This window comes from Neomonachus schauinslandi, chromosome 11 (assembly GCF_002201575.2).
Source record: "Neomonachus schauinslandi chromosome 11, ASM220157v2, whole genome shotgun sequence".
Lineage (NCBI taxonomy): Eukaryota > Metazoa > Chordata > Mammalia > Carnivora > Phocidae > Neomonachus > Neomonachus schauinslandi.
In genome coordinates, this window is record NC_058413.1 from 76611039 (window position 1) to 76683127 (window position 72089).

Here is a 72089-nt window from a genome sequence, read left to right on the forward strand (position 1 = left end):
AAATGGAATCGATTCCTTAATTTCTCTTTCTTCAGTTACATTGTTAGCATATAGAAAAGCAACTAATTTCTGTGCATTGATTTTGTATCCTGCTGAATTGCTGTATGAGTTCTAACAATTTGGGGGTGGTGTCTTTTGGATTTTCCACATAAAGTAGTATGTCATCTGTGAAGAGAGAGAGTTTGACTTCTTCTTTGCCAATTTGGATGCGTTTTATTTCTTCTTCTTGTCTGATTTCTGATGCTAGGACTTCTAGCACTATATTGAACAATAATGATGAAAGTGGGAATCCCTATCGTGTTCCTGACCTTAAGGGAAAAGCTCTCAGATTTTCCCCATTGATAATAATATTCACTGTGGGCTTTCCATAGTTTTTTTTTTTTTTTAATGATATTGAGGAATGTTCCCTCTATCCCAACATCCTGAAGAGTTTTCATCAGGAAAGGATGCTGTATTTTGTCAAATGCTTTTTCTGCATGAATTGAGAGGATCATACGGTTCTTGTCTTTTCTTTTATTAATGTGCTCTATCACGTTGATTGATTTGTGAATGTTGAACCACGCTTGCATCCTAGGCATAAAACCCACTTGGTCATGATGGATAACCTTTTAATGTACTGTTGGATCCTATTGGCTAGGATCTTGTTAAGTGTTTTGGCATCCATGTTCATCAGAGATATTGGTCGGTAATTCTCCTTTTTGATCGGGTCTTTGCCTGGTTTTGGGATCAGGGTAATGCTGGCCTCATACAATGAGTTTGGAAGTTTTCCTTCTTTTTCTATTTTTTGAAACAGCTTCAGTAGAATAGGTATGATTTCTTCTTTAAATGTTTGGTAGAATTCCCCTGGGAAGCCATCTGTGCCCGGACTCTTATTTTTTGGGACGTTTTTGATGACTGCTTCAATTCCGTTACTGGTTTCTGGTGTATTCAGATTATCTAATTCGTCCTGCTTCAGTCTTGGTAGTTTATAAATTTCCAGGAAGGCATCCATTTCTTCCAGATTGTTTATTTTGTTGGCATATAGTTGCTGGTAATAATTTCTAATAATTGTTTCTATTTCTTTGGTGTTAGTTGTGATCTCTCCCCTTTCATTCATGATATTATTAATTTGGGTCCCTTCTCTTTTCTTTTGGATAAGTCTGGCCAGAGGTTTATCAATTTTATTAATTCTTTAATTCTTTCAAAGAACCAGCTTCTAGTTTTGTTGATCTGTTCTATAGGTTTTCTGGTTTCTATTTCATTAATCTCTGCTCTAATCTTCATTATTCCTCTTTTCCTGCTTGGTTTAGGCTTTATTTGCTCTTCTTTCTCCAGCTTCTTTAGGTGTAAGGTAACCTTGAGAGGCTTGGATGGCTATGTATTTCCCTCTTAGGACCACCTTTGCAGTATCCCATAGGTTTTGGACCAATGTGTTTCATTCTCATTAGTTTCCATGAATTGTTTAAATTCTTCTTTAATTTTCTGGTTGACCCAATCATTCTTTAGCAGGATGCTTTTTAATTTCCAAGTGTTTTAACTCCTTCCAAAGTTTTTCTTGTGACTGAGTTCCAGTTTCAAGGCATTGTGGTCTGATAACATGAAGGGAATAATCTCAATCTTTTGGTATATACCTATGAAGTCCATCTGGTCCAATGTGTCATTCAAAGCTCTTGTTTCTTTGTTGATCTTCTGCTTAGATGATCTGTCCATTGTTAAGAGTGGAGAGTTAAGATCTCCTACTATTAATGTATTATTATTGATGTGATTCTTTATTTTGGTTAACAGCTGGCTTATGTAGTTGACTGTTCCCTTGTTGGGGGGCATAGATATTTACAAATGTTAGATTTTCTTGTTGGATGGACCCTTTAAGTATGATATAGTGTCCCTCTATATCTCCTACTACAGCCTTTGATTTAAAATCTAATTTGTCTGATATGAGAATTGCTACCCCAGCTTTCTTTTGAGGCCCGTTGGCATGATAAATGGTTCTCCATCCCTCACTTTCAATCTGAGGTGTCTTTAGGTTCAAAATGAGTCTCTTGTAGACTGCATATGGATGGGTCCCGTCCTTGAATCCAATCTGTAACCCTATGCCATTTCATGGGAGCATTTAACCTGTTCACATTGAGAGTAACTACTGAAAGACATGTATTCATTGCCATCATATTATCTGTACAGCCCCTGTTTCTATAGATAGTATCTGTAAATTTCTGGTGTATATTACTCTTGGGGTCTTTCTTCTTTTATGGACTCTCCCTTAATATTTCTTGCAGGGCTGGCTTGGTGGTCACATATGCTTTCAGTTTCTGCAGGTCCTGGAAGCTCTTTGTCTCTCTGTCCATTCTGAATGACAGCCTGGTTGGATAAAGTATTCTTAGATGCATGTTCTTCTCATTTAGCACCCTGAATATGTCTTGCCGGCCTTTTCTGGCTTGCCAGGTCTCTGTGGATAGGTGTGACGTTATTCTGATGTTCCTCCCTCTGCACGTAAGGAATCTCTTTCCCCCAGCTGCTCTTAGGATAGCTTCCTTGACTGTAAGATTTGCAAGGTTCACTATATATGCTGGCATGTTCGTCTGTTCTCATTGATCTTGGGAAGGATCCTCTCTGCCTCTTGGACATGAATGCTCTGTGGAAACCAGTTTTTTGAGCTTTTGTTCTCTGGCGGCTTTCCACACCTCTTCTGAGGGTTAGAGAAAAAATGGCTGTACCCAGACCTCTGTCCCAGAGCAGAGAAATTGCAGTCTGCTCTACTCTGAACCCCCCAGTACACACAGTCTCCGTTTCTGTATGTGCCACTGAAAACCACAGCCTCCTGCAAGTGGTGCATGCTGCAGCAACCTTCCGAACATTCAACCCAGGAGCCCAGGTTTGTTTCTGCCCTTTGTGTTTCTAAAACCCCGAGCGGCCCTGGGTTCACAGGCATGCCCCCGCAGCTACTGGTTCCTGTTTGAACGCTGCTCTAAAGCCCTTCCTGGCCCCTACTGCTCTGTGAGTTTTTGCCTGGTACCCTGGCACAGGACGCTTTTGCGCTCTGGTGTTATATCACTTTCCACGAGCCAGCTTATGGTGGCTTCCTCCCTTTTCTGCTTATTTTCCTATATCTGCCTGTAGATTCATGATTCCTCCCTTTTTACTTCATGACAGCTGGTGTTTTTCTGCTTGTAGAGATCAAGATATCTATTCTTACATCTCAGGCTGATTTAGTGGGTGTTCAGAATGGTTTGGTTGATATCCAGCTAAATTCAGGGGACTGGTTGAAAGAGGGTCCCCTACTCCTCTGCCATCTTGCCCCCCCCTCCTGATACAGAATTTAAAGTAATGATCATAAAGAAACTCACTGGACTTGAGAAAAGGATGGAGGGCATCAGTGAGGCACTTACAAAGAGATAAAAAATAACATCAGAAATTAAGAACTCAATAAATGAAATTTAAAAAAATACACTAGATAGAATAAATCATAGGCTACAGTAAACTAAGGAGCTAATTAGTGACTTAGAGTATAGAATAATGGAAAGCAATCAAACTGAACAGGTGAAAGATAAACAAATACAGCATAATAATAGACTTAGAAACTCAGTGACTCCATCAAGCTTAATAACATTTGCGTTATAGGGATCCCAGGAGGAGAAGAGAGAGAAACACGATGGATTTGATGGATTCCTAGCAGCCTGAGCAATGTCCCTCATAGGAGTAGACTTCTAAAGTTCTATTTTTGACATCACATGTAGGTCTTTCATACATTTTGAGTCTATTTTTGTGAATGGTGTAAGGAAATGGTCCAGTTTCATTCTTCTGCATGTGGCTGTCCAATTTTCCCAACACCATTTGTTGAAGAGACTGTATTTTTCCACTGGATATTCTTTTCTGCTTGTTGAAGATTACTTGCCCATAGAGTTGATGGTCCCTGGGCTCTCTATTCTTTTCCATTGATCTATGTGTCTGTTTTTGTGCCAGTACCATACTGTCTTGATGATGACAGCTTTGTAATAGAGCTTGAAGTCCAGGAATTGTGATGCCACCAGTTTTGATTTTCTTTTTCAACATTCCTTTGTCTATTCAGGGTTATTTCTGGTTCCACACAAATTTTAGGGTTATTTGTTCTAGCTCTGTAAAAAAAGTTGATGGTATTTTGATAGGGATTGCTTTGAATGTGTAGATTGCTCTAGGTAACATGGACATTTTAACAATATTTGTTCTTCCACTCCATGTGCATGGAAATTTTTCCATTTCTTTGTGTCTTCTTCAATTTCTTTCATGAGTGTTCCATAGTTTTCTGAGTACAGATCCTTTGCCTCTTTAGTGAGGTTTATTCCTAGGTGTCTTATGGTTTTGGCTGCAATTGTAAATGGGATCAAATCCTTAATTTCTCTTTCTTCTGTCTCATTGTTGGTGTATAGCAATGCGACTGATTTCTGTGCATTGACTTTATATCTTGCCACTTTACTGAATTCCTGTATGAGTTCTAGCAATTTGGGGGTGGAGTCTTTGGGATTTCCACATAGAGTATCATGTCATCTGTGAAGAGTGAGAGTTTGACTTCTTTGTTGATTCAGATGCTCTTTATTTTCTTTTTGTTGTCTGATTGCTGAGGCTAGAACTTCTAATACTATGTTGAACAACAGTGGTGATAGTGGACATCCCTGTCATGTTCCCGACCTTAGGGGGAAACCTGAGCAGACCCAAAACCAGCAGGGAAATTGAAGCAGTAATCAAAAATCTCCCAACAGACAACAGTCCAGGGCTGGATGACTTCCCAGGGGAATTCTCCCAAACATTTAAAGAATTAATACCTACTCTTCTGAGCTGTTTCAAAAAAATTGAAATGGAAATAAAATTTCCAAACTCTTTCTATGAGGCCACCATTACCTTGATGAATATCCCTGATGAATATAGATGCATGGATAAAAATATGAATATTGTTCAGCTATAAAAAAAGAATGAAATCTTGCCAATTGCAATGACATGGGTGGAGCTAGGGAGTATAATGCTAAGCATGTTAATTCAGGCAGAGAAAGGCAAATATCATGTGATTTCCCTCACATGTGGAATTTAAGAAACAAAACAAACAAGCAATGGAAGAGAGAGAGAGAGAAGCCAAGAAACAGACTCCTAACTATAGAGAACAAACTGAAGGTTACCAGAGGGGATGGGTAAAATATGTGATGGGGATTAAGGAATGCTCTTGTGATGAATACAGGGTGATGTATGGAACTGTTGAATCACTATATTGTACACCTGAAACTAATATAATGCTAACTAACTGGAATTAAAATAAGACCTTAAAAAAATACAAACTCATTTGTTGTGTACCAGTACAAATATAGGAAAGAAAAAAAAATCTCTGACATATGCTGTAACTCTTCTGTGTATTGTCTCCTATTTATTATTCTATGTTTTCACTGGAACATTGATTACACATTTTTTCCAATTAATTAAACAAATATTTATTGAGTATTTATATGAGCCAGGCACTAATGCCAGGTGCTTTGGATGAAAAAGATATTCATGGCCTCAAAGATACTGAAGGAGACATGGAAGCAGTCACACACCAATGCCCCAATAACATATAACATTAAGCCAAGGAATCAAACTCTCAGTGAAAATCAACATACCATCTCTTTGAGGTATAACATCACTTCCTAAGGGATACTTTCTCTGACTCCAACCCTGGGTTAAGTCCCCCTGCTGGATGTTACTGCTGCTACCTATACCTAGCATTCAACATGCTTTTTATAATCACTTGATGGCAGCCTTCCCTGCTGGACTGTCAGTTGTGAGGACAGGGCCCTTGCACCGGCCCTGCTGCTTTCCCAAGCTTACCACAGTACCGACGTTAGTAGCTGTCATTTGCTGAGTTTACTTATGCATCAGGTGCTATGACAGGCTCCTTACAGTCACCACTACGTTTTATCTTCCCAATGACCCTCAGCCACGGATACTGTCCCTATCTTACAGATGAAGAAGCCATGGCTACTTTAATAGTAGGTGGCAGAACTGTGAACCCAGGACTGACTTAATAATATGTAATATCAGATCCACCTGAGGCACTTTTAAGAATTTCCATTATCTGATGCCAATCTATTCATCCAGCTAATTTACCACTCTCTTCTTTGAATGCGCAACCCCACCCTTAATAACATAATGCTCACTACTCTTTCAACACTTCACTTTTGTTTGGCCTATCCTCTGGCATTGGTCTAGATCAACTTCTCTCAAATGAGTATTTATTTAGTTTAACAAATCAATAATGTACTCATCTATTAGCACAACAATTTTCTGAATATTGTTCCCAAATTTGTTCTACAGAGGCTTATCCTTCATGAAACAATTGTTGGGACTGCCTACCAGGATCTCCTATCAGGTCTATTGGAACCTGAGAAAATAGTTCCTAGTAATAGCTTTATTATTTTTTTCTTTTTCTTTTTCTTTTTTTTTTATTATTATGTTATGTTAATCGTAATAGCTTTATTTTTAAAGCACTTTTCAGACTCATATAATGAGCTATATAGGACAGTAGAAATTCCCTAGCTCAGCTTCTCATTTTATACCTAAGATTGAGAAAACTTGGATTTGATGCAAGTTATAGAGTCAGTGGTGAGTCAAGACCATGCTGTAACTTCCTGCTTAATTTTATTAATTTATGATAACTGCTGCCACTCCAGTATTAATTTCACAAAGGCCAATATCTCTAATACCTGTTGGCATCTATGACTTGACTGCCCAGGTTCCAGTCCCAAACCTACACCCTTCTCTAGCTATGTGATCCTGGGTTAGATATTTACACTGTTCATGCCTCAGCCTCCTCCTCTGTTAAATAAGGATCATAGTTCCTACCTCTTAGGGTTGTTAGGAAATCCAAATGACATTATACATGAAAAGCACCTAGAATAGTGTGTGGCACATAGTAAATAATAGTAAATAATAGATACTATTATTCCTATTTGGTAACCATAGTTCCTACCAAAGGTACAAAACATTCTCTCTCTTCTTGGAACTTAATCCTTGTGTTACTTTGAGGAATGATTGATTTTTTCCAAACCGAAACAAATACAAGGCAATTGATGTGTTCACTAACTTTACTAACACTACATTTACCATGTTATCACCATGGAATGTAAATTCAGGTTTGACAAGAAAATTTCACAAGTGTAATAAAGCATTCTGGAGTATACCAAAGTTTGTGTATAATGTCTGACCAAACCACCTTGCTGATAAATCATTAATCACTTCACTTATAGGTAATTTGTTAACATTTATGATTCTTACAGAGAAAATAAACTTCATACATTTAAAAAGTGTTTTTCATTTAACCTTTGCATTAGTACTTAAAATACACATTTCTATTTTAAGATAACATTTAAAAATTATTCTAATACAACAGCAGCATAAATATAACTCTGCAATTACAAAAAAAGCTAAACTGGGATCCACAGTTAAGTTATTCTCATGTTTACAAGTATGATTCCGAAATAAATACTACTTCTAAGCAGCTGTTATCGGCTTCTTTGGTTTGGTTTAAATACACGTTATTTTCGGTTGTGGGGAAGCTTATTATATTATATTCCATTCACTGTTCTGAAAGGGTTAAGAGCCAACCAGCCCTAAAAACTGAAGTACTCAAGCAGTCTGCAAAACAAGCAGAAAAAAGTTAAATGGGATTCCTACATAACATCAAAAGCATGTGATATTCTGCAGCAAGTACTCCTACATAACATCAAAAGCATGTGATATTCTGCAGGAAGTACTCAGGATTGGCAAATTGTCCTCTTTATAACTGATTTTATCAGAAGAGTTTAAGAAGGAGCATATTTTATCACTATCAAGTACATTTAAAAGTGACATGTTGGGGCGCCTGGGTAGCTCAGTCGTTAAGCCTCTGCCTTGGGCTCAGGTCATGATCTCAGGGTCCTGGAATCGAGCCCAGCATCAGGCTCCCTGCTCTGCCGGAAGCCTGCTTCTCCCTCTCCCACTCCCCCTACTTGTGTTCCCTCTCTCGCTGTGTCTCTCTCTGTCAAATAAATAAATAAAATCTTTTAAAAAAATAATAAGTGACATGTTTCTTTTGTTCTAATTTGACTCCGTTGAATGACCTAGCTAGTTAACTGGTCACTAGTAATTTGGTTACCAGGCATATCAAGCCTGCAAGAAAAGAAGCCAATATTTAAATTACTGTGTTATTGTGTGACCCATTCAAGCGATTTATTTTCAACATAAACATATAAACTCAATATGAGATGCCTAGCTAAAGCAAGCACCACCAACAAAACCAAGACAGCTTCTCTTCTTCTAAGGTTTAGGCTTTGCCCAGAATTCCTTATACATGGAATAGCCCATACCGAGAGTCATTGCTCCCACAACAAAGCCTTGGACTGCCACACGCATGTGGATCAGGTGAACAGACATTTAGTATTTCCCCTGCTCCTCAATTTATATAATCCATATGCAACGATTGCTGCAAACCGCGCCATTCCAATGGGAATAAACGGTGCTTCTCTTGCTTTTCGGATAAGTTTAGATACCTGATCTTCATCCTATGAAGAAAGAGAAACATCTGTGCCGGTTGACATAGTGGCTGAAGAATCCTCCTCTGGATCAGTATAAATTGTTCAATCGGTCAACGGAGCAGAAGTTTTTTCTCCCTCCTTCAGGAAGGAAGGGGATGGCAATCTCTCTCCTACAAGGACAGGACTTCGGCTCCAACTGGTTTCTGGCTCTCTCCCACGCTCGCCGTCCGGCCGGGTTCTTCTGAATACACATTTTATACAATTATTTTTTAATTGCTTATACCAGAGCTAATGTAATTTCATTAATAATCAAAACTGTGTGTAAGTTAGAAATTTCTAGAGATGTATACCAAAAAAAAAAAAAAGGTCCAGGGTGCTTGTTAAAATATAAATTCCTAGACCTATTAGGCAAACTGAATCAAAATTTGGGAAAGACACCAAGAATATACATGAAAACACTTCCCACCAATGGTTTTTCTTTTTATTTTTTTCAACCAATGATTTTTCTATGCATTAATTTACTTATTTATATTGTATTATATATTGAAAATCAGAAAATTAAAAAATAAATGTGCCATAAATATATTCCATTTTTCATAATGATTTATGCATATAAACCAAAAACCTAAGAGTTTCATAGGAACTCTAATGTTAAGAGAAATTGTATCCCACACATCTTTAGGTTAGATTTTTCTATATTCAATCATGTGCCTCTGAATTTAATCAAGTTCTGTCAAATTTAAGATTATCATATAAATCTAACCAAACAATTGCAACAGTAAAAATTACACATATGCACTTTGCATGTATTATATGTGTATACAGTAATCTTTTCTACACTAAAAATTATATATGTATATGATTTTATATTATATAAATTAAAAAATTTGCAAGGACAAATAAACAAAAGAAAAAAGTACAGGACAAAGAAAATTATCTGTACATAATAAACAAAATATTAATGTCAACATATATACATATCAATATTAAAAATCTGTATCATAAAAAATATATGCTAAGGATATGAATAGGATATTCATTACAGAAAATATTTAAAACAGACATAAACATAAGAAAAGATGATCAATATCTTTCATAATCAGAGAAATTCAAAATAGGGAATTTAAAGTAAAATTCAAATTTTATTTCTCAGATAGCAAATAAAAGTATTAAGAAACACTGAGTTGTCAAAAAATGGTTTTTCTCATACACTGATAGTGAGATCATAATTGAAATAGTTTTAGAGTTTATTAAAAAGTATAAACTCTTTGCTTTAGCAATTCTACTTCTAGGAGTCTAAACCAAAGTAGTGTTAATACATAATTACAATGATTACATGTTCAAAGAACTTGTTTGTGATGTTGTTTGAATTATTTAAATATGAGGAAAAAAATCTTTCTATAAGGAATGCCGACATATGTGTGGTTTATTCATTATTTAATTTTTAAAAAGTTTTAATTTTTAAAACTTTTTAAAAAGTTTTTAAAATCTTTTAAAATCTTTTAAAATCTTTAAAAAAAAAGATTTAATTTTTAAAAAGTAAAAATAATGAAATAGGTTCATAAGTACTAATGTGAAATGATGTTTATACTATGTGGTTAGGTAAAAAGGTAAATCATAGATAATATAAACGCTTGATGTTATTTATGAAAAAAGTATTTGTAACCACATGAGAAAAAAGTTGTAGAAGCCTACACATCAAATTAACAACATTAGTCATAACTAAAGAGCAGAATAAAAGAGATAGCCTGGGTATTTTCACTTTTTATCTTGTATTTTTTTAATATTAACTAGTAAGTACATATTGACAATTTTAAAGAATGAAATTTAACAGAAGAGGAATGAAATGAGTTAACCACAAAATGTTTTTCCTTAAATTCCTGGTAAATCCTAGAGTGTGATTATCAATGAATTCAGTGATCATAGAGGTTCTCTAGGAAAGATTTAATAAAGGGCTGGACAATGCGCTCACTACTGCCCCCTCTGGGAAGTGCAACAAAATCTTACAAAAACAGGAGAGCAGGGAACAAGGAATAGTTAACTCTTTACACCAGTTTGCCTAATGGGAATTAACAAGGATCAAATAAAGTTGACTTCAAAGTTTAGAGGACATCCAGGATTACAGTAGTCCCCCCTTATCCACTTTGTTTCCATTGGTTTCAGTTACCTGTGGTCAACTGTGGTCCTGAAGCAGATAATCCTCCCTCTGACTTATCAGAAGGTCAGTAGTAGCCTAAGGCTATGTCACCATGCTTATGTCACTAAACTCACTTCATCTCATCACATAGGCATCTTATCTCACATCATCACAAGAAGAGTGAGCACAATACAGTCAGATATTTTGGGAGAGACAGAAAGTTAGAGACCTGTTGCACATAACAATTATTACAATACATTGTAATAATATACAATATACATATAAATATAATAAAATATAATATATAATATATTGTTAAAATTGTTCTATTTTATTATCAGGTATTGTTGTTTATCTCTTACTGTGCCTAATTTATAAATTAAACTTTATCATGGGTATGTATGCATAGGAAAATCATAGTATATAAGGGTTTGGCATTATCCATGGTTTCAGGCATTCACCGAAGGTCTTGGAATGCATCCCACACAGATAAGAGGGGACTACTATATATTTCTACTACTTTTTTTTCTATTTCCCTTGTAATTTCTTACTATTACTTGAAACCAAATATGTCAGCTTCTTCTCTACTGAAGCACTTTCTAATATGTATATATTAAATATATACATATAATATATATGATAGTTTTCTAAATATATATATAGTTTTCTAAAATTTAAACTTTGCAGTTTAGAAAAGAAGAAGATTTTTAGAAGAAGATTTTAGAAGAAGAATTTAAAAAAGAAGAAAAAAATATTTATGGAACATCTTTTATATGCTAGTCACTCTTCCAAGATATGGGAAGGTAACAGTAAAAAAACAAACAAAAAATATAGACAAAACCCCTGCTCTCATAGTGCAAGGATAGATACTATAAACAAAAATGTAAATTCTAATATGTGTCAAATGTTGACATATGATATAAAGAAAATAAACAAGGAAGAGGAATAGGAGTAACAAGTCAGGACAGTAAATGTGCTATTTAAAATTGGATGAGCAGAACATGCTTCACTGAAGAGATGAGAATTAGATCGAAAGGAATTGAAACAGAAAATCATGCTGATATTTCAGAAAAGGACAACAATTACAAAGACCCTGAGTCAGGAATGTACTTAGCATTTTTAGGAATAACATGGAAGCAAGTATCACTGGAAGAGAGGAAGCAAGGGAGTTAAGAATGGGAAATATATCAGATGACCTGTGTGTGTGTGTGTGTGTGTGTGTGTGTGTGTGTGTGTGTGTGAGACTGTGTGTGTGTTGTGGGAAGAGATACAATACATATCGTCCTTTTGGCCAGGGTCAGCAAACTATACCTGGGGACCTGCCATTTGTTTATGTAAATGAAGCTGTATTAGAATACAGCTATAACCTTTTGCTTTGTATTGTCTGTGGCTGACTTCACACTATAAAACAGAGTTGAGTAGTTGCGACAGAGACCATAGAGCACACAAAGTACAAAATATTACTATCAGGCCCTTTGCTGGCTCCTACTTGAGACAATTGTAAAGACTTTGGCTTTTATTGTAAGTCTGATAAGAAGGCAAATGCTTGATTCCTATTGTATCCATGTCTTGAAGGTCATGATAAAAGTTTTAGATTTATTCTATGTGTGAATAGATATCTTTGAATATTTTTAATTAGGGCAGTGTTCAAAGAACTATTAGAGCTATTTTGTGGAGAATAAATTATAAGAAAGCAAGAGTGGAAGAGAAAAATTATATGGTCTAACAGCAGTGTAAGTAAGAAATGATACAGGTTTGAAAAAAAAGATAACATTGGAAAGAAGGAAATTATAATAAATGGAAATTGCTAACATAGTGGGTAGACGGTGAGAGAAAGTTAAAAATCAAGAATGACTCCTAGGTTTATAAGTTGAGCAATTGATGTTATAGGGAATATTAGGAATAAAGTTTGGAAGGGAGAGAACATATGTGGCTCTTAGGGATAAAATAAGTCTGGGATAGCTCTTAGATTCCCAAGTGGATATGTAAATAAAAATGTATGTAGGGATTTAAGAAGGCAGAAATTGATGGAAAAATATGGGAGCCTTTCTATAGAGAGTACACAATTTGAAGAGGTTAGATGAGATATCTAGAAAGAAAGTGTTGATGGACAAATAGAGAATTTTTAGATGTCTAGCAGAAAAGCAGAATGAGAGCAAGAGGACAGTGACTTAGTGTGACAGTCAAGGTCCCCACAGAAACAAAGATGGCAGCATTCAACTTCATGATTACATTCCTGATACTTAATAACAGTTGGAATTTGATTTTAGTAATATACCATGGATTCTATTCTAACAGTTAGATAATTGAATTTAGTAATATAACATGGATTCTAAACTGTATTAGGAGGGAAATGAAGACCATGATGGATTTGAGAAAGTGGTAAGGATAGTGAACTCTATATACACAAAATGAAATTTTCTTATAATAGAATGCTTATTAGCCATGGCCCAAAGAAATGTTTATTACTCGTGGTTGATATTTAACTTTCCTTTATTTATCATAAGGAGAATAACTGTAAATTATTTCAATAATTCATTGCATTTCTGTGTCATTTCACACTTCAGACGATATTTACACATGTATCAGAAAGTCCAAAAATTAATAACATATAACTGAAGCACATTGACCATTGTCTTAGAGACTTAATAAATGAAAGGTATTCTACCAATAATGTGAGTACCAGCAGAACATATATCAGATAAATTCTAAGAAGGAAAACAGAAAATTCTTTAAGTAAAACTTGGCTTAAGTTGTGCTAAAATTGGGCATTGCTTACTGAGAATTATATTTATTTGTTTTACATTGTAGTCATGTGAGGAAACACTGTGAATAGTGGGTAATTAATTTTTCTGCTAATGTAACTCTTTGGAATTAATTTGGAAATTAATAATCTCTTTGTAAATTATATCGATGTGATGAGGTAAGAACTGATGTATTTTCTGAAATACAGACCTAAGAAGACATGCACTCTTCATTCTCCTACAAACTTCTTGGGGTTTGAAGGTGACACAATTACTGAACTTCAAAATGTTATGTGACAGTGGACAATTCCTGCTTATAGGTAGGATCTTGCCTAAGTAGATAAGCTCTGTACTTGAGCAGATATGATTCACAATTTTTTTAAAAAGGGGATTATGTATTACTACATATCCTTTACCTTAGTTATAATAAGCTTTGACTGTAACAGTAGAAATGGAAATTAAACATTAACTATATTTCAAAGCTTGTCATAAATGTTAACACAGAATCAGCAAGTTAATCTCTAATTTAAATATGTACAATCCTGAGTAAATTTTGCAGTTGCACAGGCGATGGTGCCGGAACACTCTTTACAATTTACCGAGCTGTTTTGTATGACTGCACACCCAGCTAACATAGCCATTTTACACTTAACGGAGTAGATTGGGAGCCAAAGTAGAGACACTTTTTATTTTAATGTCACCTATAGCTAAAGTTATGTCAGGATTTCCATTATAAACCTGTTTTCAGGGCTTAATACCTTTGTAATAGTTTTAATCATGGACTGAACCCAAATTTTTTTCTGAAGAATATCAAGCAACATAGCTTTAGAGAAAAAGGAGGCCAAATATGTAGGGCTAAGGAAACATACCAATATTAGGAAGAACATAATTTATTTCTGTGGAGCTTATAACTATTTTAGTAATGTAGGTAAACAACAAAAGTACAATATTTAAAAGTAATCTCTATACCTAATGCGGGGCTCAAACTCACAATTCTGAGATCAAGAGTCACATGCTCCCAAATGAAACAGCCAGGTGCACACATTTTTATTTATTTACTTATTTATTTTAAGATTTTATTTATTTATTTGACAGAGAGAGACACAGCAAGAGAGGGAACATAAGCAGGGGGAGGGGGAGAGGGAGAAGCAGGCTTCCCATGGAGCAGGGAGCCCGATGTGGGGCTCGATCCCAGGACCCTGGAACCATGACCTGAGCCGAAGGCAGACGCTTAATGACTGAGACACCCAGGCGCCACCAGGTGCACACATTTTTAAAAAGATTTATTTATTTATTTGAGAGAGAGAGAGAGCACTAGTGCAAGGAGGGGCAGAGGGAAAGAATTCCAAGCAGACTCCACACTGAGCATGGAGCCCCATGCAGAGCCTGATCCCAGGACCTTGAGATCATGACCTGAGCTGAGATCAAGAGTCAGATGCTTAGCTGACTGCACCACACAAGGGCCCCCCTAAAAGTGTAATTTTTGGGAAAAAAAATGACTGACACTCATAGACATAGGCTGACAGGAGGGAGGTTTCATGGAAATTTATAGGCAGGATTAGATTCTTTGAATTAGCACTTTCAAATTCTCAATCAAGTTTATCCATGCTATATTTGTTCAATTCCCCACCCAATATTTGGATTAATTTGTCTACCAGAAATTGTTATTTGTGTATGGTTAGTCCATATATTGAGATTCACTCTTGCTTTTTCCTCTTTTCTCACCAATTCTACACTTAAAATATTCCATTTTTTTCATGGTGGAAATGTTTTTATCAACCATGGCAAACTTGCAACACTGAATTTCTCCCCACATTAGTACTGCGCACCAAAAAAGTCCAGAAATATTACCATGGGGCATGGTGATTTCTGATGATAAATAACAAATCCCAAGTGAGTTTTAACCTTTGTAAGGATGCACATTGGGCCTCTTTGTATTATTCACTTGAAGGCTGAGCTTTCTCACTTCTCATGTAGTCATTTCTGAGGGATTTTGGTGGACACAGGATGATTAAACATCATTTGAGTAAGTCTTGTGCATATTGCAAGACACTGCTTGATATACCTTCCTGTGTATTACTATGAGAAAGTCAATCTTTTTTACCTTTGATTTTCCTCTGATGTTATTACTTCCTATCTATGACACTATACTAGATGCTTGGTGTGGAAAAATTAATTAGATTTAGTGCCCTCTATTTCAAAAGTGGGGAGCACAAAAATCTAATTGGAAGTACAGTATAGTGTTTAGGATTCTAAACTTTGCTAATCTGGTTTGAATTTAAATTCTTCCATTTAAAGCTCTGAGACCCTGAGAAAAACCCACTTTCTAATCACCATTTTTCATCAGGTAATCAGCCTTAAATCATAACTATTAAACTAATAGCTCAAAATCACAAGCATTTATCCAGAACCAGGCACTGTCTAAGCATCTTTCATTTAATTCATACAACAACACATTGCAATGAATTGTATTATTATCTTAATTTTATAGTGAGTGAATGAGAATTAGAAAGATTAATTTATTGGCAATCATGAATAATTGAGTGATGAGAATTGGATTTGTACCTAATAGTCTGGATCCCAGCTTCATGCACTTAACCTCATGCACTACTGTCACCCTTTCTGAGAATTAAGTAAATGATAACTTCAGCAAGCTCATCCCAATGGTTGGCACACAGGTAGTGTTCAATAAATGATAGCTAGCTATAGAATCTTAAATTAATAGAACAGTAGATATTTGAAAACTAGAAAAGAAATATCCCATCAAAGTCTTTCTATTCAAAAACTGAAGTCTAGACAAATTGTAACGTGGTCAATTTCAAATGAATCTACTATTTAAAAAATTATAGTAGTTAAGCTTAAAGCCATTCATACATTCATTAAATTATCCATCCAAAAGTAATTAGCCACATATATGGATAAAGTTGTCCCCAAGATTTGATAGGCATATTAAATAAATTAGACATAGATATTTCTCTCACAAAGTAGGGCCTTAACAAAGACATTTGAGGGGCACCTGGGTGGCTCAGTCATTAAGCGTCTGCCTTCAGCTCAGGTCATGATCCCAGGGTCCTGGGAACGAGCCCCACATCGGGCTCCCCACTCCGCGGGAAGCCTGCTTCTCCCTCTCCCACTCACACTGCTTGTGTTCCCTCTCTCGCTGTGTCTCTCTCTGTCAAATAAATAAAATCTTAAAAAAAAAAGACATTTGAGATCATTTGTCTTTCTTCAGTTGGCTTATTCAGTTAGCCAGTTAGTAGGTTAGTCATTCAACATGTATTTCCTGAGATACACAAATGTGACTTTCAGGTATTTTGCTAGACTCTGTGATACATTAGTGGACACAAAAGAAGATAAATTTATTCTTATGGAAGCAAGAGTCCATAAAAGATTTACTAATAATGTGTTTAGCTCAAAATTAGTCAGAACTACTTAGGGCAGAAACAACTAGAATACATTTAATGCATAAAATGTTATTTCCAATGGACCTTAAAGAAAAGTAAGATTTGGCAAAGTGGAAATAGGGCTGGGAAAACATTTTTAGAAACAATGTAAACCAAAAATTAATAATGACAAGATGTTGGCAAATAGTGAAAAATTTAAGAGTTAAATTTATCTTTACTTAAAACAATGGTTCTTAAATTTTATTAAATAGTAGAGCCACCTGAGAAGCCTTTAAAAATCCCAATGCCTAGGTTTCTATCTATACCAATTAGTATGTTTGAGAGATGAGCTAGTATTAATATTGTTTAAGGATCCCCAGAAGATCCCAGTGTGCAGCAGATTTTGAGAACCACTGGTTTAGAGTATAAAAAATAAAAACTAAACATTCTGAGAGGAAAAATAGATTTAATTACAGTGTAGAAGGATTTAAATCTCAAGGAAAACCATTTGTACATAATCCAATAGGATATGTGAAATGATCAGAGAAGAGGATCTATAGGTAAAAAGAGAACTATGTCCCATGACCAAGGGAAGGAACACCTGACATTGTGATTGTTGGGGAGGAAGAGCTTCCTCTACTTTGTGGTCCTTCTAACTGGACTTAGAATCAAATTGCTATGAGACAGATTAACAGGAGAAAATCAAATTTAATAGGTGTATGCACAGGGAATTTACACAGACATGAAATTTCAAAGACCTGAGGCAACATGAAGCCTATATGAGCTGCAGAGAGGGGTACGGTCACTCTCTGTAGGAGGATACAAAGGAGAGGGAGGCCATTAGCAGGAGGTGAAGGGAGATGTTTAGAAAAACAAGGGTTGCCATATTATGCAGGTAAGTTTCTTAGGTAAAGGAGAGTCTCTGTTAGTTCTTTTTCTGATACAGGCTTTCCTTTTCAGTCTAAGTTTGGACAGTTGAGGGGGAATCAGAGCGCTTTTCCTGCATCTGCTGGATTTTAATTATTTTTAACTCAAAATAATCTTTATGCCAAAGTGTCCCATCTTGGGGCAGCCTACCTTTGAACCCTACATGATCAAAGCCCCAAAATGTCAAGGAGAATAAGAACAGAAAAATGACTTATAGAATTTGGCAACTAGAATGCATTTGATAACTTTCAGGAAGCAGTTTCAGAGTAGCAATGGAGAAAACTGGATTCCAAGTGGTGAAGAAGTAGCAAATATTAATATACAAAGTGTATTAAACCTAAACACAAAGTGAAGTTTGTAGCTCTTTTTGGAGAAAAAAAAAATAGGAAGGAATAGAGAATGTACTTGATTATGTTAGTAGGCTAAAAGAAATGTAACAGCAAGGGAAAATAGGAATAAAGATAATGGGTTACATACTCACATCCCTGAGGGTGTATGGGCATTTTAGTTTGTATTCTTCTATCAGGAGAACTTATATCAAGGATATGAGTGCAGGTAATTTATTTGAGAAATGATCTCAAGAAGCAAAATGAGGAAACAGTAAATTGGGACCAGGAAATAGGAAGACCCAACATCAGAATCTATTATTGAGGTCACTTATGTGAGCAATGGAGGCTTGATCCAGGGAACCCCTGAAAAGTGTCAGGGATATGCATTTAAGATATGGGAGATTGGAGTGTTTCTCTGTTAGTTCTAATCCCTCAGTGTTTGTGGAGACTTCTAGGGAATTAACTCCTCTACATGTCTTGGCTGAGCTTGCCCTAGATCCATAAGTTCCCTGGTATGTACAAGACCTTGAGATAAAATGGAGAAGTTATTTGCTAACAATATGAGGCAAGTCTGAGTTCTCACAAATGCATGAACTGCAGCTGTCGTTGCAATTAAAGGTGGGGAAACCAACAGTTAGAGAAGGCCGGAGTTCACACAGGGAAGTGCTAACAGTTGAGATGGCACTCATGGTGGAAATATATTTTATGGAAATGAAAAGTACAAAAAAAGATTTGAGTGTGGAGATCAGAAGGAGCATTGTTAGAAAAAGGGTTATGATTTATCAATGTAGAAAATAAAAGATGTAGAACAACAACCTGCTATATGTATCAGGTGCTGGATATATTCAGTTCTTACCAACCCTTTGTGTTAGGTATTACTACTCTTATTTTATATTGAGGAAACTGAGGCTAGAGGCTCACCTAGAATGTGAATACAGATCTGCCTATCCACAAAGCCTTTACTAATTCACTTTACTATATTAATTCCTTTGGATGTAAGAATAAGTTTAGGGGCACCTGGGTGACTCAGTTGGTTAAGAGTCTGCCTTCAGCTCAGGTCATGATCTTAAGGTCCTGGGATCAAGCCCCACGTTGGACTCTCTGTTCAGTGGGGAGTCTGCTTTTCCCTCTCCCTCTGTGTTCTCTCTCAAATAAATAAATAAAATCTTAAAAAAAAAAGAATTAAGCTGCAACTATACAATTTCTGGGTAGAGAGAATTTGGTAGCATGAAGATAGCAACTGATGTGTTTTTGTTTTAGTACTAGTTCATTTGGCATGTCCATAGGAGAAGGCAGAACTAAGAGTCACTCCTGAATGTACTGTTTGTGGGGAGGAGACTGTTAGAAGTAGAGTATGAGAGAAGACTCATATGGAGGAGGAAGGAAGAGACAGAATATCAAAAACAAGAGCTAGGGAGACAGACAGACTGCAGCCAGATATGTGGGCATGCCAGCTAGAGAAGCAAGGCAGAGAGCAGTTCTTAAATATCAATATCAAGAAAAATGTTTTGAGCTGCTTAGTTTCCATTGCTGTGAATTAGTCAACAAATGTCATTGAGTGATATTATGTTTCTAATGGTGAATAGCATAGAACATCCCTCTCAAACATATTTTCTAGTAAGGAGGAAAAATATAAACAAGTATTTAAATAATACTGTGCTAAATGACTTGCAGGAAATGTACAAAGTGTTATGGTATATAATTGAGGGTTCTTTTCCAGAGTGAGGGGTTAGTGAAGTCAGTCCTGGGTAAATAAGTGGAATGAACAACTGGGGTGAAAGCCAGGAAACAAGAGATCTAGCAACAGCTCTGGCATTTGTTGGTTTTGTGACATAGGTAATCTATTTAATTTTCTCACTCCTCTGTTTTATTATCTGAAAAGTTTTATGAATTAAGTGTAAGTAAAATTTTAAGATCAAAGCAAGAGAAAAATGACTTACAAAATAATAATGTTAAGCAAGAAAAGTTCATTTTTCCTAGCATGGAGGTAGAAATGCATTCAAATCAGCAAACTGAAGCTAAGATTTTATTGAAAACAATGCTTCTGTCAAAATCTGACAGTTGCATCATGGACACCTCCTAAGCTGGTTTACCAGTCACCCAAAGCAATCATGTCTGATAGGTCTTCTTCAATACTAAGATAGTGTTTGGAATGTTGACCTTATTAGGGAATAGCAAAAACAGCAAGACAGAAACATAAGAACGTAGAAGAAATATTAGTTGTCAGCTATATTGTCAAAACAGCTAAGTATAGAATGCTTTAAGATATGCAGCCAAGAACTATGGATTTTGCTTTTAGTGATTTTTATGAAATCAGCATGAAATGCTTTGTTCTCAATCAAAATAAATTTAAAATAATAATGATACAAATCTTTAAAAAGAATAATGAAACTCTGCACATTGTAAAAGTTTTGCCTGTGAAAAAGCCCCTGGAGCATCATGCAAGTCAAATGCCACCAAATTCTATTTCTAGACCAAATTTTCTTCAGCCTCAGGGAATAGCTGTCAAATGTTTGCTTGACTAACATTCAGACAAAGCCACAGAGTCAATTGATAATTTTTAATGAATAAAGTCAGATTAATAAATGCTTGTTTAGAAAAAAAAAACTGCAATTCATTGCATTCCAATTTCATATTGTGAAAGGAAAATGGAGAAAGCATAAGTACATAAATTAATAACAACCCATATTTTTAGCACTCCTATATATGGCAGTCATTCATATCAGGATAACAATGGACTTAGGTGAGTAACCTCTCTGTGTATCTTTCTGAAGAAATGAGGTACAGTAATAAATTCTTTAAAGACAATGTAATTCTGTTATTTATGAAAAAATAAGCTTTTTGTCTTTAAACAATTTCTTATGGGAAAGTATTTATTTGTGTTTTGTTGAGAGTGTGTAATAGCCATAAACACTGGAATCAGTGTTTCTACAATTGTGGTAGAAAACTCAGCAAATATAAACTCATGGTCCTAACTTTAAGCTATAGCTTTTATCTCAGTATTCAAAATACATAGCATTCGCCAAACTTACTTCAGTATGACTGAACATGAGACACATTGTATTTAGCCCTTGATTTGGAATTCTTAACTTTTATTAACATCATGTTTAATTTATTTAACAAAGAAAAGAAGACAACACATATTTTAGAATGCACTTGAGAGTATTTCATTGCAGTCTTATTTTAGTTAGAAACAAAAGCATATTTTCAAATATTTATTTATTCTCTCATTTAAGAAGGTATATTTTATATGTATGAAATTATGTTGAATTCTACAATAAAGATTAAAAAGACACATGTATTCTATCAAAGAATTATAGACAATTATAATACAGTATGATGAGTGGGATAATTGGATGTATATATGGAGAACCTGTGTATCTGTGAGTCATGCATATTTTCCAAGAGCTCAGTTTTAAAGTGTCAATTAATGTAAGAACCAGGGAGTTATCACAGGGAACTGCATGTGCAAAGACTCAGTGGCTTGGGATAACATGGCATATTTGGAATACTAAGTCATTCTGTATCACTGTAACAATGGTTGCTCTTTGGAGCAATGCAGAAGATAAAGTTGTAAACAATGATAGGGAGAAAATATTTTTGCACATCACTGGAAATTAATTACTCCTAAAATAGATAGCCTGGTGTAATATTTAAGCTCACTCTAAGCATGACAAAAATGTTCCCTTTTTAGCACTGGGTGTTGTACACAAATAATGAATCATGGAACACTACATCAAAAACTAATGATGTAATGTATGGTAATTAACATAACATAATAAAAACAAATGCTCCCTTTCCCCCCCCAGATATTTAAATGGGATATTAAAAAATGCAAAATGGTTAAAACAAAAAACATATTCCATTCTTAGATGAGTCATAAAAAAATATTTTAAAAAAGAAGAAAAAACGAGATAAAGCTGAACAATTGTGAATATGGTACAACATCTCACTGGAAATGGAGGAAAAGCAACGTAATTGAATATTGGAGCACAAATGACAATAACAATGGCGATCATTATGTTATTCCATATCCTACATCGACACAACCACAAAGAACTCCCCATGGACTGACAGCAAGAAATCTCCAACCTCTGAAATCTACCAGCAGTAATTTTCAAATATTCAACTACATCAGTATCAAAAGAAAGCTTAGGAGGGAGGAGCAAGATAGTGGAGGAGTAGGAGACCTAAATTTCAACTGGTCCCAAGAATTCAGCTAGATAGGGATCAAACCTTTCTGAACACCTATGAACTCAACAGGAGATCGAAAAAAAGAATAGCAGCAACTCTCTGAACAGAAAAGCGAACACTTTCTGGAAGTGAATCCGAGGCGATGTTGGGGAGGAGAGACGGTGGGGGAGGGGCCTCCATCAGCCGTTACTGGCAAGTGATAGAGCAGCAGAGCACAAAATCAGAACTTTTAGAAGTTGGCTTTGCTGAGGGACATCACTCCAGTGGCTAAGCGGGGGGGTAGAACCCTCGCTGGGTCAGTGTGGTCTCAGGACCCCTGGGGTCACAGAAAGATCGGGGGTGCCTGAGTGTGGCAGAGCTCCCAGGTGTCAGAGCGGGGAAGCTGGCTGCAGAGACGGAGCCGAGGAGTGGGCTCTCAGCTTGGAGTTGCCATAAACCATGATCCGCGGCACAGCTGGGCCACTGCTCTTCCAACAGGGACCCAACAAGTGGCAGATCCGGGGAGACTCTCCTTCCTCCCCTGGGAGGAGCAGCACGGGAGCACACTGCAGGAATCTGCTAGGTTTGGAGACTCCAAACAGGGTCGGGTGCCAGAGATAAAAATGCTCAGTCACAGGCCGGGTGAGCACAGAGGGTGGCCAGAGACTGGGGAGACGGGAGTGATTGACTGCTTTTCTCTGGGGGCTCACTGAGGAGTGGGGTCCCGAGTTCTTGGCTCCCTTGGGGCGGAGATTCAGAGGCCGCCATTTTCTCTCTCAGCCTCCAAGGCTGTGCAGAGGGGTTGCAGGGAACAAAAGCTCCCGAGAGAAAACCTGAGTAAATTACTTAGCCTGGACCCGGCAAGGGCGGGGCAATTCCGCCTCTGGCAAAGACATTTAAGAACCACTACAAGAGGCCCTTCCCCCGGAAGACCAGCAAGAACCGCCAGCCAAGACCAAGTTTACTGATCAATGAGAACAGCATAACTCCAGTGCCAGGGGAATACTGCACATAGAATCCATGGCTTTTTTTCCCATGATTCTTTAGTTTTTCAAAGTTAATTTTTTTAATTTTCTTTTTTTCTTTTTCTTTTTTTATCTTTTTGAATTTTTCTTTCTCCCTTCTTCAACTAACACTTTATTAATCCTTTTTTACAAAATCTTTTCTATTTTTCATTTTTAGAGTCATATTCTATACCTTCATTGTAGTTAACCTTATTTTTGATATATATATATATATATGCTGTTTTCTCTTTAAAATTTTGGGATACAGTTTCTTCTAACAGATCAAAATATACCCTAAATCTCTAGTGTATGGCTTTGTTCTAGTCTCCTTCCTGATCACATTCTCTACCTTTATTTTTCTTTTTTTTTTTAAATCCTCTTCTTTCTTTTTTCAAACAACTTCTTATTTTATCAATTCCTTTTATAAAATCTTTTATAATTTTCATCTTTACAGTCATATTCCATCCCTTCATCATATTTGCCCTTATATTTGTACATATATAAGTTTTTCTTTCTTTAAAATTTTGGGAGACACTTTCTTCTAACAGACCAAAATACACCCAAAATCTAGTGTGTGTATACTGATCTATGCACCAGCCTGATCATATTTAATCATATTCACTTTTTGTTAATTTGTTTGTTTTTCTTTTCTTTTTTTTTTTTATCTTTTTCTCCTTCTTTCTTTTTTTTCTTTCATTCCCTTTCTTTTCCCCTGGTTTCAGGTCTCTTCTTATCTGTTTAGTGTATATTTTTCTGGGGTCATTGTTACCCTGTTAGCATTTTGTTCTCTCATTCATCTATTCTCCTCTGGACAAAATGACAAGATGGAAAAAATCACCTCAAAAAAAAAAGAACAAGAGGCAGTACCAACTACCAGGGACGTAATCAATATGGACATTAGTAAGATGTCGGAACTAGAGTTCAGAATGATGATTTTAAAGATACTAGCTGGGCTTGAAAAAAGCATGGAAGATATGAGAGAAACCCTTTCTGGTGAAATAAAAGAACTAAAATCTAACCAAGTCGAAATCAAAAAGGCTATTAATGAGGTGCAATCAAAAATGGAGGCTCTAACTGCTAAGAATAATGAGGCAGAAGAGAGAATCAGTGATATAGAAGACCAAATGATGGAAAATAAGGAACCTGAGAAAAAGAGAGATAAACAACTACTGGATCATGAGGGCAGAATTCAAGAGATAGGGGATACTATAAGACAAAACAATATCAGAATAATTGGGATCCCAGAAGAAGAGAGAGAGGGGCAGAAGGTATATTGGAGCAAATTATAGCAGAGAACTTCCCTAATTTGGGGAAGGAAACAGGCATCAAAATCCAGGAAGCACAGAGAACCCCCCTCAAAATCAACAAAAATAGGTCAACACCCCGACATCTAATAGTAAAACTTACGAGTCTCAGAGACAAAGAGAAAATCCTGAAAGCAGCTCAGGAGAAGAGGTCTGTAAACTACAATGGTAGAAACACTAGATTGGCAAGAGACCTATCCACAGAGACCTGGCAGGCCAGAAAGGACTGGCAGGATATATTCAGAGCACTAAATGAGAAAAATATGCAGCCAAGAATACTATATCCAGCTAGGCTGTCAGTGAAAATAGAAGGAGAGATAAAAAGCTTCCAGGACAAACAAACAAACAAACAAAAAAAACTAAAGGAATTTGCAAACATGAAACCAGCCCTACAAGAAATATTGAAAGGGGTCCTCTAAGCAAAAAGAGAGCCTAAAAGTAACATAGACCGGAAAGGAACACAGACAATATACAGTAACAGTCACCTTACAGGCAATACAATGGCACTAAATTCCTATCTTTCAATAGTTACCCTGAATGTAAATGGGCTAAATGCCCCAATCAAAAGACACAGGCTATCAGATTGGATAAAAAGACAAGACCCATCAATATGCTGTCTGCAAGAAACTTGTTTTAGACCCAAAGACACCTCCGGATTGAAAGTGAGGGGTTGAGAAACAATTTACCATGCTAAGGGACACCAAAAGAAAGCTGGGGTGGCAATCCTTATATCAGACAAATTAGATTTTAAACCAAAGACTATACTAAGAGATAAGGAAGGAAACTATATCCTACTTAAAGGGTCTATCCAACAAGAAGATGTAACAATTGTAAATATCTATGCCCCTAACATGGGAGCAGCCAATTATATAAGGCAATTAATAACAAAAGCAAAGAAACACATCAACAACAATACAATAATACTGGGGAACTTTACACCCCCCTCACTAAAATGGACAGATCATCTAAGCAAAAATCAACAAGGAAATAAAGACTTTAAATGACACACTGGACCAAATGGACTTCACAGACATATTCAGAACATTCCATCCCAAAGCAACAGAATACACATTCTTCTCTAGAGCCCATGGAACATTCTCCAGAATAGATCTCATCCTAGGGCCCAAATCAGGTCTCAACTGGCACCAAAAGACTGGGATCATTCCCTGCCTATTTTCAGACCACAATGCTTTGAAACTAGAACTCAGTCACAAGAGGAAAGTTGGAAAGAACTCAAATACATGGAGGCTAAAGAGCATCCTACTAAAGAATGAATGGGTCAACCAGGAAATTAAAGAAGAATTAAAAAAATTGATGGAAACAAATGAAAATGAAAACACAACTGTTCAAAATCTTTGGGATACAGCAAAGGCGATCCTAAGAAGAAAGTATATAGCAATTCAAGCCTTTCTTGAGAAACAAGAAAGGTCTCAATACACAACCTAACCCTACACCTAAAGGAGTTGGAGAAAGAACAGCAAATAAATCCTAAATTTGGGGAAGGAAACAGGCATCAAAATCCAACAGAGAAGAGAAATAATAAAGATAAGAGCAGAAATCAGTGAAATAGAAACGAAAAGAACAGTAGAAGAGATCAATGAAACTAGGAGCTGGTCCTTTGAAAGAATTATTAAGATTGATAAACCCCTGGCCAGACTTATCAAAAAGAAAAGAGAAATGACCCAAATCAACAAAATCATGAATGAAAGAGGAGAGATCACAACCAACACCAAAGAAATACAAACAATTATAAGAACATATTATGAGCAACTCTATGCCAGCAAATTAGATAACCTGGAAGTAAGGCATGCATTCCTAGAGATGTATCAACTACCAAAACTGAACCAGAAAACCTGAACAGACCTATAACCACTAAGGAAATTGAAGCAGTAATCAAAAATCTCCCAACAAACAGCTTTAAGGAATTAACGTTGACTTTATGGAGCCAATGGAACCACTTGGAAATATTGACCTGATACCCTATTTACAGAGTTTCCCACAGCCTTACTGCGTGAGTAAAGAACATCACTTCCTGGAAAGTATAAGAAATTCAGGATACATTGGGGACTTCAAGAAGAGGAATTCACCCAACTCAACAGTAGTGCAGGCAAATCTGATAACAAGTATGTGGCTTGACTCTGTCCTGAAGAGGCTATTAAAATGTCAACCTAGAGATTCCTTATAAAAATTCCAGAAAAGCAGATTTTAAAGGAGCTGTATGATTAATCACCATTCTTGCTGAGCTTATGTAAATAATTATGTCAAGTTTGTTAAAACTGGACTTGTTTTAGAAATTAATCTTGACTTGGCTATCTCTGGAAATGAGGGTGAAATTAGAGAGGAAAAATTATGTTTCAATAATGCATCTTTATGGACATTAGAGTCTAGTTTTGATTGCTTTTAAATGTTTGCCTAAGCTAGACAACTTGAGGTAAACTTCAGAGAGATTGCCATAACAACTCATGTATAGACAATCTTCTTGCTTGTCACTCTGTGGGTAAATAAAAGGACCCTATGGGCATATGATTATTTAAACAGCTGGACAATGGGATGCACTCCCCAGCTGTCACTTTGATCAATTCTATTTGGCTGGTATAACAAAATTCCTCCTTAAAAACCAAAGCATACCTCACTCCATGTGGTTAACTATGGACTTATAGAAATAATAGATGGCCCCATCTTCCTTACCACTGAATTGACTAATACACTTGGGGTACCCTTATTTCCCAGAACAAGTCATCTTCCACTTGCAGTGATTCTTCAAAATTAGGATATTAAGACTAGATATCAGGCAAAGAAGTCTTCTTGATGGTTTTATCCCTTAGCCATATTTGTCTTGGGAGTCATGTCTATTGATATAAAATTACAAGTTAAGACTTTAGCCAAGCATGTAGCAGCCACTGTTAACCAAACCCAACATAAAGCCACCCACAAATTTGAAAAGTGGCCCTCCAAAACCTAATGGTCCTTGATATCCTGACTGCAAGTCAAAAAAGTTACTATGCTAATATCAAGACTAAACGTTATGTATATATCCCAGATGACTCTGCTAATGTATCCAAAGTTTTAGCAGACATGCACACCATACCTTAGTGGTAACCCTCTTTTACATTAGGCACAACATTATGCTGAGGTATAAAACCTATCTTTGTGCTGGATTTGTGGCTTACTGCCCATATCAAGCACTTCAGCCCTCCCCTGGTGGGTTTCTCCATTAAAAGGTACAGATGAGCATTATTTATATCAATAAATAGCTGATATGATATATCACCACAATACCAGCACATATAAGGATATTTCTATTACTAAAAAAAAATGTTTCTTGGTAGACTATGGTTAATGTCACGTGGGACCCTCCAGGGCTTAGAAGACCTTTCTCTTATCCTCAAACTATCAAAATTTTAGTTGAATATGCCAACCCACAAAAAGGCTCATGACAAATTTCTTATGTAGTCCTTCATCGATACACTCAGGAAGGATTACATCAAATATGGGATGTCTCCTCCCAGAAGCCTGTGAACATACCATTATTTTAGAGGCAACCAGTTGGTTTGCTACTGACTGGACCAGGCAACCAGGCATAAAATGTCTAGCACCTAATGGAACACAGTGGTTATATGAGTAAAAATTACGGCCATAGCTTACACCAGGCTGGATTAGAAGATGTACTATAGGTTATTCCTAGATGCATGGCTATAACACTAAGACTATCACAAGTCCAGCCTATCTTCCACATCTAAAACAATGATGGGCAAGATCTGTGTTCCATTGGTATGACTATCTGACATCTATTTTTTTTCCATCAGTAGGTTTAGAAGACGACATATGGCACATGGAAGACTTTGACAAATACACAATGAAGGCCTTAAATGACTCTCAAAGTAGCGTTACATTACTAAAAACTAAAGTCACTCAAATGTGTAAAGCAATTCCACAAAATAGAATGACATTAAGTGTCTTAATAGCAGCAAAAGGAGGAACACATGTCATTATTAAAGTAGACTGTTGTGTCTACATTCCAGATTATAACAAAAATATAACAGGATTATTTACTGATATAAATAACTAAATTGGTGCTCCTAAAGACCCAACATTGACACTTAATGATTGGTTACATTCCTGGTCAGGAGGTGGACTATGGTCCATGTTGAAAGGGCTTCTCATTGCTCTTATTTTTATTATAATAATAATAATCCTAATGTTTTGTCTATTTTGCTTTGTTCTCTTCTATTGCCAAGATACATGCAAGCAGTTCCTGATTCCTTTACCAAGCCAACAGATGTTCCTTACGACTAGAAACAAATTCACCCCAGTGTCCACTCTTGACTCTATAGTAATGACCTTCCATAGTAGTTACTTGTTTGTTTGTTTTTAAATATTTATTTATTTATTTATTATTTATTTATTTGAGAGAGAGCAAGCAAGCATGAGTAGGGGAGGGGCAGAGGGAGAGGATTTTCAAGCAGACTCCCCACTAAGTGTGGAGCCCGACATGGGGCTCATTATCATGATCCATGAGATCATGACCTGAGCCAAAACCAAGAATCAGACACTTAACTGACTGAGCCACCCAGGTGTCCCCCATAATAGTTATTTGTAGGGACAGATTTCAGTCCATAGGTAGGGACATCTCTAGGCCCTTTCTCAGCTTGAAGAAGTTACATGAGATGAGCTCTTCACACTTCAACAACTTTAAAGATTTATGGACCAAAAATTTAGTCAGGGAGGAAATGATGAGGGTGAGAAGCAGAAAAAATATTCACATTTAGCCCAAAACGCTGACCTATAGCCTGCATTGTTTCAATAAGGATCTAATAAGAGCTGGCTGCTATGTTCTTAAAAGGTCTCCTGACTGCCTGCAAATCTCCCAAATAGTTAATATTGAACTGAATGATAAGCACCAGTGAAATCTTGCAAAAGTAATTTTATGAGTAAAAATTCAAAGAAGACATTTATGATCTAAGTCCCTGCATGTTCTCTTCTCCTTAAGCACTAAGCATATAACCACTGGCTTCATACAGCAAAAGTACAGTTCTCTCTGTCCATGGGCCTTGTACCCAAACTATAATAAATGCACCTTTTTGCACTGAAAATGTCTCAAGAATTCTTTCTTGACCATCTGCTAGTGGCCCCACATTATATATGATCATTTCAATAGATGCAGAGGAAAGATTCCATAAAGTACATCAATCCATAATTTAAAAAAAAAAAATCCCTCAACAAAGTAGATTCAGAGAGAACATACCTCAACATCATAAAGGCCATATGTGGAAAAAAAACATAGCTGACATCATTCTTCATGGGGGAAAAAAAAAAAAAAACAGAGCTTTTCCCCTAAGGTCAGAAATCAGACAAGGATGTCTACCCTCATCACTTTTATTTATCATTATACTGGAAGTCCTACACACAGCAATCAGAAAAATCAAATCAGTAAAGAAGAAATACAGCTGTCATTACCTGCAGATGACATGATACTGTTTATAGAAAACCTGAAAGACTCCACCAAAAAAACTGCTAGAACTGATAAACAAATTCAGTAAAGTTGCAGGATAAAAAAATCAATTTACAGAAATCTGTTGCATTTCTACACCAATAATGAAGCAGTAGAAAGAGAAAATAGGAAACCAATCCCATTTACAATTGTAACCAAAATAAACCTAACAGAAGAGGTAAAAGACCTGTATTCTGAAAACTATAAAACATTGATGAAAGAAATTGAAGATGACACAAAGAAATAGAAAGACAGCCCATGCTCATGGATTGAAAAAAGAAATATAGTTAAAATATCTATACTACCCAAAGCAATCTAGACATTTAATATAATCCCTATAGAAATACCACCAGCATTTTTCACAAAGCTAGAACAAACAATCCTAAAATTTGTATGCAACCAGAAAAGACCCCAAATAGTCAAAGCAACCTTGAAAAGGAAAAGCAAAGCTGGAGGCATCACATTTCCAGACTTCAAGCTCTATTACAAAGCTGTGGTAATTAAAGCGGTATGGTACTAGCACAAAAGTAGACACATAGATCAATAGAACAGAATAGGAAACCCAGAAATAACCCCACAAATATATGGTGAATTAATCTTTGACAAAGCAGGAAAGAATTTTTAGTGGGAAAATGTCTCTTCAGCAGTGTTGGGAAAACTGGACAGCAATATGCAAAGAATTAAACTAGACCACTTTTCTCACCATACACAACAATAAACTCAAAATGGATTAAAGACCTAAATGTGAGGCCTGAAACCACAAAAAATCCTGGAAGAATACACAGGCCATAACCTCTTTGACATCAGCCATAGCAATTTCTTACTAGATAAGTTTCCTGAGGCAAGGGAAATAAAAGCAAAAATAAACTTTTGGATTACATCCAAAAGACAAAACAAAAACAAACAAACAAACAAAAAACTCTGCATAGTGAAGGACACACTCAACAAAACAAAAGGCAACATATGAAATGGGAGAAGATATTTGCAAATGACATTTCTGATAAAGGGTTAGTATTCAAAACATATAAGGAACCGATACAACTCAACACACCAAAAATGAATAATTCAATTAACAAAATGGGCAGAAGATGTGAACAGACATTTCTCCAAAGAAGATATCCAGATGGCCAACAGACGCATAAAGAGATGTTCATCATCACTTACCATCAGGGAAATGCAGATCAAAGCTACAATGAGCTATCACCTCACCCCTGTCAGAATGGCTAAAATAAACAATGCAAGAAACAACAGGCATTGGTGAGAAGAAAAAGAACACTTGTGCTCTACTAGTCAGAATGCAAACTGGTGTAGCCATTCTGAAAAACAGTTTGAGGTTCCTCAAAAAGTTAAAAATAGAACTACCCTATGATCCAGTGATTGTACTACTAAGTATTTACTCAAAGAATACAAAAACACTAAATCAAAGGACTACATGCACAGCTATGTTAATAGCAGCATTATTTACGATAGCCAAAATATGGAAGCAGCCCAATATCCATCAGTTGATGAATGGATAAAAAAGACATAACATATGCGTGTGTATGTGTATGTAATGAAATATTATGCAGCCATAAAAAATAATGAAATTTTGCCATTTGCAAGGACATGGATGGAGCTAGAGAGTATAATGCTAAGCAAAATAATCAGTCAGAGAAAGACAAGTACAGTATGATTTCATTCATATGTGGAATTTAAGAAACAAAACAAATGAGCAAAGGGGAATAAAAGAGAGAGAGAGAGACAAACCAAGAAACAGACTCTTAATTATAGAGAAAAAAACTGGTGGTTACCAGAGGGGAGAAGGGTGAGGTGATGGGTAAAATATGTGATGGGAATTAAGGAGGGCACTTGTGATAAGCACTGGATGCTGTTATGTAAGTGTTGAATCACTATATGTACCCTGAAACTCATATAACACCATATGTTAACTGACTGGAATTAAAATAAAACAAAATAATAGATGCAGTCTTATAACTATTAAAATTTTGAACATATAAACTTAAAACTTTTTGATGTAAAATTTCAAGCCCAGATGGATTCAGTGGCAAATACTTTAAAATCCATAAGGGAAAAATAGTATCAGTCTTTTACCAATATATCCAATCAAGAGAAAAAGGGAAAAAATTTTCAATTTATTTATTTTTTTAAAATTTTTTATTGTTATGTTAATCACCATACATTACATCATTAGTTTTTGATGTAGTGTTCCATGGTTCATTGTTTGCATATAACACCCAGTGCTCCATGCAGAATGTGCCCTCCTCAATACCCATCACCAGGCTAACCTATCCTCCCACCACCCTCCCCTCTAGAACCCTGTTTGTTTTTCAGAGTCCATCGTCTCTCATGGTTCATCCCCTCCTCCAATCCCCCCCCTTCATTCTTTCCCTCCTGCTATCTTTTTCTTTTTCTTTTTTTCTTAACATATATTGCATTATTTGTTTCAGAGATACAGATCTGTGATTCAACAGTCTTGCACACTTCACAGAGCTCACCATAGCACATACCCTCCCTGATGTCTATCACCCAGCCACCCCATCCCTCCCACCCTCCCCCCACTCCAGCAACCCTCCGTTTGTTTCCTGAGATTAAGAATTCCTCATATCAGTGAGGTCATATGATACATGTCTTTCTCTGTTTGACTTATTTCACTCAGCATAACACCCTCCAGTTCCATCCACGTCATTGCAAATGGCAAGATCTCGTTCCTTTTGATGGCTGCATAGTATTCCATTGTATATATATATCACTTCTTTATCCATTCATCTGTCGATGGACATCTTGGCTCTTTCCACAGTTTGGCTATTGTGGACATTGCTGCTATAAACATCGGGGTGCACGTACCCTTTCAGATCCCTACATTTGTATCTTTGGGGTAAATACCCAGTAGTATAATTGCTGGGTCGGACAGTAGCTCTATTTTCAACTTTTCGAGGAATCTCCATACTGTTTTCCAGAGTGGCTGCAGCAGCTTGCATTGCCACCAACAGTGTAGGAGGGTTCCCCTTTCTCTGCAGCCCCACCAACATCTGTCATTTCCTGACTTGTTCATTTTAGCCATTCTGACTGGTGTGAGGTGGTATCTCATGGAGGTTTTGATTTGGATTTTCCTGATGACGAGCAATGTTGAGCACTTTTTCATGTGTCTGTTGGCCCTTTGGATGTCTTCTTTGGAAAAATGTCTGTTCATGTCTTCTGCCCATTTCTTGATTGGATTATTTGTTCTTTGGGTGTTGAGTTTGATAAGTTCTTTATAGATTTTGGATACTAGCCCTTTATCTGATATGTCATTTGCACATATCTTCTCCCATTCTGTTGGTTGTCTTTTGGTTTTGTTGACTGTTTCTTTTGCTGTGCAAAAGCTTTTTATCTTGATGAATTTATTTTATGTAGCTAGAAAAACCCTAGTACCAAAGCACAAGAAAGACATTTTAAGAATGAAAATTACAGGCAAACACCATGCAAAAAAATATGTCAGTATCTTAAACAAAATATTAGTAAAAAGATTAGAAACAATTTTTTAAGTGAATACTGATTTCCAAGTGAGATCCACCCCAATAATACAACAAATGTTAAACATTAAAGCAATACTAACTAAAATGGTAATGTTTATCCCAGGAATGCAAGAATGCTTCATAATTTTTAAAAGATCAGTCAATATAAAGCAACACATTAACATAGTTAAGGTGAAAAATTATATCATAATATTAGATGCAGAAAACAAATCTGACACATTTCTTTTTTTTTTTTTTAAGATTTTATTTATTTATTTCAGAGACAGACAGTGCAAGAGAGGGAACACAAACAGGGGGAGTGGGAGAGGGAGAAGCAGGCTTCCCGCGGTACAGGGAGCCCAATGTGGGGCTCGTTCCCAGGACCCTGGGATCATGACCTGAGCCGAAGGCAGATGCTTAATGACTGAGCCACTCAGGTGCCCCAAATCTGACACATTTCAAGACCACTATATTATGAAAACTTTCAGCAACATAGGAATAGAGGGAACTCAATCTGACAAATATTATATACAAAAATCCTACAGTAATATTCAATGATGTAGTAATTCAATACTTTCCCCTGAGGTCTGAGGTCTGGAATAAGACAAAAATATTTACTACCATTATGCTTATTTGAACTTCAATGAAATTCCTAGCTAGTGTTTAAGAAATAAAAAAAAAGATTATATATTAGAAAGGAAGAAGTATAGCTATTTGTAAGTGATATGATTGTATACAACACACATACAAAAGAATCTACAAGTAGTGAATAGAATTAATTGATTTTAAAAATTTGATGAGTAAAGTATCAATATACAAAATTTAATTTTATGCTTATATACTATCAAAAAGCTATTGGAAAATGAATTTTAGAATCAAAATATAGGGATGCCTGGGTGGCTCAGTATTAAATGTCCAACTCTTGATTTTTGGTTTAGGTCATGATCTCAGGGTTGTGAGATCAAGCCCCTCATTGGACTCCCTTCTGGACATGGAGCCTGCTTAAGATTCTTTCTCTCCCTCTCTGAAAAAAAAATATATATATATATAAATAAAATAAAATGTATACAGTAACATCAAATTTAATAACTATTCACTCTCTGCATATGTACATATAAATATACATATCATATATATGACAAGAAACAAATTTCCTTGTATTTGAAGAACTCTTATCAATCAATAATAAAATGTCCATAACCCAACTTAAAAAATGAGCAATAGGCATGAAGTGACACTTCACAAAAGGAGATATGTGAATAACCACTAAGAACAATATAAGATGTCATGAGACTTCATTTCCGTTTTGATGCATGTGTACATGCATACTTTTTACAGCTTGTTAAACCCAACTGTAAGCAAAAATGTAGAACTTGAACTCTCCTACATTACTGGTAGAATTATAAAATGAAACAACCACTTTGGAATTCATCAGAATCTTCTAATATTAATGTCTGGATAAATGTATACACATGTCAACTGTAAAACAATATTACTAAGATATATTTTGTTATGTAAATTGAGATTCATAATAATAGCACCAAAGGTAGTAGCATAATTGAACTAAAGTGTCTGAGGTCCATGGTATTGTCTACAAGAGATATAAGTACTTTTTAATATATTCTAATAAATCAAGAATGCATGTTGTATTCTCTATGTATATCCAACAAGCTAAATGAGAGTGAACTAAATAATAAAAACAAATCATTAATAGAAAAAAGCAGGAAAAGAAAGAACACTAAAAAACAAATAGTAAAATAGTAGATTAAGGCATGAATAAATCAGTAATCCCACTAAAGTAAGAGGACAAAATGATCCAAACAAATTACAAAGACTATCTGATTCGATAATAAAACAAAAGCTGACCATATACTGATTTTTAAGAAACAAACTTTAAATATATAAAGCAAAGATTATTTGAAAGTGAAATGATAGAAACTCTGCAAGCATTAATGAAAAGGAGACTAGCAGTCAGGTAAAGCAGTTTTTCAGCCAAGAAGCAGTACTACGTAAAAGAAGGGATATTTAATAGCAATAATAGGATCAATCCATAAAAAAGATACCAAAATCCTAAATGTTTGTTCATACAAAATAACATCAAATTATATAATGAAAACATTTACAGATAGGAAGAAGAAATAAACTTAAAACCCCAGTAAGAAAATTTAATATACTTCTCATTAGCTGATAAGATATAGACAAAAATAAGAAGTTCTAAACAACTCAAGTAATAAACTTGGCTGAATTTACCTAAATAGAACTCTATACTTAGCAACTGCTGAGAATATTATCATTTCAAGTACACATGGGATATTTAAGAAATTGTCATTTTCAGGTCATAAAACAGTTTGGATTACAAATCCAAATTTGAAAAGTTAAAACAATTATAGAATATTGTAGAAGAGACTATTTTTATGACCTTGTAAACGAAGTGTTTTGAAGTGGGACAAACCCACAAAAATTATCAGGGGGAAAAATAACAATTTACTACTAAAATTAAGAATTTACATCTCAATGCTGATCTATGAGTCAAAGGAACTTGTAAAATAATATACACCATGTAATTGAATATATTGTTTTAACGACAGGTGAGATTTGACTATTAAATCACCAAGTTATGCCTGAACTATATAAATCCTTTTCCTCCAGTGACAAAAAAAAAAAAAAAAATAGAATGAAGAAAGAATTGTTTGCCACAAATCATATGCTATCATTGCCTCATATAGACACAGTAAAATACATTTCCTTTGTTTTTTTAATGATCTATTGCATATATTAGAAAGATAGTAACATTTTGACCAAGACCATAAACTACAAAATTTAGCTCTACAAAGTGAGACTGTCATGCTGATCAATAAAAAAATGATGAATAAGTATTTTATTTCTTCCTGTATGTCAGAATATGAGCTTGCATGGTACAAGCAGTCAGACCACCCATTAAGAGCAGTTTTATTAATAGCTCCTGCTTCCATAAGGGTGCTTCATTTATCAACTTCACTGACTGCAACAAAGTGCTTATGACACTGGCAAAGGCTGGCTCAGCCAAGGGGCAAAGAAATAGCAACAACAGGAAAGTCACTTAAAGAATTGGTCCTACTTGAATCAGCCAACTTAGAGATGTCCGTAATTGTTTCGCTGAAGCAAAGGAATATGCAATCTAAAGTCCTAAGGTATTTTGTCCCATAAACTCATATTCTTAATGATGGTAATAATTATATAAGTAGAAAAAAGAGGATCAAGTGTTGTCTTGGTTTTCTGATTCATATTATAATTCAGGAGAATTATTTGAATATCCTCAGGATTTTGATGCTGTTTGCTTATATAACCAAGGGACAGTGGAAAATTTGTTCCCATATAGTTTAAGAAAATTTCTCTGAAAAATCTAATGTCAGTTCACAGATTATTTGATCATCAAGATGTGGATTTGATGTAGTCTAATATGTTGAGAACTGTGGTGCCCTGATATATGCATTCTTAGGCATCATACAATAAATGAAGTTGAGAATCTCCTTATTTCAAAATAATCAATGAAAGGCATTTTTTAAAAAAGATATTTATTTATTTGAGAGAGAGAGAGCACGAGAGCATTAGCAGTGGGGAGGGGTGGGCAGAGGCAGAGGGAGAAGCAGACTCCCTGCTGAGCAGGGAGCCCAATGCAGAGCTCTATCCCAGGACCCTAAGATCATGACCTGAGGAGAAGGCTGACACTTAACTGACTGAGCCACCCAGATGTCCCAATGGAAAGGCAATTTAATATAGTAAAAATATCTGTGTTATAAGATATACTTTAAAAATAAACCCACATTTTATTAATTTAGGAATATGGATAAACCTAACAATATAGCCCTATTAAATAGGAAACTATTCTACCTTAGCGGTTTTAAGAAATTGAAAATTATTTTTGTTGTTCTTTAGATTAGTCATAGCTAAACTTCAGCTCAGTCACTGATCACGTTTTTTAGCAATTTTCCAATTAGCAGGATCTTATTAGGTTTCAGTAAACATGTAATATTAGGTTTGAGTCTTTTTACTTTTCATGGATTGAAGGAAATCTAAAATCAAAACATACCACAAATCACATATTTAGTGATACAAAGAAAGAAAATGCAAACTCCAAATTGTGTAAGTGATGCTGATAGCACTTAAACCAACGGAGTCAGCTAAGAGTCCCACATGGAAAAATGTAAATGGCACAATTCCACAACTTGTTGGACAGTTTTATTGGATATATATGGAAATCTATGTATGCCCCCCCCCCCAAAAAAGCAACTTCTTTCTGATGTCTGGTGATGTATTTTCTTTAATTTCCATACATTAGACCAAAGAAAGATCTCCGCAAATTTCAAAAAGAAATCTCAAAGAGGGGCGCCTGGGTGGCTCAGTTGGTTAAGCGACTGCCTTCGGCTCAGGTCATGATCCTGGAGTCCCTGGATCGAGTCCCGCATCGGGCTCCCTGCTCGGCAGAGAGCCTGCTTCTGCCTCTGACCCTCCTCCCTCTCATGCTCTCTGTCTCTCATTCTGTCTCTCAAATAAATAAATAAATAAAATCTTTAAAAAAAAAAAAGAAATCTCAAAGAAATCTCAATAAATTTCAAAAAGTAGAAATAATCCAGAAAATGTTCTCTGATTATAGTGTAATGAAGCAATAACAAAATTGGATAGCAAATACACTAAATAATAACAAATAAAATAATTTTCATCTGGAAATTAAAAATTCTAACTGCTGAGTAAAATTTCCTAGTAAAGAACAGTCATGAAAACATGATATATCATAATATCTGGGATAAATCCATTGATAAAACAGCATGCAGAAAAAGTAAAAACAAAAACAAAATATGTTACTTTTGAAAAGAATAATAATAAATGAATTAAGCGACTGACTAAAATTTTTTTTAAAATGACAAAAACAGGAGCAAAATAACATTAATATTTGAATTAATAAGCTTTCAGGGTATTTTAATATCTAGTCTCATTTTATTTATTTATTAATATTTTCAATGACTTTCTTTGCATTGTTTTCAAACACATATATAAACACAGTACTGAATCATGTCCTTTTTATTTATTTTATTTTTTTAAAAGATTTACTTATTTGACAGACAGAGAGCACATGTGCACAGGGTAGGGTGGGGGGAGCAGCAGAGGGAGAGGGGAGCCGGACTACTACATGGGGCTCCATCCCAGGACCCTGGGATCATGACCTGAGCCAAAGGCAGACACTTAACCAACTGAGCCACCCAGTTGTCCCTTATGTCTTTGTAACAGTGTGTGTTTATTATTTGATATATTTGGAACCTTCGAATATGGACAAACACAGGAAGTATCATTTGTCTTTATTATTCCTATCTTTACTTTTATAATTATTCTCTAACATACATATACAAATTATGTTTAAAAATAAAACTCTTGGGCATGCTGAAATTGTTCACCATTGCCATACTTTAATAAGCCCTAAGTTATGTCTGATTTCTTTTATACTACCAAAAAAAAGACAGTATTTTGAGTCATCCCCTCACCAAATCCAGGCTCTGTCCAGGAGATTCTTCCCTCTGCTAGAAATTTACCTGAAGTCAAGACTTCATCTCTGGGAACAGTGACAAATCCATGATGCTTTGGGATACTTCCTCCATTGCCATCACTGTTATCCTCGTCATACCCACATTGACATCCATCCCTGTCACTGACACTATCTATGGTGATGACATTGCCGCTCTGACATTACTATTACTAAATAGCAAATGCTTTACTGCATTACACTTAATGTACTCACACATTTATTTAATTTTTTAGTTTAAAGAGGATCATGTGTTCTTCATTGTAAATTCTTTAAAGGGGGGAATACATCTTAGTTTTCTTTGGTGTTCCACTGATATGCAGAAAAAAAATTACTAACATGAATGACCAATAAATAAATGACATTTATATCCCAGCCTTAATCTTATTTGAGATTTAGATTCACATACTCATCTGGCTAGTTATTATGAAATAGTAAATTAGATTTCCCCTTAGAATATCTAACCCAACCCTGTCTCACCTTGCCTTCATTCCTAGAAAAATCTCTTCTCAGTAACCACATCCTTATTATACAGTTGCTGAGACCAAAAATGTGTCAGTCAACCTTGATCTCTCCCCCTCTCTCTCTTTCATTATCAATAACAAATCCCTTAGCAAATTTTGCCAGCTATTTCTCCAAAATAAATCTGGAATTAATTCACTTTTCTCTATCCCCATTGCTACCACTCTGGTCATTTTTTTAAAAAAGATTTTATTTATTTATTTGACAGAGAGAGATCAAAGCAGGTAGAGAGGTAGGAACAGGGAGAGGGAGAAGCAGAGATCCCAATGTGGGACTTGATCCCAGAACCCTGGGATCATGACCTGGGCCGAAGGCAGATGCTTAACCAACTAGACACTTAACCAACTGAGCCACCTGGGCACCCCAGTGGTCAATGTTTTCCTTGTAGTTCATTGGGCTGCTGAAATTATCTCATACGTACCCTCCCAGTTTCCATGATTTCCTTCCCCTAGTCAATTCACCAAACAGTAAAAGAGATCTAAAAAACAATGTTTTACTGAAATATGATTTTTATAACATTCACCCATTTAAAGTGTACAACTCAGTGCTTTTTAGTATATTCACAAATATGTGAAATCACATCACAGTCAATTTTAGAAAATTTCCATTATCTCAAAAAGAAACTGCATGCTCCTCAGCAATCACTCCTATATTCCCCCATCCCTAAGCAACCTCTAATCTACTTTCTGTCTTAGATTTACCTGATCTGGTTGTTCATAGGAATGGAATAATAAGGAATGTGGTCCTTTGAAATTGATTTCCTTTACTTAGTATACTGAACTTAGGTTCATTCATATTATAATATGTATCAGTACTTCCTTCTTTTTATGACTGAATAATATTCTATTGTATAGATAAATCATGTGTGTTTATACATTTGTCCATTAATAGACATTTGGGTTGTTTTTACCTTTTTGACTATTATGAATATGTTGTGAATATTTATGTATGTTTCTGTGTGGACATATGTTTTCATTTATCTTGAGTATAAGCCAAAGACTGGAAATATTTATCATATCATATGGTAACTATGTTTATCATTTGAGAAACTACCACACCATCTTCCAAAGCACTTGCACCATTTACATTTTCAAGCAGCATATGAAATTTCTGATTTCTCTACATCCTCACCAAAACTTTTTATCTGACTTTTTGATTCTAGTCATTCTAGTGAATGTGGAGTGATATCTTATTGTGGTTTTGATTTGCATTCCCCTAATGACTCATGACATTGAGCATTTTTTATGTACTTGTTAAAAAGTTATCTTTCTAATGCCGAAATCAAAAGATGTTACTCCAGGGGCATGTGGGTGGCTCACTTGTTTAAGCATCTGACTTGATTTCAGCTCAGGTCATAATCTTAGGGTTGTAAGATTAAACTTGGCCATGCTGGGCATTGAGTCTGCTTAAGATTCTCTCTCTCTCTCCTTCTACCTCTGCCCCTCCCCTCATGCCATGCTCTCTTTCACTCTCCCTCTAAAGAAAAAAAAAAAAAAGATGTTACTCCTTCTCCCTGTCTTCACTCTATCTTCAGTGCTTAAAATAATGTCTGGCATATCATAAGAGATTAATAATAACTAATATTTAATTATTTAATCAATGTATGATAAGCAAATAAATTATAAATATTTACATAGTATTGTAGAGTGCTTCATGAGAATCAGACACTTAAAAGTACAGCTAATGAGACCATTTATTTTAGGTTCTTTCAAGAAACGAGGATAAAAGTTAGAAAACTTGAGTAGAAAATATCTAGATATTAAAAGATTGTCCTAAAGGACAAATGAGAATCTAATAATTTGCTACTTAAAGTTTGGCCCATGAACCATCACTATTATTATTGCCTTGAAATGGTTAGAAAGGGTCTTGGGGCTTAAATAATACCTGGAAAAATGGGACATGGCTGTAGTATTTAGTTCCTGATGTTTCCATCATCACCATTAGTCCTTCTGTTAGATGGTACTGCTGTCAAATGCTGGTCCTCTATACTCAATACAGCACTGGTGCTATATTGCCTCAAAGCTGTTCGCTCTGCTTTCCTCATCACTAAGCACATTTAACATAAAGACTTGCTGATATTGTTTGGAAAATATATCAGGAGTTATTCCTTTGATGCATACCACAGTAATCTTTGAGATTCCACCTAACCCACTCATAGAAATCCCCCCCCAAACCCTCCTCATCTAATTTTGGTTAAAGCTACATCCTTCTAGCCTACTTTAATCTTCTATTTCAATGGCAAGTGCAGTTTTATCCCTTTAAGTGAGGTGAAACTCCCAAATAGAGGGCTGGATGAAGAATGTTTTCTGCCAACCTTTGTTTCAGGCACTAAGATATACAAGTCACTAATACTTTCCTGGGTTCAGTGAGCCCACAAGCCAGAATACAAAGATTTATCTATCTTTCCATGTTTCTTATCTCTTATTAGCTCTAAGAGCAAGACAAAGTAAGGAATAATGCTAATGATGGAAAACATCACAAACTAACCTAAAATATATATATATACCCTGCCACCCTATCAATACTAATAGTTAACACATACAGCCTTCACTGTATGTACACTAGCTGGGTGTTTTACTATTATTATGCTTATTTTCAGAGGTCAAATCAAGTACATAGAGAATAAACAATTACTGCAAGGTTGTTCAACTAACAAGTGATAGACCCAGGATAAGAGCTCAGACTTGTTGCAGAGTCTGGACTTTTAACTGCAATGCTATGGTATGCTATCTCTCAACTATTAAGCACTTAGTATGTGCCAAAGAGTATGCTAACAGATTTCCACTCTTAAACACACTAAATCCTTATATCAATGTTATGCTAATTTAAATATCTGGAAAATAGAGGTTTATAAATATTAATTTTTTTGTAAGTCATATACTTAGCAAGTATATTTCCCTGATGGTCAGTGATGTTGAGCACCTTTTCATATGTCTTCTTTGGAAACATGTCTATTCATTTGGATTATTAATTGGATTATTCATTTTTTGGGTGTTGAGTTTTACAGGTTCTTTATATATTTTGGATACCAATTCTTTATCAGACATGTCATTTGCAAATATCTTCTTCCATTCTGTAGGTTGCCTTTAGTTTTGTTGATTGTTTCTTTTTCTCTTCATAAGCTTTTTATTTTGATAAAGTCCCAATATTTATTTATTTATTTATTTATTTTTTGTAAGATTTTATTTATTTTTTAGAGAGCGAGCGAGAGAGAAACAGCATGAGAGGGGAGAGGGTCAGAGGGAGAAGCAGGCTCCCCGCTGAGCCGGGAGCCCGATGCGGGACTCGATCCCAGGACCCTGGGATCATGACCTGAGCCGAAGGCAGACGCTTAACCATCTGAGCCACCCAGGCGCCCTTATTTTTGTTTTTATTTTCCTTGCCTCAGGAGGCATCTCTAGAAAAACCTTGCTATGGCCAATGCCAAAGATGTTACTGACTGTGGATTTTTATGGTGTCAGGTCTCATAATTAGGTCTTTCATCTATTTTGAATTAATTTTTGTGCTTGTTGTAAGAAAGTGGTCCACGTTCATTCTTTTGCATATTGCTGTCCAGTTTCCCCAACACTGTTAAAGAGACTCTCTTTTTCCTAATAGATATTCCCTCCAGCTTTGTCAAAGATTAATTAGCCATATAGTTGTGGATTCATTTCTGGATTTTCTATTCTGTTCCATTGATCTATGTGTCTACTTCTGTGCCAGTACCATACTGTTTTGATCACTACAGCTTTGTAATATAACTTGAAATCCAGAATTGTAATACCTCTAGCCTTGCTCTTCTTTTTCAGGGTTTCTCTGGCTATTTGGGGTCTTTTCTGGTTCCATACAAATTTTAGGATTGTTTGTTCTAGCTCTGTGAAAAATGCTGGTGGATTTCGATAAGAATTGCATTAAATGTGTAGATTGCTTTGGGTAGTATAGATATTTTAACAGTATTTGTTCTTTTAATCCATGAGCATAGAATGTGTTTCCATTTCTTTGTGTCATCTTCAATTTCTTTCATCTATGTTTTATAGTTTTCAGAGTACAGGTCTTTCACCTCTTCTGTTAGGTTTATTTTAGTTAAAATTGTAAATGTGATTGTTTTCTTAATTTCTCTTTCTGCTGCTTCATTATTGATGTATAGAAGTGCAACAGATTTCTGTTGCATTGATTTTGTGTCCTGCTACTTAACTGAATTTGTTTATCAGTTCTAGCAGTTTTAAGTGGAATCTTTCATGTTTTCCATAAAGAGGATCATGTCATCTGTAAACAGTGAAAGTTTTACTTCTTCCTTGCTGATTCGGATACCTTTTATTTCTGTTGGTTGTCTGACTGCTGAAGCTAAGATCTTCAGTACTATGTTAAATAACAATGATGAGAGTGGATATCCCTGTCTTGTTCCTGACTGTAGATTTCCCCACTGAGGATGATATTAACCATGAATTTTCACATATTGGCTTTATGATATTGAGGTATGTTCCCTCTAAACCTACTTTGGTGAGGATCTTTATCATGAATCGATGCTGTATTTTATCAAATGCCTTTTCTGCATTTATTGAAATAATCATATGGTTCTCATCTTTTATTATTTTTTATTTTTTTCATCCTTTCTTTTATTAATGTGGCATGTCATGTTGATTGATTTGTGAATATTGAACCAGCCTTGCAACTCATGAATAAATCCCACTTGATCATGGTGAAAGATATTTTTTTTAATTAATTTATTTATTTGTCAGAGAGAGAGAGAGAGAGAGCACAAGCAGGAGGAGGTCAGGCAGAGGGTCAAGCAGGCTCCCTGCTGAGCAAGGAGCCCAATGTGGGCCTTGATCCCAGGAGCCCAGGATCATGAACTAAGCCAAAGACGATGCTTAACCTACTGAGCCACCCAGGCATCCTGGTGAATGATTTGTTAATATATGCCTGGATTCAGTTTACTAGTATTTTATTGAGAATTTTTTTAAGATTATTTATTTATTTATTTATTTATTTATTTATTTATTTAAGAGATAGAGAGAGACACAGAGTACAAGCAGGGGAGGGGTAGAGAGAAAAGGAGAAGCAGACTCCCCACCAACCAGGGAGCTTGATCCCAGGACCCTGGGATTATCACCTGAACTGAAGGTAGATGCTTAACCGACTAAGCCACTCAGGCACCCCTTACTGAGAGTGTGTTTTAAAGATTTATTTATTTACTTGAGAGAGAGGAAGAGAGAACAAGTGGGGGGAGAAGCAGAGGGAGAGGGAAAGAGAGAAGCTCAAGCAGACTCTCTGCTGAGCACAAAGCCCAACGCGGAGTTCAATCCTACAAACCTGAGATCATGACATGAGCCAAAACTAAGAGTGGACACTTAACCATCTGAGCCACCCAAGTGCCCCTATTAAGAATTTTTACATTCATGTTCTTCAGGGTTTTTAGGGGAGTATTTATCTGGTTTTAGTATCAGAGTAATGCTTGCCTCATAGAATGAATTTGGAAGTTTTACTTCCTTTTCTATTTTTTTTTTTTGAATCGTTTGAGAAACATAGGTATTAACTCTTCTTTAAATGTTTTGTAGATTTCGCCTATGAAGTCTTCTGGCCCTGGATTTTTGTTTGTTGGGAGGTTTTTGATTACTGATTAAATCTTTGCTGGTTATTGGTCTGTTCAAGTTTTCTATTCCTGTTTCAGTTTTGGTAGGCTATATGTTTCTAAGAATTTATACATTTCTTCTAGGGTGTCCAATTTGTTGACATATATTTTTTCATAATATTCTCTTATGATCATTTGTATTTTTGTGGTGTTGGCTATTATTTCTCTTCTCTCATTTGTGATTTTATTTATTTGGGTCTTTCTCTTTACTTTTTGACAATTTTGGCTAGAGGTTCATCAATTTTATTAATTTTTTCAAAGAACCACCTCCTGGTTTCATTGATCTGTTCTAGTGGGGTTTTTTAGTGCATTTTAAGGGAATTTAATTGTATTGGCTTCCATTCCCAGTAGGTTGATAAGTTCAGAAAAAATATACTTTTCTTTTTTTTTATCCCATTCCTGATCTCTCCCTGCTGCTTCTGAATCTAATTAGCTGTGAATTTGTTCTCTCACTTCACAGCAACAGTGAAAAACTCCTTGCATTGACATAAAATGTTTCATATTTTGATATAAAATTTGGATATTTTTCTAGATTACATACCAAACAATTTGTCCTAACTAGTTTCCTGCAGTTTATGGGTGTTTAATATGACATTTGCCTTCAGGTTACCTCTAATCTCTAAACCTCTTTTTAGAATGACCTGGATGTCATACAGTGTCAATGTTAGTTAGATTACCCTTTGTCTCCTTTCACACTGTATACTCATGGAAAAGGTAGTCCTTCTCATATAGGAAATATATGATCAACACGAACCCTAACAAAACATTTCTTCTCCCAGAGTTTCCTAATATAAAAGCTACAAAATGGACTAGGTGCCAGATTGGTCATTTACACAGTAGACAAATTTTCAGGGGAAAAAAAAAATGGAGAAGAATTGATTCAACATAAATAGAAAGAAAAAGAAACAATTCATTACTGTCCATTAAGAGAATATATGTCTGCAGTAGGGATTCAGAAGCTGTTATAGTTGAGCTAACATCTTAAGCACTAATTAGGTGTCAATATTGATACCTAAAAATACTTCATATTCCTTGAACACTTACTATTTGTCAGACACTGTGCCAAGTGCCTTAAATAGTTTCAGTGCTCTTTTAATCTCAACAACATTCCAAGGTAAGCTTTATTATTATTATTATTATTAATTATTATTACCATTTTGCACACCATAATACTGAATTTTTCAGAGTTTAAATAATTTACCCAGGGTCAGCAAGACCACTGAAAGGACAGCTTTCAATTCTCCTCACATAGATCAATTCCCTTTATGACAAATTTAGAAACTAATTGGGAGGTTACTGAACCCCTAAGAAGTGTGAAGTCAGCCACATTGAAACAAGTAGAACAAGTGAAGACACTTTCTTATAAAAATCTCCACATCTGGTACAGTGTCATGTGATCAAGAGAACCCCCAGTTCCCAAATGCTCCCTGAGTAGTTAAGAAGTTAGGCTTCACATCTAAGACTTCAACTTTTCCAGGTGTTAACAGAGGGATTGGTTTCTACCCCATCTGTTTCAGAGAGCTGATCAAGACTTGCATACACAAGTACCCTGGGGACTACAAAGAACAAAGCATGCAAGCACTCACCACAGCTTCTTCCCCCCACCCCCACCCTGCTGCAGTCCCTGCAGAATGAGCTGGATTTTTGTTATTACACGAGAATAACCAGCACAACTGATGACATAAACTAATGAATAAAATTGTCCTGTGACAATTCTAGCACTCACAATAGGTAGAAATAATTTAACATTTTATTATTTATTTGGCTTCTCTGAGAAAATTTAACAAGCCTTCTGCTATTTTGTGCAATTCATTAAAAGAAACTGTGAGGTTTTGGAAAAATGAAGGGGGGAAATTGGAGGGGGAGATGAACCATGAGAGACTATGGACTCTGAGAAACAAACTGAGGGTTCTAGAGGGGAGGGGGGTGGGAGGATGGGTTAGACTGGTGATGGGTATTAAAGAGGGCACGTACTGAATAGAGCACTGGGTATTATATGCAAATGATGAATCATGGAACACTACATCAAAAACTAATGATGTAATGTATGGTAATTAACATAACATAATAAAAAAAAAGGAACTGTGATGTTTTTAAATTCAAATTTATGACTCTAGGACATATTCTTGACAATTCTCAGCTAATTTTATTTGTTCATCAGAAATTCTGAGGCATAATGCTGAGAAAACCCATGTATCTAAGTTGCTAACTGCCTGCTTTTGTCATTAGAAAGAAGTTATTTTTTATACTTTTAACCTTGTAATTAAATCTCCATTAATTACCTCATTTGGAAAACAAATAGTGGTGAAAATTAATGAGTAGATTTTTATGGTTATTTTCATATGTTGGTTGGATTAGACCGAGAATGACGTATTTAGGTAAATTAGAATATTAGAATTTCATAATATGCAATGTGAATATATAATATGCACATTCTACATTATACATATAACCAGACATAATTTGGAAGTTACATTGTCTCTCAGATATCCAAGTATAATTCTATAATCAGTGAGAGCTCTAAATAATCCCCATCACTTATGCTAATTCATACTGGCTTATTTCTCCTGTTCTTTTTTTTTCTTCTTCTTCTAAAGTTACAGTTTTCCAGCTTTCTGTTTTTTTATTTTTCTTAATATATTAACCCAAGATGGAAGTAAGCCACACCTCTGGTTTTCCAGTAAAAACAATACAAACACTCATTAAGAATTTCAAAGGTTTATTAAACTTAACTATTTGGAGACCATGGGGGAGGGAAGATGATATAACCACACCACTTCCCATTATGTACTGCTTTTATCTCCTCTTTCTCCCTCAATAATCTGTCTTTCACTCTGCTCTTTTAAAATCTTCCTAAAGAGTTCCAAATATTATCTTTCATATGTGCATAACAATACTTATTAAGTGTAACAGAACACTCAGTTAAACTTCTCCTGGGGAAATATATATACTTCTGACATTATAAATATATATTGAAAAGAGGCCATTCATGTCATTATTTCCAAAATAAATAAAATATAGTTCTAGGACACTTGTCTTATACCCCTAAATATAGGAGAGTCATACACACACACACACAACTTACCTTGAAAAGCAGTGTGTCTCACACAGGTCTGAATTTGGGAATGAAAGGAGATGTCTCAGGTGGCCAAGAGAATGGGATTATTCTTGATGTCCATATGGTAACTGGTATATTGAAGTAAAGGACAGAGAGGACTATAAATTTGATAATTTAAAAGGAAAAGCAGAAAAGAGGAGGTAAAAAAAAAATGATCCTATAGTATGCAAAGTATTTCAGAATGAGAAAATTAAATAGATCATTCAGAGGCTGAAATATTTTTAGAAGAAACCAGACTCTCACATAGCAAACACATGGAGTAAAACAGAATGTTCAGAAGTATGAGAGAAAAATATGGTAGGAGAAAGCTAATGAAAAGAGAGCAGGGATCAGAGGGTAAGGAGAGTTCATTGATAGTGATGAATATGAAATAGAAAAGTACTTTGGAGATCATTTGGCCAAGATTATGTTTAAAAAAAAACTGAAAAATACTATCTTAAACAGAGGAAATCGACAAAAAAAAATCATGGTATGACAAGAAAGCTAATGTTTTGGAAAGTAGAAATACAGTTTATTATTGCAAGAAAGAGTTAAAATGACACAAAAATACCTTAGAATTTAGTAGCCCTAATCTTCAAATCAAACCAAACTAAATATGTATCCTGCATGGCAAAAGACGAACATTATTTCAACTATAATGAGCCTCAATTTCCTCATCTATAAAATGAGGATATGATATCTTCTTCAGGATAGTATCATAAATATCAAATTTGATCATAGATTAATAGATATAAATAACCAGAAACAGAGTAAGAATACAAATTACTGTAAGTAATATTATTAAATCTTTTTTTAAAGATTTTATTAATTTGACAGAGACAGACACAATGAGAGAGGGAACACAAGCAAGGGGCGTGGGAGAGGGAGAATCAGGGAGCCCGATGTGGGGCCTGATCCCAGGACCCTGGGATAATGATCTGAGTCAAAAGCAGACACTTAACGCCTGAGCCACCAGGCGCCCCAGTATTATTAAACCTTTAATGGGCAATGAAAGCATAGAATAATAAAATGAAATAATAAAATATAAAAAAAATTTATAACGTGACTAGGTTGAGTTTGTAAAATATTAATGATATGTATATTTAGAAATTTTTTATCTACTGATCAAAAATAGAATCTAAGTATGTTAATATTTTTTATAATTAAAAACCTAAAAGGATCAAATAACATATGATTTCTAAAAACACTTAAAAATTTTAAAGTGCTAATTAAATACATTGGATAAATAGGTACTAAGTTCTCAAACTAAAGAACTAGGGCAATTAATAGATGAAAGAACAACTGTAGTAGTTGAAAATAATATGACTTTGAAGATAAGGCTTAAAATATAAATTACCACAGAATCAACAGTAACTCAAAAGTAAGGGAGAAAAAACATTATTTTTGAAGGATTTTGAGGACATTTTTTGGAGGTGTTTTAATAATTTAGTGAAACTTTTATGAATGTAAGTGTTCCTAGTCTTTAAGAAGGTTTGACAAATGGATATACCCATCATTACAGTCAAAATAGTGAATATATTAATTATAGATTTGCCTTTTATTGACATTTCATATAAATGAAATCATATGTAGTCTTTTGTGTCTGCCTACTTTCCTTTTTTTTAAAGATTTTATTTATTTGAGAGAGACAGCACAAGTGGGGGGGGAGGGACAGAAGGAGATGGAGAATTAGACTCCCCACTGAGCAAGGTGCCCAATGTGGGGCTCAATCCCAGGAGCCTGAGATCATGACCTGGGCTGAAGGCAGCTGTTTTACCAACTAAGCCACCCGGGTGCTCCCCTAATTTCTTTTTATCCCCAAGACTTATTTATTTATTTGAGAGAGGGAGAGAGAGAATTGGGGTGAGGGACACAGGGAGAGGAAGAGAGAAATCCAAGCAGACTCTGTGCTGAGCGAAGAGCCTCAGGCAGGGCTCGATCTCAAAATCCTGAGATCACGATCTGAGGCTAAACCGAGTCGGATGCTCAACCAACTGTGCCACCCAGACACTCTATGACTGCCTACTTTCAATTAACATAATATTTTTGAGTTTCATCTGTATTGTTACATACTATCAATACTTTATCCCTTTTTATTGCTTAATAGTATTTCATTGCATATATATATGACCTTTTGTTAAAGGAATAAGGTTAAAATGCAAAAAAAAAAAATCAGTGTTACTAAAGCTCTAAAACAATATATGATTTTGAAAGTTTGGGCCAATGTTCTCACTGCTTTATGGAGGAGTGGATATTTGGAACTTCTTGTTGCACAATTATGAAAGTTCTATTTCTTATATGATAAATTTATATCGGCAAACTCTTCTTAAATAGTAAAATAGCACCATTATGTATTTTTACTAGCAATGCAGGATTGTTCAATATAGTTTTAATTTGCATTTATTTCCCTAATGACTAATGTGGTTGATCATGTTCACATGTTTATTTGCCATCCCCCAAACGTTTTTTTATAAAATTTTTGCTAAAATGTTTTGGCCTTTTATTTTTAAGTTGGACCATTTGTTTTTCTTATTATTTAGTTTTCAGAAACTAATAATATACATTTTTATAATCCATATGTACTTTTAAATGATGTTCTCATGCTACATATGTGTTTAAGAACCTTATAATGTTATATTACCTATTTCTCCTTCTTACTTTTCTGTTATTATTCTCATATATTTCATTTTTCATATGCACACACACAAAACTACTAATTTGATTTTTAGAATTAGTCTTCTGGGGCAACTGGGTGGCTCAGTCAGTTAAGCGTCTGCCTTCAGCTCAGGTCATGATCCCAGGGTCCTGGGATCAAGCCCCGAGTTGGGCTCCCTACTCAGCAGGGAGTCTGCTTCTTCCTCTCCCTCTATCCCTCCCCCAGCTTGTGCTCTCCCTTGCTCACTCATATATATAAATAAATAAATAATATTTTAATAAATAAATAATTTATCTGTCTCTCAGATAAATAAATAAAATCTTTAAAAAAAGAGTTTTCTTTTAAGGCCATTAAGAATAACATAAAAATTATTTTACCTCCATTTTCAACACTCATTTCTTTAATTAGATGCAGATTTTTGACCTATATCATATTTCTTCTGCCTGAAGAAAATTTCTTGTAGACCATATCTGCAAGCAATGAATATCCTCAGTTTGTTTTTCTAAGAAAGAAATTATTCTCTTTCAATTTAGACTTATTGTTATAGGTACTGATGAGAATACCAATTGAGCCATACATACATCTTCAAGGAATTTATTATGTAGTCAGCTAATTATACATCAGCAAAAAGTTAAAATAAGAAATGACTGTGACTATGAAGAAGTGCTAGTAAAGTTATTTCATCAGGTTAGAGGCCATAATATATTTCCTAAGAAATACAAAACAACAACAGCAACAACAACAACGAATAAAACAAACAAAAAAATTGAAAAGATGAACTCATTATTTTTATGTAGATTGGATATTTACACATGAATACATTTTCAGTTTTGGAGAAGCTATCATCAAGGATGAAAAGGCAAAAGCACTATGGAGGATTCCCCACAGAAAGAACAGCAAAGGTCTTACCCTTGGAAATGTATTCAAACTATAAGATGAGTAAAACAACCACAAGGCTTTTGTCAATTTATAATTTATAATTGCCCTTTCCTGAGAAGAACTCTTCTAATCTTGAGTTAATGCCTTCTTTTTGGATTATTAAAATATCTTTGCATAATGATCACTAAAGTGGATGTCAGATTTTCAGTTTACCTTCTGCTTTTTTCCCTTCAGTATTCATACTTGGCAAAATTAAATTGCCAATTTGATGGCTGTCCCAGAATCCCAGAAGTGTTTCTGTAAGAGTGTATGTATGTTCATTTTTTAAAAACTGGCTCAGGAAATACAAATGCTTGGAATTTGGGCATTTTAAAATACTCATCTGGGAAAACAATAAGTATACTTATGCTGTATTGTTATTACTAGTATAGTTTATATTTCAGAAATTTGTATGAAAAGTATGAATATTAAGGAAACTGCTTGCCAAGTGTTTGAAAAAAGGAGAAAAGAGAGATGTGAAATTTTTCTATTCTTTAGGATAGTTGAGTCCAATTCTATAGGCAAGATCGATCCTGTACCACAAGATATATATAATTAGAATGACCAGGGAAAAAAGAAGAAACACTGGCATATATTTTTGTAGCTTCAGTGTTAGATTCTGTCAAAATTTCCTATGCATCCTGCCTGAACTGTATCATTCATTTCCATGCTGCAACCACAACATTATACTAACAGCTGTCAATCTGTATTTCCAACTCCAACGTTCCTTCTAAGTTTCACTGTTGTATCTCCAAATGTTCATTAGGTATCTTTAGTGGCTATCCCATAAGTGTAAGAAAATCAACATAGTTCAAACAAACTCATTAATCTGTTGGTTTCCAATAGATAATCCCTTAAAATAGGATTAAATGGCATCATCAGTCATTCAGCTTCCTGAACAAGAAAACCTGATGCCAGTCACATATTCATATGATCAATCTCCAAATCCAATGACATTAAATCAAGTTACAAATAAATCCTAAATATCTATCAAATTCATTATCTCTTTACAAATCCATTATTATTATCATAATTCCTACTCTCATCATCTATTTCTTGTAATATTTAGATGGTCTTTAACTAGCTTTTCCTTTCACCAATGTCTCCTAACTTTAATCCATTCACATTCCACAAGATCGATCTTTGTGAAAAATCAATTATTTGCTGCATGACGTTTGGTATTTCCCCTTTGCCCACAGCTAAACTTCAATCTCCTAAGAAAAGTATTTAAGGGCATTAATGGTCTGCTTCTAAATTTATTCTTACAATTCCTATTTTGACTCCTTCTCTCTCTAGCTATTCTATGATAATACCCTCATTATATATGAGCCTTCATCAATACAACTCAACTTAGAATGTATGCTTTCTCATATAAAACATAATAAACTCCTTGCGCCTTGGACCTTTCATTTTATCTTCCCAGTTTGGCCACAATTGCAAACAAGTAAAAGGTACTTAATGTGTGTTTTTGGATGAGTTATATAAATGGCAATTCTACTTTATTATCAACCCATCTTACCTTATTACTTATCCATTATTAAAATTTATCATCCAATCAGGCTATGTTATGTGTCAGCAACTGTGCTAAATTTTAGCATACATTATCTCATTGAATCTCCCACAACATCACTAACAGGTCATATTTTTATACACATTTTACATCATTTTACATATTAGGGAAGGGGGATTGGAATATTTTATTCAAGGTCATACAGGCTTTCTGAGAGCAAAGACCATGCTTTTAGCCTCAATGCCATATACTTCCGTGATAAATAATAAATCCCATTATGTTTTCAAAGATCAATTTTACACATCACTAACTTGGCTTGGAAAAAGAAAATAATGACCTAAAGGTGAAAGGTTTCATACACTATTGAATAACAAAATTAAAATTTGAAATCACTGCATTTGTTGATTAGAAAAGTAACTTGTCTTAACCTATTTAGTATTCTCTATAGACCTTGGACATTCCTTAGACTTTTTGAGCCTTTGTTATATATTATTTCACAGTATTTTGAGAATCAAATGAAATAATTGTAAATTTCAACTATCCATTGCAATTGGTGTTATTATTATCACATAGGACTTTTTTTCAGGAGATTTTTATAATAGACCAAATCTGAGTTTGAATTCTGTAACATAGGACCTTAACTTCTTCATGTTTATTCTCCTCATCTATAAATAAGCATAATGATAAATAGTACTTACCTTGTCAAGTTGTGAGGAGCAATTCAGTCACTGAAGTTGCAGCACATGTTGATTGGTACCTAGTTAATATACGTGAGTTTTTATGTTTAATATTATTGCTATAATGTTAAAAATATTATTTATCATGTTATGTTAATCACCATACATTACATCATTAGTTTTTGATGTAGTGTTTCATGATCCATTGTTTGCATATAACACCCAGTGCTCCATTCAGAACCTGCCCTCTTCAATACCCATCACGAGGCTATCCCATCCTCCCACCCCCCTCCCCTCTAGAACCCTCAGTTTGTTTTTCAAAGTCCATCGTCTCTCATGGTTCATCTCCCCCTCTGATTTCCGCCCCCTTCATTCTTCCCCTCCTGCTATCTTCTTCTTCTTTTTTTTTTCCTTTAACATATAATGTATTATTTGCTTCAGAGGTACAGATCTGTGATTCAACAGTCTTGCACAATTCACAGCACTCACCATAACACATACCATCCCCAGTGTCTATCACCCAGCCACCCCATCCCTCCCACCCCCCACCACTCCAGCAACCCTCAGTTTGTTTTCTGAGATTAAGAATTCTTCATATCAGTGAGGTCATATGATACATGTCTTTCTCTGATTGACTTATTTCGCTCAGCATAATACCCTCCAGTTCCATCCACGTCGTTGCAAATGGCAAGATGTCATTCTTTTTGATGGCTGCTTAATATTCCATTGTATATATATACCACTTCTTCTTTATCCATTCATATGTTGATGGACATCTTGGCTCTTTCCACAGTTTGGCTATTGTGGACATTGCTGCTATAAACATCAGGGTGCATGTACACATTCGGATCCCTACATTTGTATCTTTGGGGCAAATACCCAGTAGTGCAATTGCTGGATCGTATGGTAGCTCTATTTTCAACTTTTTGAAGAACCTCCATATTGTTTTCCAGAGTGGCTGCAGCAGCTTGCATTGCCACCAACAGTGTAGGAGGGTTCCCCTTTCTGCATATCCCCACCAACATCTGTCGTTTCCTGACTTGTTAATTTTAGCCATTCTGACTGGTGTGAGGTGATATCTCATTGAGGTTTTGATTTGGATTTCCCTGATGGCAAGTGATGTTGAGCACTTTTTCATGTGTCTGTTGGCCATTTGGATGTCTTCTTTGGAAAAATGTCTGTTCATGTCTTCTGCCCATTTCTTGATTGGATTCTTTGTTCTTTGGGTGTCGAGTTTAAAAAGTTCTTTATAGATTTTGGATGCTAGCCCTTTATCTGATATGTCATTTGCAAATATCTTCTCCCATTCTGTCAGCTCTCTTTTGGTTTTGTTGACTGTTTCTTTCGCTGTGCAAAAGCTTTTTATCTTGATGAGGTCGCAATACTTCACTTTTGCCCTTGCTTCCCTTGCCTTTGGTGATGTGTCTAGGAAGAAGTTGCTGTGGCTGAGGTCGAAGACGTTGCTGCCTGTGTTCTCCTTTAGGATTTTGATGGACTCCTGTCTCACATTGAGGTCTTTCAACCATTTGGAGTCTATTTTTGTGTGTGGTGTAAGAAGATGGTCCAGTTTCATTCTTCTGCATGTGGCTGTCCAATTTTCCCAACACCATTTGTTGAAGAGACTTTTTTCCATTGGACATTCTTTTCTGCTTTGTCAGAGATGAGTTGGCCATAGATTTGGGGGTCCATTTTGGGCTCTCTATTATGTTCCATTGATCTATATGTCTGTTTTTGTGCCAGGACCAGACTGTCTTGATGATGACAGCTTTGTAATAGAGCTGGAAGTCCAGAATTGTGATGCTGCCAGCTTTGCTTTTCTTTTTCAACATTACTCTGGCTATTTGAGGTCTTTTCTGGTTCCATACAAATTTTAGGATTATTTATTCCGTTTGTTTGAAAAAAGTGGATGGTATTTTGATGGGGATTGCATTGAATGTGTAGTTTGCTCTAGGTAGCATTGAGCAGGGAACGTTTTTCCATTTCTTTGTGTCTTCCTCAATATCTTTCATGAGTATTTTATAGTTTTCTGAGTACAGATCCTTTGCCTCTTTGGTTAGATTTATTCCTAGGTATCTTATGGTTTTGGGTGCAATTGTAAATGGGATCGACTCCTTAATTTCTCTTTCTTCTGTCTTGTTGTTGGTGTATAGGAATGCCACTGACTTCTGTGCATTGATTTTATATCCTGCCACTTTACTGAATTCCTGTATGAGTTCTAGCAGTTTTGGGGTGGAGTCTTTGGGGTTTTCCACATAAAGTATCATATCATCTGCAAAGAGTGAGAGTTTGACTTCTTTGCCGATTTGGATGAGTTTTATTTCTTTTTCTTGTCTGATTGCTGTGGCTAGGACTTCCAATACTATGTTGAATAGCAGTGGTGATAGTGGACATCCCTGCCGCGTTCCTGACCTTAGGGGGAAAGCTCTCAGTTTTTCCCCATTGAGAATGATATTCGCTGTAGGTTTTTCATAGATGGCTTTTATGATATTGAGGTTTGTACCCTCTATGCCTATACTCTGAAGAGTTTTGATCAAGAAAAGATGCTGTATTTGTCAAATGCTTTTTCTGCATCTACTGAGAGGGTCATATGGTTCTTGTTCTTTCTTTGATTAATGTATTGTATCACACTGATTGATTTGCAGATGTTGAACCAACCTTGCAGTCCAGGGATAAAGCCCACTTGGTTGTGGTGAATAATCTTTTTAATGTACTGTTGGATCCTACCAGCTAGTATTTTGGTGAGAATTTTTGCATCCATGTTCATCAAGGATATTGCTCTGTAATTCTCCTTTTTGATGGCATCTTTGTCTGGTTTGGGGATCAAAGTAATGGTGGCCTCATAAAATGAGTTTGGAAGTTTTCCTTCCATTTCTATTTTTTGGAACAGTTTCAGAAGAATAGATATTAATTCTTCTTTAAATGTTTGGTAGTATTCCCCTGGGAAGCCATCTGGCCCTGGGCTTTTGTTTGTTGGGAGATTTTTGAATACTGCTTCAATTTCCATAGTGGTTATAGTTCTGTTCAGGTTGTCTATTTCTTCCTGGTTCAGTTTTGGTAGTTGATCCATCTCTAGGAATGCATCCGTTTCTTCCAGGTTATCTAATTTGCTGGCATAAAGTTGCTCATAATATGTTCTTATAATTGTTTGTATTGCTTTGGTGTTGGTTGTGATCTGTCCTCTTTTATTCATGATTTTGTTGTTTTGGGTCATTTCTCTTTTCTTTTTGATAAGTCTGGCCAGGGGTTTATCAATCTTGTTAATTCTTTCAAAGAACCAGCTCCTAGTTTCGTTGATCAGTTCTATTGTTCTTTTGGTTTCTCTTTCATTGATTTCTGCTCTGATCTTTATTATTTCTCTTTTTCTGCTGGATTTAGGCTTTATTTCCTGTTCTCTCTCCAGCTCCTTTAGGTGTAGGGTTAGGTTGTGTATTTGAGACCTTGTTTCTTGAGAAAGTCTTGTATTGCTATATACTTTCCTCTTAGGACTGCCTTTGCTGTATTCCAAAGATTTTGAACAGTTGCATTTTCATTTTCATTGGTTTCCATGAATTTTTTTAATTCTTCTTTAATTTCCTGGTAGACCCATTCATTCTTCAATAGGATGCTCTTTAGCCTCCATGTATTTGAATTCTTTCCGACTTTCCTCTTGTGATTGAATTCTAGTTTCAAAGCATTGTAGTCTGAAAATAGGCAGGGAATGATCCCAATCTTTTGGTACCGGTTGAGACCTGATTTATGACCTAGGATGTGATCTATTCTGGAGAATGTTCCATGGGTACTAGAGAAGAATGTGTATTCTGTTGCTTTGGGATGGTATGTATAAATATTATTTTTATTATTTGCTTTTACCCACATGATCTCAAAATTACTATCAAGTTAAACCATTCTTTACATATAGCACAAATTCAAATTTTTACATTGGGAGGCCATTTTTTTTACATGACATGATCAATTTTATGGCTCCATAGAATCACCTTGGCATGTTCCAGATGTTTTGACATGTGAGAGGAAAGAATAGTGGGAGATTGTAATGAAGGCTACTATAGTTCTAGTAATAATTGGCTGTGGTCTGTACTGTGGTAGTTATAATGAATATCATATTCCCCAGTCCCATCTTTATGCTATCAGATACATGAACACTTTAGAAGTCCATATTCTTCTAGATCCTAGCCAGATATGTTAGGCAAGAAAAAAAGAAATAAAACGTATCCAGATGGGAAAGGAAAAAGTAAAATTATCCCTATTTGTTGTTAACATGATTTTATATATAGAAAATCCTCAGGTATACATTAAACAACTATTAAAACTAACAAATGCAAGATCAGCAAGGAGACATGATCCAAGATGAATTATACACAAATTTCATTTCCAAACACTTCAAATGAACAACTGAAAAAAACATAATTAAGAAAACAATTCTAACTACAACACACCAAAAAATAAAATACCTAAGATACAGGGGTGCCTGGGTGGCTCAGTCATTAGGTGTCTGCCTTTGGCTCAGGTCATGGTCCTGGGGTCCTGGGATCGAACCCCACATTAGGCTCCCCGCTCAGCAGAAAGCCTGCTTCTCCCTCTCCCACTCCCCCTGCTTATGTTCCCTCTCTCGCTGTGTCTTTCTCTGTCAAATAAAGCATATCTTTAAAAATAAAATTTAAAAAAAGATCTAGGATACATTTAACAAAAGTACAAGATTTAATACTAAAAACAACAAAGCATTGTTGAAAGAAATTAAAGACCTAAACATGGAAAAAAGATCACATGTTCATGGATTGGAAGATTTGACATTGTTAAGATGGTTGTCCAGAGAACAGCACCAATATGAGATTTTATATATATATATAATATATATATAATATATATATATTAAATTATATATATATAATATATATATATTATATATATATATAATATATATATATATTATATATATAATATATATAATAAATTATATATATATATATAATATATATAATTTTATTATAAAGAGATCTATTTTAATGTATTAGCTTACTCAACTATGGAGGCTGAGAGATCTCATAATCTGCTCACCACAAGCTGGAAACCCAGGAAGGCCAATGGTGTAGTTTGAAAACTTGAGAGGTAGAAAACCAGTGATATAGACTCCAGTCTAAGTCAGAAGGCCTAAGGTTCAAAAATCCTGAGGACAGAAGATTTATGCCTAAACTCAACCAGTCAGATAAAGAGAAAGATAGAATCCTCCCTTTTTCTATCTTTTTGGTTCTATTCAGACCCTCAGTGGACTGGATGATGCATGCCTACGATGGGGAGTGCAATTCCCTGTACTCAGTCTACCAATTAAAATGCTAATCTCTTCCAGAAACACTCTCACATACTCAGAAATAATATTTAACCAGATATTTGGGCAACCCATGATCCAGTCAGGTTGACATGTAAAATTAACTACAGTGCAATAACAACACTACCCAAAGTGATTTACAGATTGAAAACAATCTCTTTAGAAATTCCAGCTACCTCTTTTGAAGAAATTAACAAGCTGATTATAAAGTTCATATGGAATTATAAGGGACCCAGAATAGTCAAAACAGTATACAAAAGAATAATGTTGAAACACTTCTGATTCCAACATTTACTAAAAAGTTACAATAAACAAAATATTGTGTTATTGGCATGATGACAGATATGTAAATCAACTGGACAGACTTGAGATCCAGAAATAAGTGGTTAATTGGTTTAGGACAAGAGTAAGGAAACAATTCAATGGGGACAAATAGTCTATGTAATAAATAGTATTAGGATAATTATATGTCCACAAGTAAGAGAATTATTTTAATTTTTGTCTTTCATAATATATACAAATTAACAAAAAGTGAATGATAGATAATTTAAGAGCAAAACCTGGCAGAAGAAAACATAGGGGCAAATCTGTATGACACTGAATAAAATGTGGATTTTAATATAGGACACAAATAACATGGCAACAAAAAAGAAAGAAAGAGAAAGAAAGAAAGAAAGAAAGAAAGAAAGAAAGAAAGAAAGAAAGAAAGAAAGAAGAAAGAGGATTTCATCAAAATTAAAAATATATATATATCAGTTTTGGAGTATTGTCCAAGATGGTGGAGGAGTAGGAGACTTTAGTTTTATCTGGTCCCAGGAATTCAGCTAAAGAGTCACCAAATCATTCTGAACACCTGCAAACTCAACTGGAGATCTAAGAAAAGAATTGTTGCAATTCTACAAGTAGAAAAGTGACCACTTTTTGCAAGGTAGGAGGTACAGAGATGTGAATCTGAAGGGATATATCAGAAGATAAACTGCAAGAGGGGGGGAGCCACTGTAAGCCAGCTACTGGAAAATGATATAACAGTGGAGCAAAATCAGAACTTTTAGAAGTCTGTTCCAGTGAGGGACATCCCTGCCTGAAAGGCTCTCAGGTGGCAAAGTGGGGTGGAATGCTAGGTGAGACAGTGTGGTCTCAGAATCTGTGGAGTCACAGAAAGAATGGGGGTGCCTGAGTGTGACAGAGTTCCCAGGTATCAGAGCAGGGAAGCCAGATGCAATCAGCAAGCCCAGGAGTGGGCTTTCAGCTTGGTGTTGCCATAAACCACAAACCATGGTACAGTAAGGTGACTGCTATCTGAGCAGGGGCCCAGCAATCAGCAGAACAGTGGCAAGACACTCCTCTGTCCCCCAGAAGAAGTGGCACAGGTGCACACCACAGGAGTCTACAGGGTTTGGAGACCTGAAGTAGGGTCACATACCTGAGATAGAAACACAGTTTAAGTGAGCACAGAGTATAGATGGAGACCGGGGAGACAGGAGTGACTGACTGTTTCCCTGAGGGTGCATTAAGGAGTTGGGGGGCAAGGTTTTAGTTCCAGAGCTGGAGATTGGGAGACAACCATTTTCATTCTCATCTTCTAAAGCCTTGTGGAAAGCCTTCATGAAACAAAAGCCACATAGAGCCAATACTTACCCTAGCCCCCTGGCAAGGGTGGTGCAATTCCGACAAAAACACCTGAGAGTAAGCACAGCAGGTCCCTCCCTCAGAAGATAAGCAAGAATATCCAGCTAAGAACAACTTTCCCAATCACACAGAACTGCAAAACTCCAGCCATAGGGGAAAATAGTGTATAGAATTCATGGTTATTTTCTCATGATTCTTTAGTCTTTCAATTTTAATTTTTCCTTGTCTTTCCTTTTCAACCAGTTTCATATTTTATCAATTCTTTATTTATGTCTTTTTCAATTTTCAATTTTACAGTTACATTCTATCCTTTCATTGAATTTAATTTTATTTTTGTATATATATTTATTTATTTATATTTATATTTATTTGTAGATAGATAGATATTCTTCTTTCTTTACAATTTTGGGATACACTTTCTTCTAACAAACAGACCTAAATACACCAAGGATATAGTGTATTGCTCTGTTCTGTTCACCTGTTTGTTTATATTTTTTGTTTGTATTTTGTCTTTTAATTTTCAATTTTACAGATACATTCATTCATTTCATTGTATTTAATTTTATTTTTGTACATATATAAGTTTTTCTTTCTTTAAAATTTTAAGATCTAGTTTTCTAACAAACACTAAAATACACACAGGATCCAGTGTGGTCTGGTCTGTTCACCTGTCTGATTATATTGTCTTTCTTTTTATTTTTTAATTTAAATTAGTTTTTTTTTCTTTCATTTTCAGGTCTCTTCTGATTTGTTTAGTCTATAGTTCTCTGGGGTCATTGTTGCCATTTTAGTATTCTGTCATTCATCAATTCTTCTCTGGAGAGAATGACAAGATGGAAAAACTCAACTCAAAAAAGAGAATATGAGGCAGTACTGACTGCCAGAAACCTAATCAATATGAACATTAGTAAGATGTTGGAAATAGAGTTCAGAATAATGATTATAAAGATACTACCTGGGCATGAAAAAAGTATAGAAGACACTAGAGAATCCCTTTCTGGAGAAATAAAAGAACTACAATCTAATGAAGTTGAAATCGAAAAGGATATTAATGAGATACAATAAAAAAATGGAGACTCTAACTGCTAGGAAAAATGAGGCAGAAGAGAGAATTAGTGATATAGAAGACCAAATGATGGAGATAAAGAAGCAGAGAAAAAGAGAGATAAACAACAACTGGATCATGAGGGGAGAATTTGAGAGATAAGTGATACAATAAAGCAGAACAATATTAGAATAATTGGGATCACAGAAGAAGAGGAAAGAGAGAGAAGGGTAGAAGGTATACTGGAGCAAATTATAACAGAGAACTCCCCTAATCTGGAGAAGGAAACAGGCATCAAAATCCCGGAAGCACAGAGAATCCCTCCCAAATTTAATAAAAACAGGTAAAAACCCCAACATATAATAGTGAAACTTACAAATGTCAGAGACAATATCCTGAAAGCAGCTCAGGACAAGAGGTCAGTAACCTACATAGGTAGAAATATTAGATTGACAGCAGATCTATCCACAGAGACCTCGCAGGACAGAAAGCTCTGGCATGATATATTCAGAGTGTTAAATGAGAAAAAAAAAATGCAGCCAAGTATACTTTATACAGCTAGGACATCATTCAGCATAGAAGGAGCAATAAAAAGCTTCCAGGACAAAGAGAAACTAAAAAAATTTGTGACCACCAAACCAGCCCAAAAGAAATATTAAAAGGAATCCACTAAGCAAAGAGAGAGCCCAAAAGTACATAGACCAGAAAGAAACAGAGAAAATATACAGTAACAGTCACTTTATAGGTAATACAATTCATATCTTTCAATAGTTACCAAGAATGTAAATGGACTAAATGCCCCAATCAAAAGACACAGGATATCAGATTGGATAAAAAAGCAAGACCCACTGATATGCTGACTGTAAGAGACTCATTTTAGACCCAAAGACACCTCCAGATTTAAAGTGAGGGGGAGGAAAACCATTTATCATGCTAATGGACGGCAAAAGAAAGCTGGGGGAGCAATCTTTATATCAGACAAATTAAATTTTAAAACAAAGACTGTAATAAAAGATGAGGAAAGGCACTATATCATAATTAAAGGGTCTATCCAACAAGAAGATCTAACAATTATAAATATTTATGCTGCTAACATAGGAGCAGCCAATTACATAAGTCAATTCATAACAAAATCAAAGAAACACATTGATCATAATACAATAATAGTAAGGGACTTTAAACCCCCCCCTCACTGCAATGGACAGATCATCTAAGCAGAGTATCAAAAAGGAAATAATGGCTTTGAATGACATGCTGGACCAGATGGATTTCACATATATATCCAGAACATTCCATCCTAAAGCAAAAGAATACACATTCTTCTCAAGGGCACATGGAACATTCTCCAGAATAGATCACATAATGGGTCATAATTCAGGTCTCAATGGGTACCAAAAATCGGGATCATTCCCTGCATATTTTTGGACCACAATGCTTTGAAACCAGAACTCAGTCACAAGAGGAAAGTTGGAAAGAACTTAAATATGTGGAGGCTAAAGAGCATCCTACTAAAGAATGAATGGGTCAACCAGGTAATTAAAGAAGATTTTAAAACATTCATAGAAACAAATGAAAATGAAAACACAACTGTTCAAAATATCTGGGATGCAGCAAAAGTGGTCCAAAAAGGGAAGTGTACAGGACTACAAGCCATTCTCAAGAAACAAGAAGGGTCTCAAATACAAAACGTAACTTTACACCTAGTGGAATTGGAGAAAGAACAGCAAATAATGCCTAAAGCAGGCAGGAGAAGAGAAATAATAAAAATTAGAGCAGAAATCAATGAAATAGAAACCAAAAGAACAGTAGAACAGATCAATGAAACTAGGAGCTGATATTTTGAAAGAATTAATAAGATTGATAAACCCCTGGCCAGATTTATCAAAAAGAAAAGAGGAAGGACCCAAATAAATAAAATCATGAATGAAAGGGGAGAGATCACACCAACACTGTAGAAATATAAACAATTATATTGTTCATATTCATATTATGAACAATTATATGCCAACAAATTAGGCAATCTGGAAGAAATGGATGCATTCCTAGAGATATATCAACTACCAAAACTGAAACAGGAAGAAATAGAAAACCTGAGCAGACCCATAACCAGTAAGGAAATTGAAGCAGTAATCAAAAATCTCCCAACACACAACAGTTCAGGGCTAGATGGCTTCCTAGGGGAATTCTACCAAACATTTAAAGAAGAGTTAATACCTATTCTTCTGCAGCTATTTTAAAAAATAGAAAAGGAGGGCGCCTGGGTGGCTCAGATGGTTAAGCGTCTGCCTTCGGCTCAGGTCATGATCCCAGGGTCCTGGGATCGAGTCCCGCATCGGGCTCCCGGCTCGGCAGGGAGCCTGCTTCTCCCTCTGACCCTCTCCCCTCTCATGCTGTTTCTCTCTCACTCGCTCTCTGAAAAAGAAATAAATAAAAATCTTTAAAAAAAAAAAAATTCAAAAAAAATAGAAAAGGAAAGAAAACTTCCAAACTCATTCTATGAGGTCAACATTATCTTTTTTTTTTTTTTTTTTTTTTTTAAAAATTTTTATTTATTTATTTATTTGAGAGAGAGAGAGAGAGAAACAGCATGAGAGGGGATAGGGTCAGAGGGAGAAGCAGGCTCCCCGCTGAGCCGGGAGCCCGATGTGGGACTCGATCCCAGGACTCCGGAATCATGACCTGAGCTGAAGGCAGTCGCTTAACCAACTGAGCCACCCAGGCGCCCGAGGTCAACATTATCTTGATCCCAAAACTAGACAAAGACCCCACCAAAAAGCAGAATTACAGACCAATATCCCTCATGAACATGGATGCAAAAATTCTCACCAAGATACTAGTCAATAGGTTCCAACAGTACATTAAAAGGATTATTCACCACAACCAAGTGGGATTTATTCCTGGGTTGCAAGGCTGGTTCAACCTTTGTAAATCAATAAATGTGATACACTACATTAATAAAAGAAAGAACAAGAACCATATGATCCTCTCAATAGATGCAGAAAAAACATTTGACAGAGTATAGCATTCCTTCTTGATTAAAACTTTTCAGGGGCGCCTGGGTGGCTCAGTCATTGAGCGTCTGCCTTTGGCTCAGGTCATGATCCCAGGGTCCTGGGATCGAGCCCCGCATTGGGCTCTCTGCTCGGCGGGAAGCCTGCTTCACCCTCTTCCATTGCCCCTGCTTGTGTTCCCTCTCTTGCTGTCTCTCTCTCTGTCAAAATAAATATTAAATAAAATCTTTAAAAAAAAAAAAAAAACTTTTCACAGTGTAGGGATAGAGGGTACATAACTCAGTATCATAAAAGCTATCTATGAAAAGCCCACACAGAATATCACTCTCAATGGGGAAAAACTGAGACCTTTTTTTTCCTAAGTCAGGAACATGACAGGGATGTCAGCTATCACTACTGTTGTTCAACATAGTACTAGAATTCCTAGCCTCAACAATCAGACAACAAAAAGAAATAAATATCACTCAAATTGGCAAAGAAGAAGTCAAACTCTCACTCTTCACAAATAACATAATACTCTATGTGGAAAAAACAAAAGACTACACCGCAAAATTGCTAGAACTCATACAGGAATTCAACAAAATGGCAAGATATAAAATCAATGCACAGAAATCAGTTGCATTTCTATATACTAACAATGAGACAGAAGAAATAGAAATTAGGGAATCAATCCCATTTACAATTGCACCCAAACCATAAGATACCTAGGAATAAAACTCACCAAAAGAGCAAAGGATCTGTACTCAGAAAACTATAGAACACTCATGAAAGAAATTGAGGAAGACACAAAGAAATGGAAATATATTCCATGCTTCTTGATTGGAAGAACAGATATTTTAAAAATATCTATGCTACCTATAGCAATCTACACCTTCAAAGCAAACCCTATGAAAATACCATCAACTTTTTTCAAAGAAATGGAAAAAATAATCCTAAAATTTGTGTGGAACTGGAAAAGACCCTGAATAGCCAAAGGAATGTTGAAAATGAAAGCTGAAGCTGGAGGCATTATAATTCCGGACTTCAAGTTCTATTACAAAACTGTAATCATCCAGGCAGTTTGATTCTGACACAAAAACAGACACATAGATCAATGGAACAGAATAGAGAACCCAGAAATGGACCCTCAACTCTATGGGCAACTAGTCTTCAACAAAGCAGGAAAGAATAACCAGTGGGGAAAAAAAAAAAACAGTCTTTTCAACAAATGGTGTTGGGAAAATTGGACAGCCACATGCAGAAGAATGAAAGTGGACCATCTTCTTATACCATACACAAAAATAGACTCAAAATGGATGAAAGACCTCAATGTGAGACAGAAATCCATCAAAATCCTAGAAGAGAACACAGGCAGCAACAGCTTCGACCTCAGTTGCAGCAACTTCTTGTTAGACACGTCTCCAAAGGCAAGGGAAACAAAGGCAAAAATGAACGTTGGGACTTCCTCAGGATAAAAAGCTTTTGCACAGCAAAGGAAACAGTCAACAAAACCAGCAACGGACAGAATTGGAGGAGATATTTGCAAATGTCTTATCAGATAATGGGCTAGTATCTAAAACCTATAAAGAACTTATCGGGCGCCTGGGTGGCTCAGTTGGTTAAGTGACTGCCTTCAGCTCAGGTCATGATCCTGGAGTCCCGGGATCTAGTCCCGCATCGGGTTCCCCGCTCAGCGGGGAATCTGCTTCTCCCTCTGACCCTCCCCCCTCTCATGTGCTCTCTCTCTCTCTCTCAAATAAAAACATAAAATCTTAAAAAAAAAAAAAAGAACTTATCAAACTCAACACCTAAAAAACAAATAATGTAATCAAGAAATGGGCAGAAGAGGGCGCCTGGGTGGCTCAGATGGTTAAGCGTCTGCCTTTGGCTCTGGTCATGACCCCAGAGTCCTGGGATCGAGTCCCACAGCAGGCTCCCTGCTCCTTGGGAGACTGCTTCTCCCTCTGCCTCTCTCTCTCTCTCTCTGTCTCTCATGAATAAATAAATAAAATCTTTTTTTTTTAAAGATTTTATTTATTTTGACAGAGAGAGACACAGCGAGAGAGGGAACACAAGCAGGCGGAGTGGGAGAGGGAGAGGGAGAAGCAGGCTTCCCGCGGAACAGGGAGCCCGATGCGGGGCTCGATCCCAGGACCTTGGGATCATGACCTGAGCCGAAGGCAGACGCTTAACGACTGAGCCACACAGGCGCCCCTAAATAAATAAAATCTTAAAAAAAAAAAAGAAATGGGCAGAGAAATGAACAGCAGTTTCTCTAAGGAAGACATAAAAATGGCCAACAGACCCATGAAAAAATGTCCACCATCACTTGGGATCTGGGAAATACAAATCAAAAGCACAATGAGATACCACCTCACACAAGTCAAAATGGCTAAAATTAACAAGTCAGGAAATGACAGATGTTGTCGAGGATGTGGAGAAAGGGGAACCCTCTTACACTGTTGGTGGAAATGCAAGCTGGTGCAGCCACTCTGGAAAACAATATGGAGGTTCCTCAAAAAGTTGGAAATAGAGCTATCCTATAACCCAGCAATTGCACTACTAGGTATTTACCCCACGCATCCAAATGTAGTGAACTGAAAGGGCACCTGCACCCCAATGTTTATAGCAGCAATGTCCACAATAGCCAAAGTATGGAAACAGCACAGATGTCCATCAACAGATGAATAGATAAAGAAGTAGTGGTATAGATAGGGGGATAAGATGATGGAGGAGTGGGGGACTCCGTTTCAACTGGTCCCCTGAATTTAGCTAGATATCTACTAAGCCACTCTGAACACCCACGAAATCAGCCTGAGATGTAAAATTATATGTCTGGATCTCTATGGGGACAAAGGATCATCAGTCAGGAAGTACGAAGGACAGAGTAGTGATTGCATGGACAGATGTTGGAGGATAAACAGAAGGGGGAGGGAACCACAAGAAGTGAGCCACTGGAAAATAATACCCCAGTACAAAAGCGTCCTGCACCTGGGGACCAGCAATAGCTTGGAGAGCAGTAGTGGCAGGACAAGAAGGGAGTGATAACTGCACGCAAACAGAACACAGGGGCTTAAGGGACAAATGGTGGGACTGGGCGGCCATTGCCACCCACACCCATGCCCAAGAGGACCTGGCGGGGACCTGTGCCCGCAGACCTGGGGCCCACCACCACTTCAGCCTGGCCCGCCCAGACTAGGATTGCTGGTGTTTTTGGAGGCACAGGAGGCAGAGAGAAGTGGGGCTGGGGTCGACTGCTGATAGAATTGTTGGGGGGGGGCGCCTGGGTGGCTCAGATGGTTAAGCGTCTGCCTTCGGCTCAGGTCATGATCCCAGGGTCCTGGGATCGAGTCCCGCATCAGGCTCCCTGATCCTTGGGAGCCTGCTTCTCCCTCTGCCTCTCTCTCTCTCTCTCTGTCTCTCATGAATAAATAAATAAAATCTTTAAAAAAAAAATTGTTGGGGGTGTGCACTGCCTGTGGGAAGCTACGTTTTTCAGCTGTGCTTACAGAGGGGGAGACTGTGTGTTCTGGAGGATTCAGAGAGGAGCAGATTATGGTTTCTCTCCCCTGGGGTGGAGGTCTGGGTGCAGACATTTTCCTTTGGTCTGATCCTCCAAAAAGGTGCGAAAAGCCGCTAGAGAACAAAAGCCAAAAAAAACAGTTTCCACAGAGCCCAGCCCCTTGATAGGGGTCAGGGCAACTCCACCCAAGCAGATTGACTGAAGAACAACACACAGGCCCCTCCCCCAGAAGACAAACTGGAAGAACAAGAGGACAACCCGAAGGTCCCCATAAAATTGTAAAACCTGAACACCAGGGAAAAATATCATAGTAAGTTCCTGGTGTTGCCTCATGGCCTGAGTATTTCTTAGATACAACCTTCTTTTTTTTTTTTCTTTTCTTTTCTTCTTTTCTTTTTTTTTCTTCTTTTTATTCTTTCTCATGTTTCTCCTGTTTTTTTTCTTTTTACCTACTTATCATTTCAACTAGATGTTTAATACAACATACTCCATAGTAGCTTTTTAATTTGAAATTTTTCACACATATACTTTTTTCTTTTTCTTTATATAGATAGATAGATGATAGATAGATTGATAGATAGATGATAGATAGATAGATACAAGCTTCAATGTAGTCCTTTTCTTCTCTATTCAATACTACCTTTACATATATATAGCAGTTTTAATTTCCCTGTATCTCTGGGAAGTAGTGTTCTCTAACAAAGGGAACAAAAAACACCCAGGAAGAACTGAAACACCCTACTTCGCCCACACCAAGGGATTATAGGCCCCTTCCCCTCATCTGCCCCCTTGTTTTTTGTACTTTATAAGTCTTATTCTTGGGTTTCATTTGGCTGGGTTTTTTTTTTTTTTTTTTGGTGGTGGCTTCTGATTGTTCTGAACTTTCCCAGGGTGCACCTTGCCTGGATGATGGTTGATATTTTTGACTCTGTACATCCTCTAAACCACCACTCAACAGAATGACTAGGAGGAGGAACTCCCAGCAAAGAAAAGAGCCAGAGACAATGGCCTCTACCACAGACCTAATGGATATGGATATAAGTAAGATGTCTGAAATTGACTTCAGGGTAACAATTATGAAGACAATAGGTAGCCTTGAGAAAACCATTAACAGCAACATGGAATCTCTAAGGGCAGAAATTAGAGCTAATCTAGCCAAACTTAAAAATGCTATGAATGAGGGGTCCCTGGGTGGCTCAGTTGTTAAGCATCTGCCTTCAGCTCAGGTCATGATCCCAGGGTCCTGGGATCGAGCCCCACATCAGGCTCCCTGCTCAGCGGGAAGCCTGCTTCTCCCTCTCCCCCTCCCCCTGTTTGTGTTCCCTCTCTTGCTGTGTGTCTCTCTGTCAAATAAATAAATAAATAAAATCTTTAAAAAAATGCTATGAATGAGATGCAGTCTAAACTAGATACTCTAACTGCTAGGGTAAATGAGGCAGAAGTATGAATTAGTGATCTAGAAGATAAACTGATAGAAAGGAAGGAACAGGAGGAGGCCTAGAACAAATAGCTTAAAATCCATAAGAACAAGGTTAGAGAAATCAACAGTGCCATGAAACATTCCAATGTCAAAATTATTGGGATCCCTGAGGGGGTGGAGAGAGAGAGAGGACTAGAAGATATATTTGAGCAAATCATAGCTGAGAACTTCCCTAACCTGGGGAATGAAACAAGCATTCATGTCCTAAAGGCAGAGAGGACCCCTCCCAAGATCAATGAGAACAGACCAACACCCTGGCATGTAATAGTAAAATTCGCAAATCATAGAACCAAGGAAGCCATCCTAAGGGCAATTAGGGGGGAAAGATTCCTTATGTACAGAGGGAGGAATATCAGAATAACATCAGACCTGTGCACAGAGACCTGGCAAGTCAGAAAGGGCTGGCAAGACATATTCAGGGTACTAAATGAGAAGAACATGCAGCCAAGAATACTTTATCCAGCCAGGCTGTCATTCAGAATGGACAGAGACAAAGAGCTTCCAAGACCTGAAACTGAAAGCATATGTGACCATCAAGCCAGCCCTGCAAGAAATACCAAGGGGGAGTCTATAAAAGAAGAAAGACCTCAAGAATAATATGGACCAGAAATATACAGAGACAATCCATAGAAACAGGGACTCTACAGACAGTACGATGGCAATAAACACATATCTTTCAGTAGTAACCCTCAATGTGAACAGCCTAAATGCTCCCATGAAATGTCACAGGGTTGCATATTAGATACAAAGACGGGATCCATCCATATGCTGTCTGCAAGAAACTCATTTTGAACCTAAAGACACCTCCAGATTGAAAGTGAAGGGATGGAGAACCATTTATCATGACAATGGACCTCAAAAGAAAGCTGGGGTAGCAATTCTCATATCAGACAAACTAGAATTTAAACCAAAGATTGTAGTAACAGATCCAGAGGGACACTGGATATCATTCTTAAATGGTGTATCCAACAAGAAAATCTAACAATTGTAAATATCTATGTCCCCTGGGGAATGAAACAGGAGCAGCCAACTACATAAGCCAGCTGTTAACCAAAATAAAGAATCAGAATGACAATAATACATTAATAGTAGGAGATTTTAGCACTCCACTCTCAGCACTAGATAGATCATCTAAACAGAAGATCAACAAAGAAACAAGAGCTTTGAATGACACATTGGAACAGATGGACTTCGTAGATATATACAGAACATTTCACCCTAAAACAACAGAACACTCACTCTTCTCAAATATTCGCACATGGAACTTCCTCCAAAATAGACCACATGCTGCGTCACAAATCAGGTCTCAGCCAATACCAAAAGACTGAAATTTTTCCTTGCATGATATCAGACCACAATGCCTTGAAACTGGAACTCAATCACAAGAAAAAATTTGGAATGAATTCTAACACATGGAAGTTAAAGAGCATCCTGCTAAAGAATGAATGGGTCAACCAGGAATTTAAAGAAGAACTTAAACAATTCTTGGAAACCAATGAGAATGAAAACACATTGGTCCAAAACCTATGGGATACTGCAAAGGCAGTTCTAAGGGGGAAATACATAGCCATCCAAGCCTGTCTCAAAAAAGCAGAAAAATTCCAAATGCACAAGCTAACTCTATACCTAAAGGAGCTGGAGAAAGAAAGGCAAATAAAGCCTAAACCAAGCAGAAGAGAAATAATAAAGATTAGAGCAGAGATCAATGAAATAGAAACCAGAAAAACAGTAGAACAGATCAACAAAACTAGAAGCTGGTTCTTTGAAAGAATTAATAAGATCGATAAACCATTTCTTTCCAAAAGAAAAGAGAAAGGACCCAAATTAATAAAATCATGAATGAAAGACGAGAGATCACGACTAACACCAAGGAAATAGAAACAATTATTAGAAATTGTTACCAGCAACTGTATGCCAACAAATTAAGCAACCTGGAAGAAATGTGTGCCTTCCTGGAAACTTACAAACTACCAAGACTGAAATAGGAAGAAATAGACAATCTGAATAGACTGATAACCAGTAATGAAATTGAAGCAGTCATCAAAAACCTCCCAAAAAACAAGAGTCCAGGGACAGATGGCCTCC

General features: G+C 36.1%; 2 pseudogenes; one reads left to right on the forward strand and one right to left on the reverse strand.

Moving 5' to 3' along the window:
- Positions 1 to 8228: 8228 nt before the first annotated feature.
- LOC110570966 lies at positions 8229 to 8549 on the reverse strand (annotated as a pseudogene).
- A 19428-nt stretch (positions 8550 to 27977) lies between these two features.
- LOC123326231 lies at positions 27978 to 34849 on the forward strand (annotated as a pseudogene).
- The last annotated feature ends 37240 nt before the right edge of the window (positions 34850 to 72089 follow it).